Source organism: Onychomys torridus, chromosome 3, assembly GCF_903995425.1.
Source record: "Onychomys torridus chromosome 3, mOncTor1.1, whole genome shotgun sequence".
NCBI lineage: Eukaryota > Metazoa > Chordata > Mammalia > Rodentia > Cricetidae > Onychomys > Onychomys torridus.
The window spans coordinates 64,711,596-64,781,886 of record NC_050445.1 but is presented as its reverse complement, the minus strand read 5'-3'; the positions used below and the strand labels follow the sequence as shown (position 1 = coordinate 64,781,886).

The following is a 70,291-nucleotide window of genomic DNA, read 5'->3' as shown; positions in this document are numbered from 1 at the left end:
TCCATTTTCTAAACTGCCTGTTCCTTAGAGTGATTGGGGGGTTGTGTCTTTCATTGATGCATTAAATGTTTATTTTTTCCTGAACATGCTGCTTTTCTTTGGGGATATTAATAGAGGGCTCTCTAAGTTTCAACTACATCTTTAATAGAATGTTATGACTAATATAAAGCCGACTCCTTTCATAACAACACATAGTCTAGAAGTTCTAGGCTCAGAATATTATTAATTTTGTTTTGAAGTATATTTAAACTTTCTAACCACAAAGTATATTTCTGCCTGTTCAGTAAACAATTGCTGCAAACACCAATAATAATAACAATAATAGGAGAGATTTTGTACTTACCCAAACGTTCAAATTTCTTCTATGTTTGAAAAAAAAAAAGGAAAAATGGTCCATTTTGGTGAAAAAACTGTCTGGTGTCTGTATTTTCTTCCTCCTAAGATGTCAGAGAAAAATAACTTCATTTAGTCTTGATTACAGTGTCACTGTCCAGTACTTCTAGGTGGATACCAGCTCAGACCGGCTGAGTAACAGCAGGGTGTGTCTGGTGCTGGCAGGGTGTAAGGAAGTGAAAAAGCAGTTTCGATTCTCAGCTAAGGGAAGACGTTTTTCTGAAATGCTTTTTTTCCCCCTGTTTCTCTCTAGTACCAACGATGCCACCTTCTGGTTTGTTTGAGTAAAGCCCAAAGACTTCAAGAATGAGATTTTTGAGCACTGGCTCCAATGTCTACAGGCAAACTATGGGGGATTCTGTTCAACTGATCACCTGGGAACACCCAATTTCTTTTATTTATAGTATTTAATATTGTTTTATCATATATTTTGTTGTGATAACTGAATACCACAGGCTAGGTGATTCATAAACTAAAGAAATGTGTTCTTTATGTGTTTTGGAGGCTAAGAAGTTCCAGGCAAACGAGTTGCACCTGAGGAGAACATTCTGGCTGCCTGGATCCCTATGTCCTCAGGTAGACAGAGCAGCACAGGCTGAGGTAGGGTAGGCTTGCTCCCTTGGGTCTCTCTCCCTCACCTAATGAAGCCACTATAGATATCATGAGGGTTAGGTGCCCTCAGTTCTGCATATAATCCTGATTACCTCCAAAGGCTCCACTGTAAGATACCATTAATGTAAGTTCTCAGGAGTCAAGTTTAAACACAAGTTTTAAGAAGTTACAGACAGGCTATAGCACTGAATGCATGCCAATTTCAAGTAAACTAACATTTTTATAGCAATGCAACACTTCACTGGATCACTTTGCTTTAGCCATTAGTGTTTATAAATCTTTATACTAAATAAGCTATTCAAGAACAGTGCTACAAGAAAAGTTTGTTAAACACACACACACACACACACACACACGTGTATATATATATGATTGATAGATGTTAAATGATTGTTTCGACATCTAAAGGTATCATTGGAGAGTTCTTATTAATGGAGAAATAGTTGCTATTTCTGAGGAAAGCCTACACAAGCTCTGTCCCGGCACACACAGAGAGTCTCTAGATTGGCTCCAGGTCCATTTTCTTAAGTCCTACAACCAAATGTGTGCTGTCTTCAACAGCAGAGTCTTACCATTTAGTTCCCATGGGCAACCAGGAGCAATGGCAATAAGCTGTATTGTTTTGGAGGGGCCTCTGGGACCTCTCTGGTTCTAGAGAGGTGTCCCATACCTCACACTGGGATTTACCTATAGCTTCTGTGACCAACATTATCCCCCATTGCTGGGTTATCTTTACTCATACTCTCCCTCCCAATGATATTATTTTTGTTATTTTATAGAGTAATATGTTTCCATATGGCGTTTTCATAATCCCTGGTTTTGAATAACCCTTTCCCTCAATCCTTCTTTTCTCCATCACTCATCTCCCCAACCCATCCACCACCTTGCCCTCATTCAAATCTTTTACTCCTTTAGTTTGTCTGTCTACATCCACATAACATGTATGTTACTAGCCCTCCCACACACACTTTCCATCCTTCCATCTCCCTGCATGGTGTGTTTCTTGCTTCCCACTCTCTATAGACACTCCAACCTAAACTCAGAAATCTAAATTAAAAATTAGAATCCCTTATGAGGCAGAACAGTGTTTGTCTTTTTTGGTTTGAGTTACCTCACTCAACATAATACTTTCCAATTCCACTCATTTTTTCTGTAAGTTTCAGATGTTTTAAAGCTGAGTACAATTATATTTTGTATATGTACCACATTTTCATTATCCATCAGTTGATGGACATCTACTGATGGGTTTCCATGGGTATAGGCTGGGTCCACTTCTTAACTATAGTGAATAGAGCAGCAATGACCATGGGTATGCAGTTGTAAGATGTAGATACCTTTGGGAATACCACCAGGAGAGGAATAGCTGGATCATGTGGTAGTTCTGTCTTTACCCTTTGAGAAGCCTCCATACCAGTTTATACTCCTCACAACAATGGATAAGTGTTCCCATATCCCACATCCCTGTCAGTGTCTGTTGTTTTCTTGGTAGTAGCCCTTCTGACTTGAGGAGGTCGTCTTGGATCAGGTCAGATTTACTAAAGGATGAAATCAATTCACAACTCCCACAAATACAAGAGTTAGTGGCAATGCTGCCTCTCCTTTCACCAGGGAGGGATGGAGAACGTCCAGAGAAGTCACCAATGTGGCATCAGGAAGCCCTCCAGAGTCCAAGAGATGGCAACTCTTCCCCCATTGTCAGGTATCTTTAGAGAAGACCATGGCCATTTGGCCAAACCCCACTATTCAGCTGGTCATTGGTCAGAATTCCCACAACAAGGCAGAGTCTCAAAGTAGCTTTATTTTGTGTTTCACTGATGGCTAAGGATGTTTGGTACTTTTAAGAGGTGCCATGAAGACAGCTGGGGGAGAGAAGTGATCAATGATTTTATCTAGCTATTAACGGTGTGTGATGACCTGCCAATCATGATGTGTCCACTGGTGCTATAGTGGCATGACAAGTTAACCACTTTCTGACTGAATTTGAGTCCTACTCCATAGGACAAAATTAACTTCAGGCACTCTGAATCTTATCAAAAGCCTATGCATGGGAGGTCACAATTACTGTTTTGTTAAATGGACATGTCAAACAACTTTCTAAAGATTTGTTTGTACTCATAGACTGGCACTGCTCTAAGCCTTTGTCAAAAAGTGCTTCTTCTTCATTGTGATCAATACAGGTCAAAGTGTTGAGAGAAAATGACTTTTGAGTGCTTGGTCCTAGGTGAGGGATTCATCTTGAGAATATGACAGAGCTATTGGAATGACAAGCTCTATATAATTGCATTCTGGGTATAGAGACAACCTGATGCATAGAAGACTCTGAATAGATGTTAATTTTGACTTGACTAAGAGCTACAATAGTGTTTTCTGCACTGCCCTATTAAAGGCCCTATTTTTCCTCTTAGCTCTAAAAATACTCTATACTACCTACTGTCTGTACCTAGTGCCATTCTCTCTTACCCTTATTGGGGCTGCATCTGCAGTATCCAAGTGCTTTCTACTGCTAGCTAAAACTGAGAGCTGCCTGATCTCAGTATTGGTTAGAGCAGCCTGCACAGCCCTCTAAACAGTGATGATTCACAAAAGTTCATGTGAGAACTCACCAGTGAATGAAAATGAGGACATGTGAGTCCAAGGTGTGGTTGAGGAGAAGGTTTTATTGTAGGCACAAGAGACAGAACAGTCAGAGGCATCTGGAAGAGTCCAGAGCAGAGAGAGAAAGCAGTAGACTGGGCATGGCCAGTAGATTGAACCAGGAGAGAGAGAGAGAGAGAGAGAGAGAGAGAGAGAGAGAGAGAGAGAGATTGAGAGAGAGAGACAGAGAGACAGAGATTGAGAGAAAGGAGAAGGGAAGAATAGAAGAGGGAAGGGCAGGAAAGGGGAACAGGGGATGGAGAAGAACCAACTGGCCAAGAGAAGAACCAGGAGCACCAAGAGGAACCAGGAGGGTGGGCAGCTGTGATGGCTGGTTCATATTGGAATCAGAAGTTGGGGGCAGGGAAGCAAAGCTCAGGGGCTGGAGAGGTTTAGGATAGGGGGTGGAGATGAGAAGTGCTGAGAGGACCAGGACTCTAACAGGTGCTTGTGATGCTGAGAAAGCCTGGTGGCCAGAGTCTGCTTTGATATGTTAATAGGCACCTCAGCCATTTGTCCTGAGTTTCTCCAGGAACTAACTCTTAGGTCTCAAACTCAAAATGGCTAACTGATGTGGTTAGTCAATATATCAAAATAGACTCTGGATGCCAGTCTCCCTCCATCCCTACTCACAAGTACCTGTTAGAGAATTATTCTGGCTGGTTTACCCCACCCTCTACCCTAAACCTCCAGTCTCAAACTCAGCACAAATGGCTAACTCTAACAACCACAAAGACTCACAGAAAATAAGACAGGCAGACTGAAAAGAGTAGAGAAGACATAAATACAAATACTGGAGGACACATACATCTCAAAGATGGCAAAACATAACAAAGAAACACACGAGAGAGAGAGAGAGAGAGAGAGAGAGAGAGAGAGAGAGAGAGAAAAGAAGAAGAAGAAGAAGAAGAAGAAGAAGAAGAAGAAGAGGAGGAGGAGGAGGAGGAGGAGGAGGAGGAGGAGGAGAAGAAGAAGAAGAAGAAGAAGAAGAAGAAGAAGAAGAAGAAGAAGAAGAAAAAGGAGGAGGAGGAGGAGGAGGAGGAGGAAGAAGAAGAGGAGGAGGAAAAAAGTTACCATGATTTCTCCCTAAGTTCACATCTTGTCAACACTGGAAACTAGAGATAGTGAAATGCCAGAAAAATCAATCAAAATCTTATTTAAAAAATGATTAGTGATCAAATAGATGACTCAACTAAATAGATAAATGAATGAAACCAATTCAGGATCTGTAAGAAAGTTATCAATATGGATGAAGCAGTCAATAGTTTAGACCAGAAATTGTAAATATATGGGGGAAATACTTAGCAAGGAAATTGATGTTAAAAGACAACAACAACAAAATGGTAAAAATGAAGAGTCAGGTAGTCAAACAAAATAAGCAAGGAACAACAACAAAACCAAACAGTGGAAAGTGTCATCCATAGACAAGACAAGCAGAAGAAAGATGTCAGAGATGGAAGACAGAATGAAGATAAACAAGTATAAAGAAAGGAAAGAGTATGCCCCAAACTTTCAAAAACTATGGGACACTTTCAGAGATCATGACTAAGAATCTGCAGGACGAAGAAGGAGCTGAAATAAAGAATAAAAGCGTAGATAACTAGTTTCATGAAGTCATCACAGAACATTTTTCAAGCCCACAGAAGGAAATGGACATATACACTCTCCATGCCCCAAAAGACACCACCAGAGAAGAACTTCTCTATGACGTATCATAGTCAATTTTAACAAATATAAAGAAATTTAACAATATTAATGATGGTGGGAAACATCAATCCCCATACAAGGGCAGAAGTATCAGAATACATCAAACCTGTGATAATGAAGCCTGAAAGTGCAAGAAGGCATGGGATCGTGTACTTTAGTGCTTAAAAGTAGATACCTTTAACAAAATTGCTATTTCCAGCAAAATTATCTTTTTTTTTGTCACACATCTGTCTTTTTTGTAAACAGCAGGTGGGACACTTGTAGCAATGGTAAAAAATTAATTTACAAAAGCAAGGACTTGGTGAAGCTGCCTGGTGGGTACCCTTGGGGACTCATACGTAGATGCCAACCCAGAGCAGGAGGAAGAGGACTCCAAAACCCATGAAGAGTGAGGCCACCAAGGAGATGAGGAGCTCTTTGTAAATATCACCTGTGTACTTGGTGGAGGTGACCTCGTAGACGAAGAACCAGGAGGTGAAGAACATGCTGATGGCCAGAAGTACCACAGTCAGGTGTGAGAAGACAACTGGGTTGACTGGGCTGGTGTACCTACTCATGGCCTCGAGCTCCATTTTGCCCTGCACAGGATAAACCACCGGTCCACCACCACCGGAAGAACACGTCGGCAGGAGCAAGCGCAAAATTATCTTTTAAAATTGACAGAGGAATAAGAATTTTTCAAGACGAGTAAAAAATAAACAATTAATGACAACAAGCCAACATTGCAGAAAATATTTAAAAGAATCTTATACACAGAGAAATAATGAAACCAATATAATCCAGAATACTGCAGAAAAAAAGGTATTTAATGACAAAGTCAACCAACAAACCTCTAATACTAACAGGGAAAGAAGAAAATAACCAGGAACTCAACCAAATAGAGCAAAACCTTTGAGAAAGAACAAAGACCACCCAGCAATAATCTTAAATGAAAGTGGCCCAAGTTCTCCAATTAAAAGATGGAGATAAAAAATATAAACAAATAATTAAGAAAAAATAACACCAACTACTTATTGTCTCTAAGAAATGCTGCAGAAACATGCAGAAACTGAGGTTCAAAGGACAGAAATGAGCTTCCAAGCAGATGTAAGCTGTGAATAAGCCGGGATACCTAATCTTATAAAGTCTTAAGAAACTAGGAATAGAAGAAAGAAAATGCCTCTAAACAATAAAACTACATGGAATAAACTTACAGAGGATATTATACCTGATATGCAAATATTGAATGTATTTCTTTTATAATCTAAAGCACAAGGGTGCTCACTTACTCTAATTTATTTAACATGATACTTCAAGTTTTAGTCAGATCAACAATGCAAAAGAAATAGGAGGGATACAGATAGGAAAGGAAGAATCAAATTTATCCTTTTTAGTAGTGGACCTATTTAAACATCCTAAAAATTCTACCAGAGAGTTCATAGATATGATAAACACTTTGAGTAGAAAGGTACAAAGCCATATAAAACTCAATAACTTTTTGAATAGTAGTAACAATTTATCTGAGAATGAAATTAAATAAAACTCACCCACAGGAGTCTAAATAATGTACAGGAATTAATTTAATAAAGGAGGTAAAGTATCTCTACAATGAAAACTTTAAGAAGCCAAAGAAAGAAGTTGAAGTGGACAGGAGATGATAGACAAACAACCTTTGTTTGAATTGGCAGAATCAATATTGTAAAAATGTCTGTGTTACCATAATCTTGCAGAGTTGACACAAGCTCCATCCATCTTCCAGGAGCTTTTTCGTAGAACTAGAAAAAACAATCTTAAAATTCATACAGAAACACAGAATGTTCTGGAGTGAAGCAGTCCTAAGCTAAAAGAACAATATGAGAACATCACAATCCATCATCTTGAATTGTACTGCAGAGCTTTGGTAGTAAAAACAGTGAAAACCACATGATTCTAGCACACACAGAGACACAAAAACCAATCGATAGAAGACCCAGAAACAAATCAAGTTACAGACAAGTCATTGTTGATGAAGATGTCAAAAATCACATTGAACAAAAAAGCATCTTCAACAAACACTTCTAGTAGAACTGGATATCCATATTTAGAAGAATGAAACAAATTGCATGCTTCTTAACTCTGAAAAACAAACAAACAAGAAACCTCAAAATCAAAAGACTTAAATATAAGACCTGAAATTATGAAACTGATAGAGGAAAACATAGTTAAAAACATTGAGATACAAGCATAGGAAAAAGTTCCTTAAAAAAACTTCCTTAAAATCACTCTGCTCTAATGTATCTAATGTCACTGGTATTTCTAAGATTTATATAATATGGAAAAGACTACCTTCCTACATAGCTTCAGAGCTTGGACCTCACAGTCCTGAATAGGCACCACCCAGGCTCTTAGATCATTCATGAATGTTGGATGCAGTCATGGTACAAATGTGACTTGTCCCCTCAGAAACTTATCTTGAACCTTTCCTTTGCAAGACATTAAGAGATGGGATTGTCTGGGACCTTTAAGAGATAAATAGGGTGGTGCCCTCATGAATGGATTCATCTACTCACAGGATTAAAGGATTAGTGAGTCAATGGGCTATCTCTAGAATGACTATAATACAAAAGCCACTTGAATTGGGTATGTCCCATCTTGGGAGTCATCTATCACTCCAGGTACTAACTCAGGGTTCTGCAGGCATGAAGACCATCAGTAGACATGATCTCTGTTTCTTAGATCAGATTTGTGAGCTAACAAATCTTTCCTCTACAAACATTCCCATTATGTGGTCTTGTGGTTATACTGATATGTATAGGAGGAGCTAGCAAAATCATACTCTGTGTTCACTAGAACACTTTGCTAATACAAGGTAAGATAGTCCTTCAAATTTTCTGCTTCACTGAAAAGTTTGTCAGATATTCTGGAGCTGTAGGCTGAAGATGGATGTCCCCACCCCAGGGGAACTTTGGGTGACTGTCTAGGCAACCAAATGTCTCTGTTGTTAGATAATATTACATCTTTCTGGGTCATTGATGGAGTTGAAGACTAGATAGTTATATTTGCAGTTTCCCTTAGCTATGATAGAAAGTAAATTAGGTGTAAAACTTTGGAATACACTAAGATAGCATAGACAATGCATTATTTTTTTCTGAATATGCTAACTAAAAATGGACAGAATATCATAAATGTAAATTTTACTTGATAACTGTTTTTGTTGTGTATAGTTTTTCTATGTGAAAGTTAAAACCTTTTTATTCATACAAAAGGGGGAAATGTTGTAGAATATTATTTTTTTAAGATGTGCTACATTTGTTTATGCTGTGGAACATGTGTTTAATGATGCAAAGTTATGCTGCATTCTTTTATGTAGAATTTATCTCTGTGAAGCTGTGTTACTTTGCCTCTCTAAAACAACTGATGGTGTAATACAGAGCTGAATGGGCAATTGTGAGGGAGGAGAAAGGATAGAGAGGGCTGGCAGCTGGTGAGAATAAACAGGAGGAATCTGAAGAGAGAGAGAGCAAGAGAAGAAGGAGAGAATGATGCTAGAGATCAGCCACCCACCCAGCCATGGAGTAAGAGGGAAAGTAAGATACACAGAAGAAAGAAAAGAAATAAGCCCAGAGGCAAAAGGTAGATGGGATAATTTGTTTAGAAAAATTGGCAAGAAACAAGCCAAGCTAAGGCCAGGCATTTAAGAATAAGCCTCTCTGTGTAATTTATTTGGGAGCTGGGTGGTGGGCTCCCAAAAGAGCAAAAATAACCAATTACACTTCTTGCCTGCTATCCCTAGGCTCGGCAAAAGTGCAGAGGAGTAACTCTAACTTGCAACTGCTCTCAATTGGCATGCTGTCACTACTAGAGTTCAGAACCTCTGTTTTCATGTGCAACTTATCACTCTCATTTGGTAAATTAAAATCCACCATCTATGTCTATGTACTCCACTCCTCAAAATGGTGAGACAAGAACCCAACAGAAGATTCAGCTGCTTCATTAATAACAAAAAATAGACTAAAAAACTGACTACAGGAAAAGATTTGTTTCCTAAAATGATGAAACAAAATACCTAAATTGATGGTAGAATTACATCTAGCTACATTTTTCCATTAAATTAGACATAAATAATAAGTCTCCAATACCTATAGGCTTATTTTTTGTTTCATTGTAGAATAATAGTTTATTTTTGGAGGTGGGGGGAAGCATTTGTCTGGCTTGCAGGTGTCCATCATGGAGGGAAACTACAAGTGTTATTAACCACTTGGCCTTCTCTTTAGTCTCTGGAATATTTTCTTTTCTGTCGTGTTCATGGATACAAAATGGTGAGGAAATAGTAGTCTCCCTCTTCCTAACACACTCACTAAACACTGTAGATTATTGTCATTGATTTTCTTTATAAATCTCTTGCTCAATATTTTTGTTTCTATTTCTAGTTTGTTGTTTCCTTCTTGCCTTTCCATATTTGTTACCTCTTTAAAAATGTTTTTAACTGAAATTATATCACATTCCCTTCCCTTTCATCTTTCTAGCTGTTTGCAATTATCCTGTTTCTTCTCTGTATTTCTGGCCAGAAAGCCTGTGGTTGAGCAGGAATCCTCCACTGAAGTTGGGAGCTGGACTTCTTGTGGCCAGTGTGGCTCTGTTCAGGTCTCTACCTGTCTTGGGGTCTGGCACATGGTGACACAGAGAGATTTGTGATTGGGAATTGCATTGGGGGTACACAGTGAGAGAGTAGGGAAGGTCTGCCTGGTGGGTTGCCTACATGGACTACTGGTAGAGCATGGAATCAGTTAATAGTGTCTTGTTTCCAAACTGTAAGGAGGTTACTGTGTTATTTAAAATCATGTAACATATCTACATGTGAGACTGAGTATGTGAAACAGAATGAATCAAACAGAGTGGGAAAACACAGGATTTGTGATTACATCTCCTTAGACAAAGTCTGAAAGGAGCGTCACAGGCTCCTGTCAGAACAAAAATCACCCTTACTCAATTATGTACCATACAAGCCACAATAATGACTAGCCAGTAAAGATATGCACACTGGTGAAATAATGGCATCAAAATCCTGAGAGAAAACAATCCCTTTTGATTGGATTTAAGTGCTGCTCCACAAGATAAAACCCAAACCTGGTACCATTACTAGCCAAAAACAAAAACAAAACAAAACAAAACAAAACAAAAAACCCTGTGGCTAGACAGGTCATCATCTCTAGGTAAGGCTTACTACTATTAGTCTGCTAAATGGACATAGTATTAAACTAACTCTTAATGACTTATCTTTATACCCATAGAATAGTCCATCTCTGAACTATTATCAGAGGAGCACCTATTTGCAGTACATGGTGATTAACATATAGACCCACAGCTGGTCAAGATGTAGAGAATGTAATAGGACTGTGGCCGATTCATCACATAGGACATCTACATATAGAAAAGCAAGAGGTCCTCACGTTCACCTACAGCACTAGAAAAATCCATAATGTGAAACTCACAGGCTTCTCTCTTCAAAAGAATGTATGTACATCTGGTTTCTACATAGAAGGCTGAGAGTGGATGTTATTAATAGTCTAGTGATAATTTACTGCATGGCCAGGCTTCACTGAACCCCCACACTGTTGTGTGTATCCCAGACTCCTGAGTATTGTTTCTCAGTCAACAGAACCATTCTTATGGAAGAGGTCAGAGGTGCTCCGCAAAAGACATCTATTCTGGAAAGGAGTTTCAGTGTCACCACACTTGAAGCATTGTGGGGATAATTGTCACTAGGAATCATTTTTCCGAAGTTGTACTGTGTTTAAATATGTCAAAAGTAAACTGCTCAGATTCAGACTCTTGGAGTTTGAAAGGACAGTGGCTAACTATGTGTTGTTGAGTCAGATTTCCTTCTCACATCATATGGATCAATACTCTTTAGTTTGTAGTGTTTGCAGGGACCCCCACATCTATCACACTCCTTCCCTGAAAGGCTCAGGAATCAGTGTGGGAGAGGGGGAGGAAAGGGTGCAAGAACTGGAGGTGGTGGGTAGCTACAAGGAAACACTGTCTTCTGGACACAATAGGGCTGTTCCACAGTGGTAATAACAGAAATCACAAGAGCTGTACAAGCTTCAGACAGACCAAATCTTAGGGTGGAGAAGAGGTGTGGGCACAAAGTTCCACCTTCAGGCAAGAGCCATTGGTGTTTGATAGCTGCTGAGACTGGGAGAATCAGTTTTCTTTAAGAGTGTGGCCCCTGGTTGGTCAACCATATTCCACTGGAAGGCCACACATCCAAGAGTATATGGGCATCACAATTTGATTTGATAGTGTAAAAATAAAAGGAGACATCAAGTTGGGTGAGTAGGGAAGAGTAGGTGGGGGTGAATCTGGAGGAGTCAGGAGAGAACACATTGTCTAAAATTTTCAAAGAACTAGTGATCTGCAGCCATGGGATGAAAACATGTCGACATATGAAAAGGAGTGAAATGCTGGTGTGTGGTGTAACATTGACAAGCCTGAAACACATGGGAAGGAAAAGTCATTAAGGGACCATATATTGTACAAGTTCTTGTGCATAAAAGCTAATCCTCATCAAGTGCTTGTAACTAGTTTACTTCCCCAGTTTACAAATGAAGAAATCACTGCATTTGTTCTCCTGTGGAAACAAACTAAGAAGCCAGATGTGCTGACACACACTTACAATATCAGCTGTTGGGAAGCTGAGGCAGATGGAAGTCTTCATGGACTACTTTGTTATCGGGTCAGTTGGAGTTCCATGACAATATCCTGTCTTCCTAAAATCAACCATAGTGACCAAAACCAATTTAATAACCAACCTAACAAGCCAGCAATGACTAGCAGAGTGCAGGTCCCACCACAAGTGTGTCTCATGTCTACATGCTGGCTTTACTCACTAGCTTCTGGGTTGACTTTTTTCCAATGGTAAGACATGTTGGTGATTGAGCTGATGAGTTCTTTTAACCTGCCATTTTCTTGGAGCTGGGTGGGTGATAGGAGGATGCTGAGTCCAAGGAATGAAGGGGTTGAGGAAAGAGAAAGTAGGACTAACAAGGAGAATCACAAACTGGTAAATACTCACTCTAATAATTTTTTCTTTCATGTTTCTTGATGACATAGAATGAAACAGAATAAGCTGGAATTTAAGCCCACCATCAGTTTGTAGTTGGAACCTAAATTTGGCTTTGAAGGAAGACTGAATTTGTTTTGGATCAAACATTTAATGAGCTCTTAGCTCATATAGGCCAAAGCAAAGGGTACTCTAAAAGAAGACCCTGAACTTCCCCACACAGTGTCCTAAGACCTCGTTCTAATTGGGGCAGAGTGATATACCTGCTTATTTTTTAAAAAATGTAATTATTCCTTATCATTTTTATTGACAGAATATAAAATTGCCCTCCTTCCAGGGTTTTGTGGGCCTTATCTCACTTTGAAGATATAAGCAAAGATTAGTCTATCACATAGTTGTTGAAATGGCAGCTGAGGAGAGGATAGTACTCTCTGAAACCTTCTGTAGGAGCCATATGACCTCAGAGTGACAGTGGAGGTTGGCAGGAAAAGAAGGACAAAATGACCAGCTACAGCCATTTTCTTCCCAGGCACCATGTGTGACACATGGATTTCAGTAAGTTAGCTTCCTGTGAGATGAATGGTGTGTTCAGTGAGTTCCTGCTAGGTTGAGTGTCTTAGTTTCCTTTCCTGTTGCTGTGATAATATACTCTGAAAAAAGCCATTTAAGGTAGACAAGTTTATTAGGCTCCAATTCCAAGTCACAGCTCACCATGGCCAAGAAGTCACAGTCACAGAGGTCTGAGAGAACTGGTCACATGGCATGCACTTGAGAACAGAGAGCAATGACTGAACATGTCTGATAATGCTCAGCGTGCCCTGTCTCTTCACAGTCTGCCACCCCTATGCCCTGCCCAGGAAACCAAGATAATCCCTCCAACTATGCCAGAAGCTAACTTTAATCTAGACAGCCCTTCACAGGTGTGCCCTGACACTTGCCTCCAGCCTTGAGCTGACATGTGTAATCATCATAGCTGGGCACTAAAAGTTTTTTAAGGAAGTAGATTTCAAGTACCATAATATAATGTCTCCAAACTGCTTTTATTCTAAGCCTAGCTTTTATTGTGGCCAGATTAAAAAGGAACCAGGGATGGCTTTATAAGTGATAAAGATCCACTAGCTTCTTTCTACTGAACACATGTTAAAGATCAACCAATGAGACACTGCCAGCCGCTGCCATGAGAAGCAACATGTAAATACACCAGTAAGCCACAAGCCATGTGACAAAGTACAGACTAACAGAAATGGGTTAATTTAAGATAGAAGAAGTAGATAACAAGAAACCTACCATGGCCATACAGTTTGTAAACAACATATGTTTCTGTGTGTTTACTTGGTTGGGTGTGAGTGACTGTGGGACTGGCGGGTAAGAGAGATTTGTCCTGACTGTGGGCCAGGCAGGAAAACTCTTAACTACAAATGGCAGCCAACGTGTTGGCAAGAATTTCCACCTAAAACCTGAGAAAAAAGATTCTAAAACAGAGCTAAAAATAGCTTCCAAGTTGTCTCTCTCAAGTTAGCGGCAGCCTGCTGGTTTGAGCTACTATGGCGGGTTCCTGACCTGCAGTGTGGCAGGAATGAGGAGTCTACAAGTGGCACTTTACTCTTCTGAGTGGTGGATTTAGCCTTTGTGAGTTAAAAAAAAAAAAAAAAAAAAGGGTTTCTGGGCTATGCGCTGCTTTGATAGAACTGCTTCTGATAGTTGATGGTACACATGGCTCCAGATGCAGAGCTGGAGGTAAACTGTACCAACGCCACTTTGGGAAGCTGAGGTGGGTGGAGCCAACAGCCACAGTGATGTTTCAGTCTTACAAAGGTGGTTATTACACAAAGAATCTGGTTTGTCTTGTCTTTGGGATTTTTAACTGCAGAAAAAGATTTGATCATAAAAGTTAAACAAATATGTAAATTTTAAAGGTACCTTGACTTCAAAATTTGGATATAAGGATATGTTGCTTTGGAAAAGAGTCTCTGCTTTTGTTTCCACAGAAAGCCAGAGGCTATGGATTTGTTCCACATTAAGATACATCAGGTTTGATCAGCCAAGACCACCTGAAAGGTCTCCTCTGACACCATGGCCCAGATAATCCAACATCCAGAATGTTTTCAAGGCAACTGGCTCAGAGGTTTACCCTCACGGACTACTCCATAATCCTAAAATTTTCTTTGTGTCCCCATAAGATACAGCACCCCCCTCCAGCAGGAAATAGTAAGAAAAACTATGCTCAAGTTCCCAGCTGGCTTTGGAGATGGAATTGGCTCACTACTTCTCTAAACCCAAGCACATTGTTAAAAAAAAGGTTAAGAGATTCTTGTGTCCCAAATCAGAAGAGCCCTCTAATGTGGGACAGAGAAAAACCACTATTTTATTTAAAACAGGTTGATTATAAATGCAATCTCTTTCTAAAGATAAAAAGGGGATATGATATAGATATGATAGGATGAAAGGGTAAATTAATAAACTTACTTCTGAAGAGCAACAACTCATTTAACATGTTTTACATTGGTATAAATTTTAGTCTATTGATACAAACTTAAAGTTAATTTTGTTACACTGTGTGTATATTTCTACTCTTGTTTAAGATATTATGTTTGTACATCTCATTTAAAATTATAATGGATAATTAAAAATATGATAATCATACTCATAGCCATGTTAGTTAAGTCTTCTAGGTATACACAGAGATATTTCAGATAGACAGGTAGTCTTCAAACACTTCAAAGGTCTACAGAATATGAAATTTAAAATATTTTTAAAATTTAGACTTTCTGGACAGTGAGACATGTCTGCTCCTGGCAGCACCAATTTACTTCAGAGAGGAGGATGGGCATTAAAGACACTTCATATGGAGTTTATCTTCACCTTGGCAAAAATAGCCATTTGGGCAAGAAACTGTTCTTGCCTGGACTGCTTGATCGACTGGACGTGCAGGACCCATAGAAAGGTGGCCACTGAACTTTGCTTGACAAAATGGTCCTTCAGGTTCCTGCTTCGCAGAGGAAACTGCCAGACATTCTACAGGACACTGAGAGAAGTGATCGAAAGACTCTAGCCCTGTGGGCTGAAGACAAATGACCCATCTTTACAAAGGAACATTAGGTGACTATCCAGGCTGCCAGCTGTCTCTGTCTACTCTTACAAGACTCCCGAAAAATGCTTGCATCCTTCTCCCGGTTCTCAGGTAATATTATATCCTTCTGAGGCCTTTGATATGGTTGAAGACTAGATAGTTATAATTTCCTCAGTTAAGATAAAAGATATGTTACATATAAAACCTTAGACTCACAAATATAAGATAGATAGGATATCTTCTTTAATATTGTAACTGTAATTCTTGCTTGATAATTGTTTTATCATCTGAAATTTTACTATATAAAAGTTAAAACCTTGCTTTTAAAAACAAAGAAAAGGGGAAGTGCTGTGGGATGTTCTATATGTCAAATGTGTTGCTCTGATTGGTTAAAATAAATAAAGTGCTGATTGGCCAGTAGCCAGGCAGGAAGGATAGGGTAGGTGGGACAAGGAAGAGGAGAAGGCTGGGAACAGGAAGGCTGGGAGGGGACACTGCCAGCTGCTGCCATGAGAAGCAATATGTAAAGACACCAGTAAGCCGCAAGCTATGTGACAAAGTATAGACTAACAGAAATGGGTTAACTTAAGATAGAAGAAGTAGATAACAAGAAGTCTGCCATGGCCATACAGTTTGTAAGCAATATAAGTTTCTGTGTGTTTACTTTGTTGGGTGTGAGCAACTGTGGGACTGGCAGGTAAGAGAGATTTGTCCTGACTATGGGCCAGGCAGGAAAACAATAACTACAGGACATCCCAAAGCCGGAGATGACACTTTGCAACTCCAGAGATGGGCTGTAAAAATTCTAACAGAGCAAACAGACAAACTAAAATAAGATAACATGGAGGCCTGGCAAGATTTAGCCAATTAGAATTTACCTGTACTAACTCCCCCACAACCTGGAGGGACTCCTGGTTTTGCCTTTAAAAAGCTGGCCTCATAAAAAAGAATGAGCAACTCCTCTCTGCCTTCCGGAGCTGTGCAGAGGGAGTGCTTAAGATGAGTTCCCTGTTGTGGCTTGAAATGAAAATAAACCTTGCTTTTGCATTCTGAAAAAAAAAAAAAGATCAACCAATGGCAGACTCAAGGTGTCAAAAGTTTAGACTGACTCCAAGACAACAAACTGGAGGTGAAAGTGACAAACAGCTGTTTTTCTTTCTTAGGTTAGGCACATGTGGCGTTGTAGGCTGCCTGGAGCAACTACTGCAAGGCGGAAATAAATAATACAGAGGGTAAATGTTTCCTCATTGGTTGTCCTGACAGGGTGGAGTGCTGATTTTATGCCCAAAGCCTGGGTCACTCTGCAATGAGGGCAATTTTATCTCCTTTATTAAAAGTTACAAGGAACAAAGGCCCTTGGCAGTGAGCTCGTTGACTTCCCTGGAGTGTCCCCCTTATCTTCCAGGGCATATCCCTTTCCTGTACTCTATTTAAGGTGTTAACTTCCTTTCACTTTCCTCCTTCTGTGTCCCTCCTCCTGGCAGCTTCCAAGACCTCTAGCTTCCCTGGTCTGTTCTCTCTGATTCCCAATAAATTGTCCATGAGTTCTCTTCTGAGTCACTCTTCAAATTTTTTTTAACAAGACCAAGATCCTGCAGAGAGGTCTTTGTGCCCGAGTGACATAAAGACAGTTGGGGCTCAGAGGAACATTTAAAGTTCCTCATCCTTTCTTTATAAGTCCACTCTACATTATGTCTGTAGATGTCCCACTTTACAAATGCTACAGCCTAGTCTTAGCAGCCTTGTGAGGAACTTGGGGATAAACTACATGTACTGGATGTTCAGAGAGCTACTTGGGGGAGTCTGATAACAGATGAAGAGGTGAAGTGTAGAGGAATAAGGCAGTTAGGAACAGAGGCAGGCATCCATGTGTCTCCTAGAAACAGGATGTGTTTGTGAACTATGTAAGCACTTCCAGATTCAGTAGAAATAAGAACCCTGACAAGGCACAGCCTTCTTGATGACAAGAAGCATGGTGTCAGGAGTAGATAGGTTACATTTAAGAAGATATAGATATGGAGCATATATATATGTGTATATAATATATATTATTTTCCACTTACCATACCTTTTTATCATGTCTTTCATTTTATTGGCAACAGGTAGCTTTCAAATTCCAAGGTCTAGAATGCTGTTTGAGGCTAATTTGGCTACTAGATACTTGTGAATGAAATTCTGAGATGCTATTCCTTGTACTAGAAGTATGCTATAAAGTGAACTTACTGCTACAAGGGATCCGCCAATCAGGCAGGGACTGTGGGTGGCAAGAGAAGAGTTCCAGGTGGAGGTTAATCAGGAATAGAATTGTGAAGGACAAATCAGAGTAGCTATTTGGAGGATTCTGTGTGAAAATTAGACAGTCTTGTAGGGAGCACAGCAATCACCCAGAACAGGTTGAGAAGTACAGTACAAATGTAGGAATGGAAACAAGAAGGCAAGAGAAATGGGATCTAAAATCTAGGTGGGGAACATTCTACCTTCAAAGAGGGTGAGAAATGGCTTTGGAGAATGCTCACTCGGGGCTTGGTATGGGTGAATTCAAACAAGGACAGTTTGAAGTTTGTTCCTTTCTCCTTTGCATTCCTAAAGTAAAGATGTGGAGAGGAATTGTGTGTGTGCACCTGTGCAAGCATTGGGTTCAATGGAGAGTGAGGAGCAATGTATTTATTTTCCACAGAAGCATTTACTAACATCAAGATGATGTGAGTATACCTCTGCAGTAGCTTTAAGTGACAGAAACCTGCCTCCATGATGCCTTCATACACACACACACACACACACACACACACACACACACACACACACTCACATTCACACTCTCCTAGAGCAGAGATCTTTGAAACTGTTTGATTAAATTTAATTTTTAATTGTTTGTGTGTAAGAGGAAATGGAGAGAGAAAGTAAGAGAGACAGAGTGCACATGTGAGCATAGGTGTCAGTGGTGGCCAGAAGGCATTAGATTCCCTCATTCTCAGCTTAGGTGGTTGTGAACTGACTGATGTGGGTGGTGGGAACTCATCCAGGTCCTCTGTGCTCTCCACAGCTGAGATCTCTCTCCAGCACCTTTTCATATACTTCATCTTTGTATCTCAGGTGTCATAGTGAAGAAATAATTCAGAAAGGTGATTTACTTTACATAGACTTTATTGACCATTTGGAGTATGACTCATAGAAACCAACTGAAACATCTTAACTAAATATGTCAATCTGGGAATGCATATTTGGTATATGGAGTGATTGAAGCTGCTGTGTGCCAAGTTCTGTGGTATGGATAATTTCCTGTCCTACAAGGTCTTCCATAATGGATTAGAGAAAAAAAAGCAAACTGTGATTATAGTTAAGCCAATAATGTCATGCAAATGCTATGGACTAGGAAGAGTGAGTACAATAATAGTTAAAAATTTAGACCTTTGGACTAATGTACCTTCTTAGATCACTTTTATGCCATATGCTAGAGGGCCCTCAATGGAAAATCCTAGGTAGAAGGACACTCTCTCGATGTTCCTTCCACTTCTGAGTGGACCCGAGTACACAGAAGTCACTGGTATTTTTATTTTTGTCTCTGTTCCGTATTCTACAGAGATTAGCTTGCCTTCAGCCTGACCATATTGTAGTCGCAGGAGATCTTTGACTTCCCTCTTTTCCCACACTACTCCACTCTGCCAGAAGGAATTTGAATCTTGCACTTCACTGAAGTACTGCTCGATTTCGGCCTTGTGAACAAGACTGTTCAGTCCCTTCTTCTGCCCCAGGTAGAACAGGGTGCTTGGCTGCTTGGACCTGCACATGCGCTTGTACTGTCTCCTGAAGGATCGATTCAGGGATGAGACATACTTTTCTATGAGTGTGGAATCTTGATCTAGCTCATTGTTTTCTGGCCAGAATAGGAGGCAGGCCAGGAAATAAGGATCAGGATATGGATGACTTAGTCCCACAAGTCGCAGGACTTCTCGGAGCTTTGTTTTCAGTGTGTTAAATGGCAGGATGTTCTTGGAAGTGGGCTTTAGACAACTAAGAATAATGTTGGCCAAAATGAAATTCTGTGTCTCCTTTGTCAGCCCCTTGGCCATTCGCTTGGTTAGGCCTTGCTGTAATAGGAAGGTGTAGTCCTTCACTATATTTTCCATGTTGTTAACCTCTTTATGGTTTGGATTAAGATATTCAAGGAGGCCTGAAAATGTATCTGCTCTCCATGCTTCTATGCGTTTCCTACAATTCTCCTCTAGGAGTAACAGGTTCTCTTTGCCCTGTAAGACATTGGTGTCTAATCGGCAGAAAAGTTCTGCATATTTCTTGAAACACCTGCTGACTTTCTTAATTAGTGAGTGCTCTGCCATTTCTTTTGGGGTGTTCCTTGGCTTTAGAAGACCCATATAATCCAAAAAAAAATCAAAGCATCGTTTCAGATCTGACTGTAAATTCTGTAGGTGGGATGTAAAGTTGCTAAGAACAGCATAATATTCATCTTTTGTGTCTGGAGGATTGATCCCCTTTCCAGACAAAAATTGTACCATAGCGTCTTTCAACATTTCATTTTCTTTGTGGAAAAGGGGTGTGAGCTGAAGAATCCGGATAGTGTCAAGACCTACTTCTATTTCACCAAAGAACCCTGCTGTGTTGTATGTGTCATATCTTCTTTGGGACTTCTGTGGTGACCAGGCCTCTGTTTCATAGTCTTTACTATCCGTTTGCTGCTGAGACTCTTTGAATGCTTTGGAGGCCTTTTCTGCGATTTCTAGCAAATGTGTTAGGTTACCCACACTAATACTGCTACTGGTCTCATTTTCAACCAGCCACTGTTTGATCTCACTTTTGTAAACTTGACCAAGTGTATCTGAAATGTAGGAATTCTTAGGTGCTTTCCTTTTGGCCAAATTTGCCCAGACCAGAGCAGTACTAAAATTCTTCTTTTTAATATAGAAATGTCTTGCTAAAGCTTGACAAATGAGTGCATTTTGTGGGAATCGATCACTTCCTGCAGTCAAGACCTTTTCAGGTTCCTCATTCTGCAAGTCTTCAATTAATGGTGAAAACAGAGTATCTGTTTCAGCTCCATGCTCCTTACGTTGTCTTGTAAGCAAGAGAGTTTGCACATCATGCTTAAATTTGTCTCTTCCTATTCCAGAGTCATAGAATACTTTCTCTGCTAGTATATTCAATGCAATCTGACACTTGTCCATTCCATAGCTCATTCCCAGTTCTTTTAAACAGTAAATGGCAATCAGAGGGTGAATGAGACGTATTCCAGTGTATCTCCCATATTCTGAAACTTCTGTTCTTATTAGAAGTGTGGAATAGGTTCCCATGTTGTCTTCTACGCTTTTAGGTTTCTCATCTTTCCTGGTGAAAGTGATTGAGGTTCCCAAAAATATTTCACACTGTGATACTGAAATGGTAGAATCTGTAACATAAGAGTTGAGTAATGCCAGGTAAGAAATGAGCTGGGCTTTCCTGCTGTGAGTGTCCAGGTCTTTCAGTGTATTCTTCACTACATTTTCTATGTAAGTTGTATCAAAATTGCCTTTAAAGATCATAAAGGAATAAAAGTTTTCACAGTTCTTATGCTCCTTTTCAATTTCCTCAAGTTTGTCCTCAAAAGCTCTTTGTTCTTTGGCAGAAAGTTGGTATTTTAGTGAAATGCTTTCTGCTAATTTTGCACTTTGATCTGGATTCTGAGATCTCATGCAGTTCAGGATGATTACTAGTGTTTTTTCATATCTCAGACCCTTTTCTGCTATAAAGGAATTGATGGTGTTCTGCAGAATGTAGGCATTTTCTTGTTCTTCAAAATCATCCACAAGGAGAAGAACAGGAATGTAATCCTGGTGGCTGGTAGCCTTGTAGCTGATCAGCCTGATTACTTGTTCTCCAATCTCTTCAAAATCAGTTGCTTTGTTTTTCAATACAGCACATCGGAACTTCTTTTTTAAGTCCCAGAGAACATTCATAGCTAACGTAGTGCCTCCACAGCCTGGGTGATGGTACAGGTTTATGACTTTGGCAAATACCGGTTTAGGAGACTCTGCACACTGTTGTATTAACGTAGTAAGTTCTTCATAACTATCCCTTTTCACAAAAGCTGAGGAATAGTGTTCAGAAGAAAAATAGAAGTTCCACCAGGATACTTTGCCTCCTCGATAAAAGTGTTCTTCTCTCGATTTCTTAAATTTTAGGAATTCGGATTCATCTTTCTCTATGTCTGTGTCTCTACATTCATTTTCACAGAGGATTTCTAGTGCAGACAGAATATCTTCCTCCATTTTCTCCAGGATAACTGAGGAGGATCCACAGGAGGGCAAGAATCTTCTTGAAGACTGAATCACTGATTTCAGTTTAAGGATGGTATTGTTGACCAGTTCTATATTTAAAGTGGAAATGCTATGTTCTGCTAAATCCTCTTTGATTTCCAGTCTTACTTGCAGCAGATCACTCCACCGTTGGTAGATACGTGAGTTGACACAGATACACAACATGTTGTCCATACCATTGAAAACTTGATAGAAAGCACAGAAAGTCTCAATGAGTGGATCTTTTTGGTTTTCTACTGGAGAAAGTAAGAGAAACACCACCAAAACCTTCCCTCTTTCCACTACGTTTTCATCTGTGAGAAACGAGATCAGTCTCCTGACCCCAGAAGCTCTTTCTCTTTGCCACAAATGTGGCTCTAGAGGTTGACATGAGTCATTCTGCAAGTCTAATCTGCCATTGCAGAATATCCAGCTGGGCTGCTCATAAAGTTTCAGAGTAGAAATTTTCTCTTCCATGCTAGTTTTTTCTTCATACTGACTGGGTAGGTGGAGGTTTGCAATTCGGCTTTCTCTGTAAGCTTTGGCCACTCCCTTGATCTGAGAGCAAGGATCAAAATCCAGCACAGCAAACAATTTAATTTCCTTTAGGAAATCTAAATGCTCTATTTGATTTGGGGTGCAGTTATTTGTTACAAGAATGTACCAGTCATAGTAAGAGTTATCCAGTGAGCCTTGGTGTCTGGTCAAAAGTTTACCTAGCTTTAGCCCCTCACTCTCTTTCTTAGTCACCATCCTGTCTTCTTCTTCAGCCTCTTTTCTAGATGCTGTCCATGTCTTTAAATTCTCTAGAAATTTTTTGAACTCTCTATCCCGTTGTTTGGGATTGGCCAGGATATTCTTAGAGCTAGCCCCTTCTCTCACAAACAGTGAATTCTCTTCGCTTTGTTTCCATGTTTTATCTGTGTAACTTTGCATCCTAATGTAGAAATACTTTTCTTCACATATAGAATGTTTGGGAATAACATCTACTTCAATGACAAATCTATCAGCTGATGTATTGTTCTGCATTAGGACTTCCACAAACCTTGGTTCCCGAATACATGCCCTGGCTTCTTTGATGTCACTATCGTCAAAATACTTTGTGATCATTACATTGAAGTGATTAATGAATACATCTTTACTGGTGAGTTTCACACCGACAATTTGTCCATGTGGTTTGTCCTCAACTCCAAAATGGATAGTGCCATTTGTGCGTGAATTCATACAAGCTGCTGCAAACCGGAAGACTTCGTTGCTAAACTTCATCTTAATGTCAACTTCTGTGGCTGTTTCAGTGTTTGTGAGGGCTTTGAATTCATGCACTGGGTCTATGAGATTGAGCGGCCCTGTTTCAGCAACTTGTAGAACAGAGTGTTCTATGTAGCGTTTGTCATCATGAAAAGAATCAAAAGGATGTGGCATACAAGACATCTGTTCTGCTTTGGGTTTATCACCTTCTGTGTCTTTAATCACTATGTCATTTAACACATTTTCTCTCAGAAGACTTGGGTCTTGATCTTTATTCTGTCCCATCTCTCTGAGATCTTGATCTCTTTTCAATGAAACTGATTTCTTTTCCTTATTTTTGGTCTTTTTTTGATGTTCTTTTATTGAGAGTTTTGTATTACTTAATTGTCTGGAATCTTGATTTTCCCTTTCTGTTGAATTATTCAATGTGTTATACTTACGTTTTATCAGAAGTGCTGGACCCCGTGGCAACCCCATTTCTCTAAGATCTTTTTCAGTTAATTCCTGAAGAACCATGCCTGTCACTTCTTCATTGAGCAGGATTTGAGCATATTTCTCATCAATGTTAAGGTCTTCAGTTATCCATTTTTTCACATGTTCTTTGGTCCAGTCTTTGATCAATTCAGGTTGAGTTACTTGTTCATTCATGTCAAAGCTTCAAACTTGTTCCTTGAAAATGTAATACATTAATATTATATTTTATCATTCAAATTCCATAGCCAATTATTACCTTATACAAATTATATATAGAAACATGATAGTTTTCAAGAATAACTTAAACTGCTTGGTAGTCATTTCTAATTATTGTCCATTTTCACAGGCAATTGTAATTGTGCCTCTGAAATAAGCAGTAGCTGCTAGCTAGGTGGCAAATTTTTGCCTGTGATAACTTTCCTTTCCAGACTTCCCTGTGTGGAAGCTGGGATTCTGTTAGTTAAAACTAGAGTCTCCAGGAAGAGAATCACTTTTCATAGAATATTTTAAACTTTAAATATGTGAACGGCCACAAATATCCTGCACTCAAATTGACAAATATGACAGCAAATAAGATAATGACCTGAATAGGCCAAAGCAACTCTAAGCATACAGAGCAAAGTGGTGGTACTGTAATACCTATCTCAAATTATACTCCAGAGCCAAAGTGACAAAAGCAACATGGATTTAATCACAAGAACAGACTCATAAATCATTGGAATAAACAAGAGGATCCAGAAATAAGTCCTGCAGCAACAGTAATCTAAATTTTCACCCTAGTGTCAAAAGAACATATTGGAAAAAGACAATATCACCAACAAACAGATCTGGGAAAACTGGACATTCATATGAAGAAGGTGACTGTTTCTAACTCATGGGATAATGAGAAAAAGGAATCAAAAGCCTTTATGGATGATCTGAAATTGACTGAGGAAAACGTAGCTATGATATTGCAAGATTTAGGCATGTAACTGTTTTGGCAGAAATGAAGGTGTTGTAAAAAGATACCCATGTCTCTCAAATGTACTATCAGACTATTGAAATATAGGACTCCAAAGAAATGCAAATTTCTCTCTAGGAATCTCATCCTGGGAGTAGAAAAGGCCCCAGCCACAGAGAGAACTTGCTCCTGCCACAGAAAGAAAGTCATGCCAGGCAGTAGTGGCACACATCTTTAGTCCCAGCACTCAGGAGGCTGAAGCAGGAGGATCTCTGTGAGTTCGAGGGCACCCTGGCCTACAGAGTTAGTCTCAGGACAGCTAGGGCTGTTACAAAGAGAAACCCTGTCTCAAAGAAACCAAAACAAATAAACGTTTAAAAACTTGTCAGAATATATTACAGAATGAGACTCAAGCCCAGACAGTGATGGCTCAGTGGTGGGCGGGACCACATCTTGACTGCTTACAGGTGTAAATCCTTGGCCCTCTCCTTCAACTTTAACCTCACTTTTGGACCTTGACAAAGAACAATGAGGCTACATTGAATAAATGTTTTTCTGCTTTCCACTTTTTTTGCTCTTGTAATTGGCTTATTAAGAACTTGACTTGGGTCACAGGCTGTGATCCCCAAGTTTGATAACAGGCATAATCAATACCTTTCCCTGAAAAGGACTCTAGTATCACAAATAATAATCTTTGGAATTGACAGATAAGATGATAAGAAATTTAAAATCTTCTGCATATTTAAAGAAACAATCAATAGAGAGAAGAGACAGTTGTTAGCAACTATATATCAGACCTAGGATTGATATCTAGAATACATGAACAACTTTAAAAATACCAAAACAAATCATCCAGTCAGTAAATGAGCTAATGAACTGAATAGACAGTTTTCAAAAGAAGAAATACAAGTGACCAAAAATATTTGAAAAATAATTCCCAGCATCCTGGGGTACCAGGGGATTACAAATTTAAACTTCTTTGAGATTCCACCTCATCCCATTTAGAATGGGTTTCATTGAAGAAACAAATGACACAGATACTGACCAGGGTGCAGGGAGAGAGGATCCCTTCTTTATTGCTGGGTGTGGGAGTGGGGGAATGGAAACTGGTATAGCCACTGTGGAAATCTGTTTATCAAAAAATTGAAACCAAGGTTGCTATTATGTGTGGTGGTATTGTGTTCCCAGAAATAAACTTATCTGGGGTCAGAAAGCATGATGGCCACAATATTAAACATGAGGATAGGCAGTGGTAGCACACGCCTTTAATCCCAGCACTCTGGAGGCAGAGCCAGGCAGATCTCTGTGAGTTCAAGGCAACATTAGAAACAGCCAGGCTTGGTGACACTTGCCTTTAATCCCAGAAATCCAGCCTTTAATCCCAGGGAGTGATGGCAGAAAGTAGAAAGATATATAAGGCATGAAGACCAGAAACTAGAAGTATTTTGGCTGGTTAAGCTTTCAGGCTTTTGAGCAGCAGTTCAGCTGAGATCGATTTGGATGAGGACACAGAAGCTTGCAGTCTGAGGAAACAAGACCAGCTGAAGAACTGGTGAGGTGAGGTAGCTATGGCTTGTTCTGCTTCTTTGATCTTCCAGCATTCACCACAACAACTGGCCTCAGGTTTTATTTTAATAATAAGACATTTTAAGATTTATGCTACAATTATGACCTATTGTTAATTGTTTTTTATTATCGACAGTGGCTACCCCTTAAGCAATGGCTTAAACATGGGCCATGCCCTGTGAGTGTTTTGATCCCTTGGGTATGGACTCTTTCAAAGCTGCCAAGGGATCTTATCTGAATCTAAAGAACTTAGGATTCAATGGTTTAGGTGTAATTCTGCTCACTCATAGAGGCTGAAGAGCTAATAGTTAACCTTCTCCTCAGCCCCTACTTAAAAAACCCTTGATATACATGGTCCTTACATATCACTTCCTGTCAGCTTCTTGCTGGTTCAGCCTCCTGCTCACAGCTTATTTTATTTAATCAAACACATCTTTGAATTGTTAACTAAAGCAGTAGGAAAAAAATGCAACACACTTTAAAATAATATTCTCCAGCATTTCTCCCCTTTTTTTCTAAACAAATATGAAAGGTTTTAACTTTAAAATAGTAAAACTGTATACAATAAGAACAATTATCAAGTAAGGATTATATTCTCAATGTACCAAATTTCAATTAATTGTTTTTTGGTAAATTTTAAGAAAATACCCCATACTCTATCCTATCTTAGTGAATCTAAAATTTTTTATTTGAATTTATTTCTCTCAAGTCTAAGAAAAACTGCAACTATATCTAGTCTTCAACTTCATCAAAGGCCCCAGAAGGATATATATTACTTGAGTAGACAAATTGTGCATTGCAAACAACTTCCAAAAACTCTACAAATGACAGAGACATCTGACTGCCTGGACAATCACTCCAAGTTCCTTTGCAATGTTGGGGCATCCATCTTCAGCCCACAGGCCCCTAGGATCTGGCAGACTCTTCAATGAAGTAAGAAATCTGAAACACTGTCCTGCCTATATTGTCAGTCACATTCTTCTGTGTCCTTCAGAATGTCTGGCAGTTTATTCTGTGAAGCAGGAATTTTGAAGAACTTTTCTGCCTTATTTTTGTGAAGTTCACCAGCTGTTCCTCTATGTCCTGCATGTCCAGTTTGCACAGCACATTATCAACAGTCAAGGAAAAAGTAGTTATTTGCCCAAATAAAAGGAAACTCCTTAAGGAGTTTCTTCAATGTCCATCACCTTCTCTGAAGTAAATTGGTGCTGCCAGGAGCACATGTGTCTCATTGTCATGAAAAGCCCTACATTAACAAAACATTTTAAATTCTGTAGGTCTTTGAAAGGTTTGAAGACCATCTATCTATCTAAAATAAATCTCTATATGATCTGGAAAACATATCTAACATATCTGCAGTTTTGGTTGCTATGAATGACTAACTCTAACCTATGTTCCTGATTATCCTATATACTTTATAATAATGGGTTTCAAACACTACAACTTTGCCCTACATTTCCAAATGAACTGCATAGGCACAACACCTCAAACAAAAATAGAAACAAATATAACCTTAAATTTTTTATCAATATAAAAAAATACTTTAAACAAGAGTAGAAACATATATAGAGTGTGTTGCAACAAAAATTACCTTAAATTTGTGTCACTATACAAAAGTCCTTACAAATACAAAATATTTGAGATCAATAATTGTCCCTTAGTTTATAGTAGATTCAATAATCTACCCTAGTATTTAAAGTAGATTCAATAATCTACCCTTCTAGTTTATCATTCCTATATCCCCCTATCTTTTTTCTTTTTAAAAAGAGATCTTTGAATGTAATGTAATTTGTATAATTTCCTCCTTTGTCAATACCTGTAACAATTAAGAAACAACCCCATAAATGATAACAATCATTCATAACCCACCAAATGACCAAATACCACCTCTTAGGAATGGGAGTCATGTCCCCAAACTACTTCCTGTTCTTTGGAGGTGATGATACCCTGAAAAAAACTGAAATATTGGCCAAATCTTGAGAAAACCAGCTGAAACATTCATTGTCCAGTCTCTGTGTAATGGTAAAGTGCAGAGCTTATCTGAAATCCTGGCTAAAGTATCCTGTGAGGCTAGACCCTCTCAGCAAGCAGGTTTGAGTTGTCCTAAGCAGTTTGTAGCCCAATACTGATCTTAGGGTTTGGTTGTCCCCTTAATAGCATTACCGCAATCCCCATAGTTTCATCATTGTGGGGCCCTATCTTCTATTAGAGACATCAAAGATCACTGTTATGACTGGTCACGGTTCGCTGCTGCAAACTTAAACATTTTAAGTGTCATAAACAAAATGGTCTTATAAATTTAGAGCTAATATATATGCCTATGAAAAGCTTTAAATAGAATAAAGCCAAAGTACTGTGAGATTACTGGCAATAGGAAATTCTCTAAATTTTGGGTTTCTTCTGTCCCATATCAGGTAGCTCTTCTGACATGAGACAGAGACTTGGGATTTTCCTTTATCAAACATGCTTGGGTTTAGAGAAGGAGAGAGCCACATTGTAACCCTAAAGCCAGCTTCAATTTAATTACATTGGGACCACAAAAATCCATTTGCCTTTTATAGTTGTAAATGCCAAGAGAAACAAATTTTAGGAAGACTTATGAAGTTTTATGCTATACCATTAGGCCAATTTACCTCTTAGCTATCTCCTTTCCTCATCAGGAAGGCTCTCCTGTTCAAATCTATTCTTTATTAGTCTTGATGGTATCTATAGTTTTTCTTCTCCTGTGGAAACAAAAGCAAAACCTCTCTCCCAACATAACACATATCATTGTTTCTGAGTTTAACACATCTTTAAAATGTATAGGTTGACTTAATTAATCATTTTTTTATTATCCAAAGTCTCTCTGCAGCCTTTTTTATTGGCATTTAAGACATTTAAAGTTAATAAAGCATTGTGTAATCTATCTCTGGGTGTTTTTTATTACTTGCTTCTGTTTATTAATCATTTCTTTTAAAGTTGGATTAGACCTTTCTATTACTGCTTGTCCTTGGGTTTGTGTGGTGTACCTGTAATATGCTTTATGTTATAATATTTTAAAAAACTGTTTCATTTTACTAGACATGTTTGCTGGAGTATTGTCAGTCTTAATTTTAACAGGTATCCCCATCATGGCCATTGCTTCTAATAGATGTATAATTACAGAATCATCTTTTTCAGAACTGTAAGCAGTTGTTCTTTGAAATCTTGAATGTATCTATGATATGGTATACCTATTTTAATCTTCCAAATTCTGCAAAATGAAACACATCCATAGGCCAAATTTAATTTATTTGAGTACCCTTTGGGTTACTTCCTGCAGGTAGTGGATTTTGGTTATACAAGGAATAAGTAGGACATTTTCTTATAATTTCGTTGATTTGTTGCCAAGTGATGGAAAATTCCTTTTTTAAACCCTTGCTATTAACATAATGTGTTTTTTTTACCAAACTCTGAGGCCTCCAATACATTTCCTATTAATAACTGATCAATTTCATCATTACCTTGTGCTAGAGGACCTGAAAGCCCCCTATGAGATCTGATATGTGTCATATATATGGGATGATTCCTGACTATTTCCTGTAATTGTATGAATAATAAATTTCAGCAGTATGTAAGACAACTCTTTCTGCATACTGAAAGTCAGTAATTATACTAAGAGGTTCTGCAAAAATCTAATAATACCATGAGAATAGCATATAATTCTGATTTCTGAACTGAATCATAAGGACTTTGAGACACTTTATTTATTTTTCTGGACTTACAACCTGCCTTTCCTGATTTTTTTTTGCATCAGTATAGGATGTAGGGGCTCCAGAAATTTGGGTACCTTTTGCTATATGAGGTAGAATCCAATTAATTTTTTTATAAACTGAAATCTCTTGCTTTTTGGATAATTGTTACTTAGCTCTCCCAAAAAATTACTGCAAGCTCTTTATCATGATAATCTTCATTTTCTTCCCATAATGAAGCAATTTCAGTTTTAGTAAAAAGCACTACAATTTATGTTGGGTCCATTCCTATCAACTGATGAAGTCTTAATTTTCCTTTTAAAATCAAACCAGAAACCTTTTCCACAAATGTCTTTAACTTTTTACTCTGTGTGGCAAAAATAGCCACTCCAAGATAGTATCTTCCCTCTGCATTAAAGTTCCTGTAGGGGAATGCATAGAGGGTAAAATAACCAGAATGCATACAATCAAGCTCTGGATCTAAATGATCCACATTAGTATCCTGCAATTTCTTTTCCACCAAAACAAATTCTCTCTCAGCTTCAGCAGATAATTCTCTTGGACTATTTAAGTCCCTGTCACCTTTTAAAGTTTGAAACAAATTACTCAGTTCTTGATTTGTTATTCCAGTAGTAGGCTGTAGATGGGCAATGTCTCCCAACAATTTTTGAAAATCATTAAAAGCCTGCAATTGATCTTTTCTGATTTGTACCTTCTGGGGATGTATTTTTCATAACCCTAATTAATTAATTAGCAATTAATAGTAATTAATAGAATCTTCTCTTCATATTTTTTCAGAAGCAATTTGTAGTCCCAAGCAATGCAAAATTTTCTTTACTTCTTCAAACATTTTTACTAAAGTATCTACATTTGAATCAGCTAGCTAAATATTGTCCATATAATGGTAATTATATATTGAGGATATTGTACACAAATTATTTTCAATAGCTGTCTGACAAATATTGGCACAGAGTGGGGCTGTTTAACATTCCTTGTGGGAGAACCTTCTATTGATATCTCTTAATGGACTGAGAATTATTGTAAGTAGGTACCATGAAGGCAAAGTTTTCTCTATCTTTTTCTTGTAAAGATATAGTGAAGAAACAGTCTTTTAAATCAATAACTATAATAGGCTATCCTTTAGGTAATAGAGAAGGCAGGGGAACCCATTGGCTGAATGACCTTATTAATAGCTTTTAGCTCTGTTACCTTTCTCAATTTTCTAGATTTCTTTTTTAACAAATACAGGAGAATTCCAAGACTGGTTGATTCTTCAGTATGCTGAACATTAAACTGCCCCTGTACCAGCTATTCTAAGACTTGAAAATTTTCTGATGTCAAAGGCCATTGTTCCACCCAAACAGGTTTGTCATTCAGCTATTTTAAAGGTAGGGCTGTTGGTACTTTTGAAATACCAACAGCTGTGTTGCCTTGCTTATGTTCAGCTTGAATGGTCTGTGATTGTCCATGATAGTATATTCTGAAAATTCTCTCAGAAGCATTCTTCACTTTATAGTTTGTTTCTGAGATTGGGTGGATGTTATTCTGAGTATTCCATTGCTGTAGTAAACCATGTCCCCATAAATTCATTGCCATATTATCCACATATGGCTTTGTTTTTCTTCTCTGTCCTTCTGACCTTATACATTCAACCCACCTTGTACTTTGTTTTACTTAGGACAAACTGCCAATTACTATAAGCTGAATATTTACTTCCTGAAGAGGCCAACCTGGATGCCATGATTTTGGTGTAATTATTGTTACATCTGCATCTATGTCTTCTAAACTCTCAATTTCTATGCCATTTACTCATATTGTTAACTTTGGTCTTTGATCATTTATAGAAATTTGCCAAAACTGCTTTATGGTTTCTCCCAAAAGTTTTGTTTTATCTTCTAAAGCAGATCAGCATGATTTTTAACAACAGACAGTAAATCATTAAATCATTTTGTGGAGATTTTTCCCCAATACTGGCAGGAAATAATTGGACTACATTTGATATTGGGCCCTGTGAGAGGCCCAGCCTGGTGTTTCTTGATGGCAAAGGGTTACCCTTCGTCTCCCTTGTTGATCTACATTCATTAGTTCAGTGTTGACCTTTACCATACCTTCTGCATACTCCAGAAGTCTGGGGCCTTCTGTTTGAATTACTTCTAGAATAAACATTATTTCTAGGAACATGTTGAGTACACTCCCTTTTCAGATGACATTGTCTAGCACAATTAAAACACCTAACATTTTGATTTTTCTTCATATTTTTAGAAAGCAATGCTCCTACCCCAGGATCAACATTAGAAGTACGGGGGCCAATATCAATTGTATGTTTGATCCATTTCTTTATGTGTGCTGATCTTTCCTTTAAAGGCTTAATCACCCTTTTGTATTCTTCATTAACATTTTCAAAAACCAAAATTTCAATTAATATTTGTCTAGTGTTTGATCAGATATCATTCTATTTACAGCTGATGTTAATCTGTGTTAAAAAAAAGTCAGTGAAAGCTTCTTTCAGGCCTTGTATAATTTTAGTAAATGATTCAATCCTCTTTCCTGACTCTTCAGCCCTGCCCCAAGCATTGAAGGCTGCTATACATCATAGAATCAGAGTGTTATCATCCAACATTTGCAAATCAGCATACTGACCCTCATTAAAAATTTGGTCTTGGGAAATCTCATGACTTCTAGCCCTACCTTGTTGTTCTAGGGCCCTGGTTTCCTTTATCCAATAAATTCTCCAGTATAACTGAGGACCAGTTTCTAATCCTGCTGAGATTAAATTCTTCCAGTCATGTGGAATGATTTTATTCCTAGTTGTCCATGAATTTAACATCTGTTTTACAAAGGGTGAATGCAAACAATATGAAACTACTGCTTCCTTAAATCTCTTTAAGTCTAACATATCTACGGGATTCCAGTTAACTTATGCATAGCCTTGGGGATGCATATTACCTGGTGGCTGATGTCGAACAGTAACTGGATATATTGAAGTTGGTGTTCTAATAACCTTAGGCCATTCCTCTCCAGTTTCACAATGCAATGGTGTGTTGAATTCCGCCCTAAATTCCTCTGTCTGTGTCTAGGCATTTTTCTTTTTATTCATTAGTATATCATTCCAAGGCCTGCATCCTATTAATCCACTTGTCATATTTAGCATAAAAAAAAGGCTATTATTGATAAGATATTAATTACCATACTGATAGTATATATTATCATTATTATATCAGTGTCAGTTAAATCATTAATCTTCTCATATTCTGATTCTAACTTAAGCCTTCTAAGGTAGCAGTATAGAGAGCCCTAGTACCCTGCATTGTTATGTTCCCATTCTTAATGAAAAAAAAAATTCTTTTCAATATTGTTTAACTCTCTCCTGCTCTCCTACAGGATTTCCCAATATATCAGGAATTCTGTTTACTTTTCAAGGCAAGAGATAGCTAACTGCTATTGTGTAGAAGTCCAGAGGACAGATGCAGCAGAGCCAGCTGGTATGAATCCTCCTTCCTTGTGGTTCTACCACTGGTTGGACACCAATTGTTGTTAATTGTTTTTATTATCTATGGTGGCTGCCCCTTAAGCAGTGACTTAGGCAAGGGCCACGGCCAAAGGGGATTTTGTTCCCTCAGGCACCTGACTCTTTCAAAGCTACTAAGGGAACTTATCTAAGTGTAAAAAATTGATGATTCAATGGTTTAGGTGGAATTCTGCTCACACAGAGAGGCTCAGTAGCAAGTAGCTAAACCTTTCCCTTTGCTGGCATCTTCCAAAAAACCCAACCTCCTTCTCTCAGTCACCACTTAAAAAACACTTGCTACATGTGGTTCCTCCTTACCACTTCCTGTCAGCTACTTGCTGACTCAGCCTCCTGCTTGCAGGGTAATTTTATTTGATCAAACATATTTTGAACTGTTAACAATTCAAAAGCAGTAGGAAGAAATGCAACACACTTTGAAATAATATTCTCCAACAATGACCCAGTTCTTCATCCCATAGGTAATCAACGGCTCACAGAGCACACCTTTGTTTATTGTTACACTACAACAATAGCTAAGAAATGGAGCCAGCCTAAATGTATATCCATAGATGAACAAATTAAAAAACGTGGAACACACATACAAATGAATTTTATTTAGTGGTAAAGAAAAAAATCATTGCATTTATAGGAAAATGGGTGGAACTTTGAGTGAAGTCACCTAGGCTCAGAAAGACACATGCCACATTTTCTCTCATATGAGGAACTTGGATTTTAATTTCTGTAAGGTGTGTGTGTGTGTGTGCGTGCATACATGTGTGTGTGTGTGTGTGTGTACGTACGTGTGTGCATGTGTGTGTGCATGTGCGCGTGTGTGTGTGTGTGTGTGTGTGTGTGTGTGTGCGTGTGTGTGTAAATAGAAAGGGAAACACGAGAAGGAAAGGAGATATTGACAGAGGAGAAGGGGACACAATGGGGAGGTGACAGAACACATGTGACAGGAAAGCGGAGAGAGGGCTACCAGGGGTCCGAGAAACCCAGCAGCAGAGGGACAAGGAGGAACAGGGAGACTGCTGGGGAAGGGAATCAACATAAAGTATATAAAATGCCATCATGAAACAAATCACTTTGTGTGCTGATTCAACAAAACTAATTTTCAAGATATTTAAGAAATGTCTGTTTAAATGATTAATGTATGAACCACTAGTCATAAAGTCTAACAGAATATAAATTTAGCCTAACCATGTTTGGCATTTCTTGCAAAGACTCACTCAGAGTCTCTCTCTTCTCAAAGCCTCACAAGAGAACTAGAGAAGAAGAACTGAGGCTTGAGAATTCAGGGCTGGGATAGGTCAAAGAAGGAAATACGCTAGGGTTGGGTACAATATTTATCAGAATGATTCTCATAGGCTGCAGTCTTCCAGACACCAAGGAGCTTTCACTGGCGTTGACAAATTTGTCCCTGGTTGTCTTAGTGCCTTGAATTCTTTTTGGCTTCAGTCTGAGGTCATAACCAGTTCCAAGCTAACAAGAATCATGAGCAATGGGTACAGAAAACCTTATAAATGGATTTCAGATGATCAACTCTCTTCATTTGGAATGCAGTTGGGTATGGTCTCAGAAGTTCCACGAAACATAGTGTATATATTTTACTCAGAGATTATTGCTTGCCTCCTTTTATTCAATCAGTAAGAAGTTCATGAGTATATATTATATACTAGGAAAGATGTTCAAGAAATTAGTGGTTACCCAAACCTATGGGAAGTATTTTGTAGCTTTGGAGCCTGTCCTGGAACTTACTTTGTTGGCCAGACTGACCTTGAACTCACAGAGTTCCACTTTTCTCTGCCTCCTGAGTGTTGGGATGTAAGGCATGTGCCACCACTTTCCAGATTTCTTTTTTTTTCTTTTTTTTTTTTGGTTTAGTCATACTCTATTTAAAAGGATTAAAAATATAAATCATACATGTTACCCAAGCACATTAAAAATGTTCATAGTAATAAGCTGTGGTAGGTGTAAGACACCAGAAGGGACATTGGACTGGGATATGTAAGGAAGGTGAACTATGAGCAGGAGAAAATGTATGCCTGGCTTATGTGCAGTTAAAGGTGGGAGGGAGGTGGAGAAACATGCCTTGGAGGCTGACTGAAGGAGCTGAGTGACAGTCTACCTAGGCTTCCACAGGTCTGCTTCATAGTCTCAGGAACATGGTATGTATGCTGTAGCACTGGACAATCTCCTCTGAACCAAGGGTTGAGGCATTGGTTTGCTCTGGAGATGTCCAGGACAAAGAAATGCAGACCAGTAGCTGACTCTTTAGCCTGGAGACTGAGGGGACCAGCCCTGGTCATCCTACTTCTTTACATACATCCATAGTGCCCATGTTCTGGTTTGACCCTAGTGTTTCTAATGTTTGGGAGGACTGTGAGACTGTACAGGATGGGAGTGGGCCGATTTGGCAGAAGTAGGTCACTATGAACAGGCCCTTGAAGTTTAATTCTGACCCCTAGTTCCTGCTTTCATCTCTGCCTCCTGGTCCACTGTGGTACAAACAGCTCCTCTCTGCTGTAGACTCCTAATGCCACAAGGTTTTGTCTAAGAACAAGAATCCAAACAAAACTCTGAAACCGTGAGCCAAAATACGCATTCCTTTAAACTATTTCTGTTGGGATTTTGTTAGAACAACAACAACAACAACAACAAAATAAGAAAACCAAAAAAACAAAAACAGCTTCTTCAGTCATTTTTGGTAATACTGAGGAAAGGGGTCTTGTCATACCCATTTATCAGCATCAGATAGCACTAATAGTATAGGCAGTTATTCAATATATTCTTAAAGGTTTTTACCAAAAAGGAGGCTGATTTTAAAAATTGTTCTCCTTTATATGGGACATTGAAAATATAAATCTCATATTATTTTAGACTTTAGTCTGTTGTGGGGCTGAAGAGATGGCTTAGTAGGGAAAGTGTCCCACCAACCACGTACACAGTTGGTCTTTCACTTACGATCCCAGCACTAGGGGAGTGGAGACAGGGGAATCCCGAAGTTTGTTAGTCAGACCATCTAGTTTAATTAGTGTGCCTCAGATGCAGTCAGAGGTCCTGTCTCAGAAGCCAATATGGAAAGTGACTGAAGATACTTGATGTCAACTTCTGACTTCTAAACTCAGGGGCATAAATATGGGCAAGTAAACATACACAAACTTGTATACATAATGATTTATTGAATAAATAGACAATCAAAAACTAAGAATGGAACACTCACTCAACACAGACAAGACTAGCTATCAGCACCTAGAATTACAGTGATTCAAAACTCAGATGCCTAGATACCAGCATAAAAACATAATCAATAATAGCTGGGACAATATGTCTCAACTAGAGTCCAAAAACCCTATTATAGGAGGCCTTGAGAAATGCAATGTAGCTGAAGCAGAAGAAAGGACTTCAAAATAGCTACTTGAGTATGCCCAAGGACCTTAGAGGGGAGATGAATAAATCTTTTAATGAAATCCATGAAAACATGAACAGTGGAATGAAATGAAAGTGGAAATGGAATAATTAAAGAAAACTTAAACTGAGGTAAACCTGGAAATGAAAAATTTAGGAATTCATACAGGAAGCTCAAAGGCAAGTTTCACCAACCAAATACCAGAACTGGAAAAGAGACTCTCAGGCATTGAAGACAAGATAGAAGAAATCAAAACCTTGGTCAAAGAGAATATTAAATATAAAAAATCCAGGTAATATATAAAACACCCAGTAAACTGGGACTCTATAAAAAGACCAAATCTATGAATAATAGGAATAGAATAAGGAAAAGAAACCCAGAAAATGGCACAGAAAATATTTTCAACAAAACTATAGAAAATTTCCCTAACCTAAGGACAGATGTGTCTATCAAGGTATAAGAAGCATATAGAACACCAAATAGATTGGATCAGAAAAGAAATTTCCCATGACATACAATAATCAAAACACTAAATGTACAGAACAAAGAAAGAATGTTAAAAGCTTCAAGGGAAAACACCAAGTAACATATGAATGTAGACCTATTAAAATAATATTCCAGTTCAGTTTTCAATGGAGATTCTAAAAGCCAGAACGACTTAGACATCATAGATGCTGGTCCAGACTGTTATAACCAGCAAAACTTGCAATAACAATAGGAGAAAGACATTCCAATATACAATCAAATATAAGCAGCATCCATTTACAAATCTAGTTCTACAGAAGATGCTAGAAGGTGATTAACCTGAAGAGATTAACCACACCTAAGAAAACACAAGAAATAATCATCTTAGACCAGCAAATTAAATAAAGGGGTGTTGCTCAAATCTTAAATGGTCTTATTAGTAAAAAACCAGAGCCAGATATTGGGGTGAAAGCTGAAAGATCAGAGAAGCAGAATAAGCCAGCCACTAGTTCTCATTCTCTCTCTCTCTCTCTCTCTCTCTCTCTCTCTCTCTCTCTCTTTCTTTCTCTCTCTCTTTCCTGTTTCTTCATGCCTTATATACCTTTCTGTGTCCTGCCATATTACTTCCTGGGATTAAAGACATGTGTCACCACTGCCTGGTTCTGATTCTCTCATGTAGTCCAGTGTGGCCTTGAACTCACAGAGATCCAGGCAGAACTCAACTCTGCCTCCCAAGTGATAGCATTAAAGTCAGGATAGAAACTCAAACAGAGCAGGAACATGGAGGCAGGAGTTGATGCAAAGGCCATGAAGGAGTGCTGCTTACTGGCTTGCTCCTCATGGCTTGCTCAGCCTGTTGGGTTTTTTAAATAGAACCTAGGACCATCAACCTGTGGTTGGCACCACCTATAATGGGGCTGGGACCTCCACCTTCAATCATTAATTAAGAGAATGTCCTGCAGGGTTTTCTAGAGCCTCATCCTATAGAGGCATTTTCTTAAGTAAGGCTCCTTCATCTATGGTGACTCTAACTTATGTCAAATTGGTGTAAAACTAGCTAGCACAAATGGAAATCAACAAACATTGTTCATAGAAAACTCTTAATACCAATGGTCTCAATTCCCCAATGAAAAGATACAGACCAATGTAATGGATAAAAAAAACAGGATTCATCCTTCTGCTATGTCCAAGAAATAAACATTAACATCAAGGATAAATATCACCTCAGTGTAGAAAGATGAAAAATGATATTCCCAGAAAATAGACCCAAGTATTAAGCTGGTATGGTCATTTTAATATCTGATAGAATAGACTTCAAACCAAAACTATTCAGGTGAATTAGGGACAGACACTACATACTCATCAAAGAAAAAAATCTGCCAAATCTATACATTAAAAACAAAGGAATCCTAATTCATAAAAAATACATAACTAAAATCACATATTGACTCTCACACACTAATAGTGGGTGAATTCAATAACCCACTCTCGCCAATAGAAAGGTCATCCAGACAAAAACTAAACAGAAATGTTGGATAACTAACATGATAAACTAAATGGACCTAATGGATAGTTACACAACATTTCAACAAAACAAAAAGAATATACCATCTTTGTAACATCTCATGAAACTTTCTTCAAACTGACCATAGATTCAGACACAAAGCAAGTCTCAACAGATACAAGAAAACTGAAATAATACCCTGCATCCTATCTGACAACCATGGATTAAAGTTTGGATTCAACAACAGAAAGCTTACAGACTTATGGAAACTGAACAACTCTCTACTGAATGAAAAATGGGTCAAGACAGAAATTAAGAAATTAAAAATAGTAGGCTGAGTAAGCTATGGGTAGCAAAACAGAAAACAGTGCTCTTCCATGGCCTCTGCATCATACCTGACTCCAGGTTCCTGTCTTGCCTAAGTTCCTGCCTTGGCATACCTTGGTGATGGTCTGTGACTTGGATCCCTGGCTTTCCTCAGTAATGGACTATGATTAGGATGTATAAGCCAAATAAGCCCATATTTCCCAAGTTACTTTTTGTCACGTTTTTTTTTTTTTAGGGGAACAGAATGCAAAACAAAACAGTGACCCATCAGCTCATTTTTGCATCTAGATAGTTCTAATATGATATTTAGCAAAGAAAATTCACTGCTAAATTACACTTTACATCAACTGTGTTCAACAGGTGTCTATAGAACATTCTGCCCAATGGGCAGAGAAGACATTCTTCTCAACAGTATATGAAGCCTCTCTACAATTATTTTGCACCCTAAGCTACAAACTAGCCTTAATCTTTTCTTGCTATGCTTCCATTCCTCTTCATGGGTTGTGAATAGTTACTCTGTGCCATTATATTTTGAAGCATATAACCCCCCTTCCCCCATTTGATAGCATGCACAGCTAAATTATCATCTTGAGTTTTAGATCCTTTGAAATTTTTAGAACTATAAAATTGTGAGGACTTTTGAGATTTGCATACATTTGCATTATGAGTTGCCTATGAGCTGATAAGGGTCAGGGATGGGAAGTTATGATTTGAATCTGAAGTGTCTCCTACAGCTTCACATGTTTGCACACCAGTTCCTAGCTGGTGGAACTGTTTTGGGAGACTGTGGAATATTCTGGGAAAGGGGCATAACTGGCAGGTATATGGCCAGAGTGGGGGAACTAGAGATTATAGGCAGCCTCCCCAAGGTCTTTTCTTCCTGATCTGCTGTTGCTGATCCTGAGTCTTCAAGATCCTGTGGCTATGATTCTAGAGGACCAGTCCCTTCACAAGCCACAGATGGGGTAGATGTTTGGGAGTGCCAACTCAAGGCCCTGGATGTGTGCCTGGGTGGTAGCCACTCTGGTTAGTTCAGGCCTCTGGGAACCCCCCCCCCCTTCAGGTGAGGGGAGAAGCCAGCACTCTCACACCACACCCATGGTGAGGAGTGAGGTCAACTTCTCTGCTGAGGGGGGAGGCTCTCCCTGAACCAGCAAGGGTCAGGGCCAGCTTGGTGTGGCCATAGTATTTCAACACAGGGTTTGCATGGGCTTCCACATGGGCAATTGATATCAACACCAATCACAGCTTCAGCAGCTTGGGCCTGGATGCCACCTGGGAGGCGACAGTACAGGTCTCTCAGATCAGCATGGGCCAAGCAGTAGCTTGGTCCCTGGTCTCCAATATGGCCCTACATAACATCCCAGATTCCAAGTAGTCACTTGGCCTTCAAGGCCATAGAAGACACAGATATCAACACAGACCCTGACTGCAATAGGACCACAGACCCAGACATAATACTTGGCAGCAGCCCGGGGCCCAGTTGACATCATGGCCCTAGGTAGCAACACAGGCAACTCAGATTGGCATGGCTCTGTCAACACCATGCCCCTTGGAACCCTACATGGCCACAGGTGGCAGCCAAGAACATGGGCATCCATGTGGCTATGTGAAACACAGGGGCAACTCGGGCCATGGATATCTACACAGACTCCAGCTATGGTTAGACCATGGTCCTTGGCAGCAGCCCAGGCTTGGATGTCACTATGGCTCTGGGTGGTAGCACAGGTTACTCAGATTGGCATCACCGGATTGTAGGGTGGCCCTCAGACATCAACATGGTACCAGGAGGTGGCCCAGGTCCTGGGCATCTGTATTGTCTTTGGTGGTAACAGGAGCCATGAACATCAATACAGGCTGCAGATAGGGTAGGGTCATGGACCCAGACATGGATCCTGGCAGCAGCCCAGGTCAGGATATCACTATGGACCAGGGTGGTGAACAGGTCTCCCATGCCATTGTGTTCCTCATTGTAACCTTCACCTCTTCAGATCTGCTGCTCGCCACAGAACATGAACCATTCCATTCTGCCCCCTCTCTCTCCTACCTCATCATATATATTTATTCACCATAATAGTACCCAACTTCTCAGACTCTGGGCAGATCTATGGTTTCTCCTGGGCACCCAGAGCAGGCAGCCTCAAGTGGGTATGTCCACTCTCCTCACTCTTATTCACTTTAGAAGAACTATTTAAATGTGAAAATATTTGATCTAGATATACTATTTCTGTCACATAAAAGAATGAAAGTACAATGTACAATGAAGTTTTCTATATACATATATTTGATATGGCAGAAATCACAACAGACAAGTTAACAAATCAGCCAAGATATCCAATCTCTCACAAATGGATAAAGAATACTGTCTTAGGGTTTCTATTGCTGTGAAGAGACACCAGTCCCACTGCAACTCTTATAAATAAAAACATTTAAGTGGAGCATACAGTTGAGAGGTTTAGTCCATTATCATCATGGAATGACATAGTGGCACACAGGCAGACATGGTGCTGGAGAAGGAACTGAGAGTCCTACATTATGACCAACAGGCAACAGGAAGTGAACCATGACACTAGATATCACTTGAGCATAGGAGACCTCAAAGCCTGCCCCCAGAGAGACACACTTCCTCCAACAAGGCCATACTTCCTAATAATGCCAATTACTATGAGTGTATGGGAGCCAATTACATTCAAACTATCGCAAATATTATGTGTGTGCATGTGTGTGTGTGTGTGTGTGTGTGTGTGTGTGTGTGTGTGTGTGTATTATGCAGCCACAAAACAACATTAAGCCAGTTGCAGAAAATGGATAGAACTGGAGATGGGTAAATTAAGCAAACTTAAGTCAGAAATATCATGGAAGAAAGGCACAGTAGGGAAAGGCTGTCCATCTCATGTCTGTCAGGAAGCAGAGAGGAGAGGGAATCAGAGAGGAAGAGTCTGATAGATGAAATAAACTCTTCAAAGCATGCCTCTACTAATACTCTTCCTGTAACTAGGTCATTTCTTTAGTTTCTGCCATCTTTCAATAAAGCTATCAAACCACAAATCTTTCAATGGATTAATCTATGCATTAGTTCGGAGTCTGAATGATTAATTCCCTTTTCATGATGTAGCTTGTCTGTACATTGTGGGGACCAAGCCTTCAGCACATGAGCCTTCAGGGGATATTTTATATCCAAGCCACAACATACAACAACCTTCATAAACCCCAAGAGAACTGTGCTGAGGGAAAAAGCCAACCCCTAATGCCACAATCTGTTCACTTCCACTTAACATGTAAACTTGAAATGCAAGGTTATAATAATGGACAGCAGATTAGAAGCTACTGGAGTTAAGGAAAGAAGGAGTATGAAGAGTGAATGCAGCGAGAAAGACCCATAAGAGAGGTGTCTGTGTTTCAGCGTTTGTGTTGAATGTACAAATGTCAATGTGAAGGTGTACTGTAGTGTTGACAGACTTTACATTAGGGAACTTTAACAAAAGGTATATAGATCATATGATTATTTCTTACAACTGCATGTGGATGGTGTGATTGCAGATGAAAGTTGAATTTTAAAAAGCAATGCAAAATTAGAAAGGCATACATTAAAGAGAAAACATTTAAAATTAAACACAATGAAATACTGAGTATCAAAACTTGAAACAGTAACAACAATGTGTATGGAGCTTATAAGCTAAATACTTTTATAAAAATAAAAGAATGACTGATAATTTAATGCGTTCAAAGTGCAACACAGTAAAGACAGGAAAAAAAAGAGTTAAAAGAAGTTTAAAGAGAAAAGTAGAAAACACAGTCACAATGGAGATACGTAACAAAATCCCAAAGTGGTACTCAATTAAAGGTGATAGAATTGACACACATGTGGAAGAATCCATCAAGAATAAAATAGTGATAGAGGAACTTACCAGATGCTAGAAAAATTAAGTGAATCAGAGGATATTTCAACCAACTTTATATGGACAAGCTTTGAGATTTGAGATGAAATATATGACTTACCAAAACTGACTTGAGAATCAGGGAAAGGAGTCTCACTGCCCAGTGTAAGGCAGATCACAGGGGTCACTGATGTTCCCACTATAGTGACAAGAAACAAGAATAATGAGTTTAGAAAGCTTAGACTTTTGAAGTTATGTACCTGAAGACAGCCAACATGATGGGAGCATATTTAAGTTCCAAGGATGGAAAGGTCTCTTCTTAGGTGAACTAGGGGCAATTTGCTGATTCTGGGTTGGAGCTGAGGACAAGATAGGACTAGTTGGAGAATAACAAACCAGTGGGGCTTTTGACAGCCATATGGGTGGATGAAATAGATCAGGACCTCGCAGTTCCAAAATCTTAACCAGTTGCAGACATTCAAAATTAAACTGCATGGATGTAATAACACATGCCAACCAGAATGGCTGGCACTGAAACCCCAAATGTTGGTGAAAGCATGGAGTGAATGGGGGTTTGGAATGTGTTGGTATAAACACAAATTGTTTCAGCTAATCTGGAAAACAATTAGAATGCTTTTATCAAATTAAGTATATACTTACCTTATAAATCAACTATTTTGGTGGGGAAAAAAAGGACAGAATGGTTGTATCAACAAGGACAGAGATAGCTCTGACACATACAAGAGGGAGTCAACTAAAGCATCAACGTAGAGAACACATTCTATGAGTGTATTTCCCTGAAGTTCAAGGACACACAGAGTTAACCTACTACAGTAATTTCTGCTTAGGGGTGTGTTTTCTGGAAACGGGAACAAGGACTCTGAATGTAGGAAGTTACATAAATGAAATTATGGAGAAACATCAGAACTGTATCATGGAGAGGAGCTCATGTCATATAAATCACACTTCATTTAAAAAGCCACAGATACCTCTAAAATAGGTAATCTAAAATAAATGATGAAATAAACAGAAGACTAAAATAAAATGGAGGCTGCATAGAAACAAGACTATTGTGTGTTCTAAAATTGAGTGTAATGACTAGTTCAAGTCTAGGTATTCAAGTCTTACAATTTTATCAAACAGTATTTCTACATCAGATTTCAGGACTAGCTTTGATTTGTTTATTCCACTCACAGTTAATTTGGAATATTGTTTGTTGAGTTGGAAGCTCCACCTCAGCCCCGTTCCTCCCTCTCCAAACCCTGTCCCCACCCCAGAAAAAAAAAGACTGCCTAAAGTCCAAGCTCCTCCCCAGAGCTCAAGACTACACCTACAGGATATTGAAGCCCCTGTTTCTAGACCTGCCAGGTGATTTCAACCCTCATCAGCTCTGGGGAGAGGGCTAGAGAGTCACTCAGGAATGCTTTGCTCAGATTAAACCTGGTCCTTTAGTTTTTAATTCAGCTTGATCTGGCTTACTGCATCTGTAAAGAAACCTACTCAAAAATACCTATCACTTTGGTGCTGAGCCCAGGTAGAATTAAGCATTCCCTACCAGTCCTCTGGCCATGTGGGAAGCCACTCTTCCTTTTAAACTGCCCTCCTCTAGACAGGATGGACTTTTGGCTCCTGTAAATCACTCATTTCCAGGATCTCTTCTGACTTCTGGACTACCTGCCAGACTCCTGTAGCGCCGGGTAACCCCAGCCAGTTTCCGGAGCAAGGACAGTCTCTGCTCCATGGGACCCTTTGTACAGGAGATGTTCTGCAGAGACATTCCTCACATGGCTCTCAGCTGTAGGCTTGTAGTTCCCCATGTGGTTCTACAGCCTTTGGTTTCCAGTAGAAGGCTTGTAAATGCATGGCTACTGGTCCAAGCCCCATCCTTAGACACCTGTGGGGTGTCTGTTACAAAATTTATCCAAACTGGGGCTGTCTCACAGTGTATGACAGTTTGAGCTTCCTCAACCAGGGTTTATTATCTTTGCACTCCCAACCTTTTCCTGTTCACTGTTTGTCTGCCCTTTGCTCCTCTCCCCCGACTCTGTTCTCTGTTTGTCTGCCTACCTGCTTCTCAAATCTTTGCCCCAAGATGACCTTTAGCTCTTTCATTCTCCCCATTTTCCTGATAAACTTCTCTTCACTAACTCTGCTTTCCTGATGTGTTCTCTTGGCAGGGCCTGACAAAGGGTGCCTAGCTTGTCTTTATTCACCAGGCTTTCCTGGTGTTTGCTCAGGCCATGTGGGATTATTCCCACAACAGACATGTTCTCTTTGCCTGCTCCTGTCTGCACTTCCACCATACCATGCTGGAATTCTACCCATCCCCACCACAACAGATCCACTCTCTTTGTCTCTCTGTTCACTACCCTCCCCCAACAGCCTGGGAGATTCACAACTTAAGCCTGGTGTATTCTCCATGTGGCTCCAGCTCTTTTGACCTGCAGACCCACATTCCAAAGTCTCTGTAGCTCAAATTCCTCACTGCTAAGAAATCTTTAATTCTCATGTGTAGTTAGTTGTTTTTGTTCTTTTGGAGGGGCCTGCTACCCAGCTTCCACATAAATGATACAGAGAGGCTTATTCTTAATTGTAAATGCCTAGCCTTAGCTTGGCTTGTTTCTTGTCAGCCTTTCTTAACTTAAATTAGCTCATCTACCTTTTGTCCCTGGCCTTTTACCTTTTTCTATTTCTGTATATCTTTCTTTTACTCTGTTGCTGGTTGTGTAGCTGGGCGGCTGTCACCTTGCATCCTCCTCCTTCTCTTGCTCCTTTATCTCTTCTTTTCTTCACTTGCTCTTTCTTCTTTTTTCCTTCCATATTTCTCCTTCTATTTATTCTCTCTGCATGCCATCCCTGCCTATTCTTTCTCCTTCCTCACTATTGACCATTTAATTCTTTATTAGACTATCAGGTATTTTAGACAGGTGAGGTAACACAGCTTCACAGAGTTAAACAAATGCAACATAAAAGAATACAACATATCTTTACATCATTAAACAAATTTTCCACAGCATAAACAAGTTTAACACACTTAAAAATAATATTCTACAATATCCATGGTTTCTTACATGCTACTATTATTGTAAATTCTTATTTCAGGATTTTTAAGTTGCTCATCTGACATTGTTTCCCATGGAAAGTTTTGGCTTTCTGTTAAAAATATCCTGTCTATTTTATGTGTAAGGATGAATATGTACCTGTATGTTTACTTTAGGCTCAGTTGGATGTATAAATGTATGTGGCCTCTGCATGCTTATTTCTGACTGGTCTTGGATGCCTGAGTTTATGTGTTCTGTGTGTCAGCCATTGCTATTACAACTAGCTGCCTGGGCTCAGAATTAGCCTCTGAGATTTTTGGCCACTGAATCTGATGTCATGACAGAAAGAGTTATTTTATGCTGTTCTACCTAATTTTTAAAAAGCAGCTAAGGCATTGGGTATGGTTAAAAATCTGTAACAAAGAGTCAACTTAAAACTTATAACTCCAAATTGGAACTTCTCTAAAAAACAACATGTGGTTTGCCATCATTTTAATTAAATGTAGGTTGGTGGGCAGCTACCCTTTTGATTAAGGTTGGAGAAGAGGGAGGTCATATGACTTCACTGCCATCTTGAAAAAAGTTAACCACTTGGGGATTCTGCTGGAGTATCCACTACAGATAAGCACTGGAGGGCTCCTGTTGCAAATCACCCTCTGGAGCGATGGAAGGACTTTCTACTGACACTTGGAGGAGAACCAATCTGGTGTTGGTGTGGGCCCGGGGTTCTGCTTATGTCTTTCCTCAGGATAATAAAATTCCTCATTGGGTTTCTGAGCACTGAAGGCACCCTGTGGTTGCAGCTGAAGCCCAACATGGCAGAGACCTATTGGGCCTTCATGAAAAACTCTCTCCTCCCGATGCCAATGGGGACTGAAAACCCAATATGTCCAGCTTTGGCAAGCATTAACATAAGTCTAGGAAATGCAGCCATGTAGTTGGATTCTCCAGAAGGTAATGTATGGTAACTGCTTTTTCAAGTATGTTTGAGAACGTGTCACCCAGACACCTAGGAGAGTAAGGGTAACACTAAAGATCACTGACCTCCATTTATTAACAGTAGCATGCCAGCTAAGCATTTTCATTCTCACAACCCTATTCAAGTTGGAGTAGTACCTACTTCTTAGGAGTGGCTCTGTGCAACATTTTTTGGCCTCCTGAAATTCATTTAGCCCCCTTTGAAGATACCTTGTAATTTGTGAGTCTGAATGTAGCCATTATGAGACCATTAGATCTGTTCCTTGTGAACTGCCTGTTTTTTCTTTATGGTTCTTAGTTGTTCTTTTGCAGAGCTACCAGGTTAAGTCATGCTGGGATCAAGAACAATGGGCCTTGGCGGTTCATGTTCCTGGAGTTGTGTCCATGCCAATGGATACCCACATGCTCCAGAAGAGAATTTGACATCGCTGCTGCTGTTGTTGCTGTTATAACAGTGGCAACCAATGCTACTACTGTTTCTGGGATTGCCATTTCACAAATGGTTACTACAGCTAGCACAGTGGAGACCCTGGCAGCAAAAGTAGCTACCAAGTTAATTAATCTTTCATTCTATTGGGCATGACAAATTTAAATCAATAGTTATATACATTTCAATTGGCTTGAAAGCTATAAATTTACAAACTCAAGTTCCATTTGCTCTCGGGATACCATTTTACAAGGACTCCAGTTTGCAGTAAGGCTTGTTAAGGAAGGGAATGGCACAGTTGCCTTTAGCCTACTGGCTATAGGTGGGTTAAGACTTCTGTTGGTCTTTTCTGTGTCAAACACACAGATTGCAAGCCCAGTGCCATTTAGAGATCTTTGGCAAGTTAACTCTACAGCTCTCACACAATTGAGCCTATATGATAACGAATATTCAGAGACAGGTAATTCCTGGGGGGGGGCACTCACCAACCTAAGACAGAATGCCTGTGTGGCCTGGACAGGTATCTCCATGATGGGTAAGGTGACCTGCTGATGTCCCATGCAACCTAAGTCAGAAGCTCATTTTTTTTAGTAAAAGGGGGGGCCCTGTAGGTCCCTGGCCCCCATTTTGGGTAACTGTTACATTGCTTGCTGACCTTGACCTTGATATCTTCCTTATGCTAATTCTCTGCAAGATTCCACACTCCTGAATGCTTAAGGAAAGCTCCTTGTCTGTGTATCCAGCATATTGGGCATTAACAGCTTAGATGCAAGATTGTAAAACATCGGAAGTGGGGTTGGGGACTTAGCTCAGTGGTGGAGTGCTTGCCTAGCAAGCACAAGGCCCGAGGTTCAATCCTCAGCTCAAAAAAAAAACAAAACAACAAACAACAAACAAAACAAAACAACAAACAAAACAAAACAACAAACAAAACAAAACAACAAAAAACAAAACAAAACAACAAAAACAAAACAAAACAACAAAAACCAAAACAAAACAACAAAAAACCAAAAACCAACAAACAACAAAACAAAACAAAAAACCCAACAACATCAGAAGTGGACTTCTGCCATCCAGGGTTCTATCATTGTGCTGTAAGCCTGTGTTTAAGATCTCTTCCCTCCTTCAATAAATGGCATTCGGCATTCAAAAAAGAAGAAGAAGAAGAAGAAGAAGAAGAAGAAGAAGAAGAAGAAGAAGAAGAAGAAGAAGAAGAAGAAGTAGGAGAAGGAGAAGGAGAAGAAGGAGAAGAAGAAGGGGTCAAGATCATGATGGGAAAACTCACAGAGACAGCTGACTGGTGCTAGCTGGAGCTCACTGACTCTGGACTGACAGCTCGGGAACCTGCATGGGACCGAACTAGGCCCACTGAATGTGGGTGACAGCTATGTGGCTTGATCTGTTTGTGAGGTCCCTGGCAGCAGAACCAGGACTTATCCTAGGTGCATGAACTGACTTTTTGGAGCCCATTCCCTGTGGTGCAATACCTTGCTCAACCTTGATACAATGGGGAGGGGCTAGGCTCTCCTTCAACTTGGTATGCCAGACTTTGTTGACTACCATGAGAGGCCTTACCCACTCTGAGGAGTGGATAGGGGCAGAGTGGGAGGGAGGTGAGGAGGTGGGAGAAGGAAAGGGAGGAGGAACTGGGGTTGGTATGTAAAATGGAAAAAAATTAATAAATAAATATATTTTAAAATAAAGAAAAAAAAGTTTGGAGTGGACCCACTGAGCAGACATCAGGTCACCAAGATATTTTTGGTTAGGATTGGTTTCTGTATGATAATTCCTGTACTGTCCCAAAAACAAGGTTTATGAAAGATAGGATTTAATACAATGCTGGTTTAATGAGGTATTAAACTGCACATCCATGCAATCATTTACAGGGATGTATCTTGCTGGCAACCAGATTTTTGTAATATAAGAGTAACCCCCTTGGTATTGATTGTACAATAAATTGTTTACACTGTTAAAATTGGGTTTTGCTTTCTAGACATACTAAACTTCTTATACCTAACAGATAATGATCCCCTCATTCTCAAATGCTTCAGAGATCCATGAATTTGACATTTATTAAAAAAGCTGTTCATGCTAGATAAATGTCAGCACTCTATCCCCTCCAAGGAAGATGGATGGCCACAAAAGAACTTCTACTTGGAGCTCACTTTAATGTAGCAAAGCCAGACATGGAAATGTGTAGCATGAATCTTAAAAGGTCTTATTAATCAAAACAAACCTGGAGCCAGGTATTGGGGTGAATGCTGCCAGATCAGAGAAGCAGAACAAGACACAGCCACCACACCTCTCCAATTCTTCAGCTGATCCTGTTTCCTCACACTGGAAGCCTCTGTGTCCTCATCCGAATGGATCTCAGCTGAACACTTACCTACTGAAGAGGCCAACTTGGATGCCAAAATTCTGGTGCAATTATGTTCATATCAGCACCTGTGTCTACCAGACCAGACAACAAAACATTGTTTATTCTTATTGTTAATTTTGGTCTTTGTTCATTTATAGAAGTTTGCCAAAAATTTTTCTTTATGGTTTCTCCTAAATATTCTGTTCTCTCTGTCTCAGCTGTTCCATCATCCTGAGCAGCCTGTTTTATTCTAATAGTTATTGGGTAATTTTAATTGCTCTGAGCAGTGGTTGCTTCTATGAATGCAGGAAAGGCCTGAACTGGATTTGCTGTGGGTGCCTGCCTGAGGCCCCTCTGGGAGCTTCCCAAAGACCAAGGCAAAGGATTACCTTGTCTATCCCTTGTTGAACTACAATTGTTGGTCCAATGTTTACCCTTACCACACCTTCTACGTACTCCAGAAGGAAGGGGCATTCTGTTGCCATTGTTCCTTGAAGAAACATTGTTTCTAGGAATGCCCTGTTTTCAGTCCCTTTTCAAATGACCTTGCTTTCCACATCCAAAAACATCTGAAATTCCCTCAAACCTCTTGAAATTGCTTCTACTACCCACATATTATCATGATCATGAGCCTCAACATTAACCATGTCTCTAATCCAATCTTCCAAGGGTGCAGATCTTGCCTTTAATGGCCTGATTATTCTCTTGCATGCTTCATTTGCATTCTCAAAAGCCAAAGATTCGATTATTATCTGTCTAGCTTCTGAATTTGGGACCATACTCTTTACTGCTGAAGTCAGTTGTTGTGGATATCGCTCTGTGTAATAAAGTTCTGATTGGCCAGTGGCCAGGCAGGAAGTATAGGTGGGACAAGAGAGAAGAGAATTCTGGGAAGTAGAAGGCTGGGGAGAGACACTGCCAGCTGCCGCCATGACAAGCAACATGTAAAGACACCGGTAAGCCACAAGCCATGTGGCAAAGTATAGACTAACAGAAATGGGCTAAATATAAGAGTAAGAGCTAGACAATGGTAGACCTGAGCTAATGGCCAAGCAGTTTAAATAATATAAGTGTCTGTATGATTATTTTATACATGGGTTATGGGACCGCAGGGGCTTGGTGGAACCTGGAGAGAAGCTTTCCAACTACAGTCATTGTAAGAAATCTGTGAAAGATTCTTTTGGGCCCTTTATAACCTTTGTAAATGACTCAGTTTTCTTTCCTGGTTCCTCAACCCTGTCCCATGCATTCAAGGCTGCCATTCGACATAGAATTAGGGTTTGGTTATCATATAAACATTGTCTTTGTATTTCAGCATATTAGCCTTCTCCAACAAGCTGATCCTGGGAGATTTGCAAACATATAGCCCTCCACTAACTTTCTATGGTTTTAGCCTCATTTCTGAACCACACGCACCATTGCAACTGGGCCCTGGGTTTGAGGACAGCATTTACCAGCTCTCTCCAGTCCTGTGGAATAATCTTATTGCAAGTTGACCAGGAGTTTAACATTTGCTTTACAAATGGGGAGTACATGCCATAAGATACTATTGCCTCCTTAAACCTTCTTAAATCTAACAGTTCAATTGGAGTCCAATTATTTTGTGCATTCACTTCACCAGGTAGCTGTTGAAATCCTGAATAAGTATCAATGGTATGGTGTACATATTTCAATTTTCCAAATTCTGCAAAGAGAAACATATCCATCTGCCAGATTTCATTCCTCTGAGTATCTGTTGAGTTACAACCTGCTGGTAATTGTGCCTGATTGTAAAAAGAACAAGTAGAACATTTCTTTACACTTTCTTTGGCTTGTTGCGAGGATATGGAAAAATCCTTTTTAAACCTTTACTATTGACACGATTTTTTTTTATGAAATTCTGAGGCCTCCAGCACATTTCCTATCAATAATTTATCAATCTCATTATTACCTTGTGCTAGAAGGCCTGGCAGACCCATGTGGTGTTGGATGTGAGTTTTATATATAAAGTATGACTCCTATTCCTGATTATATCTGATACCTGAATAAGTAGTTAAGTAAATTCTGACTCATCAGGGAAAATTTGGCAGTCTCAATATGTAATACCACTCTTTCCGCATACTGAGAGTCAGTAACTATGTTGAGAGGTTCTGAAAAATCCATTAATACCAACAGAATAGCATACAATTCTGATTTTTGAATAGAATTATAAGGACTTTGAACCACTTTACTTAAAATTTCTGATTTGTAACCTGCCTTTCCTTGTTTGTTTGCATCTGTATAAAATATACGAACTCTGGATATGGGTGTTTCCCATATGATGTGAGGTAAAATCCAATCAGCTTTCTTTATAAGTTCAATTCTATTGCTTTGGTGATATTTGCTGTTAATGTCTCCCAAAAAATTACTGCAAGCTCTTTGCCAAGGTTCACTTTCTGCCCATAATTTTTTCAATGCCCTCCTTAGTTAAAGGTATGACAATTTCTGCTGGGTCTATTCCTGCTAATTGACAAAGTCTCAATTTTCCTTTCAAAATCAAGTCAGAGATCTTTCCCACATAAGTTTTTAATTTTTTTACTCTGTTTATTGGGTAAAAAATCCATTTCAATATAATATCTTCCCTCTGCATTAAAATTCCTATAAGAGAATGCCTAGAGGGTAAAAATACCAAATTGCAATCTAGGTTTGGAGCAACATGATCCACGTGTCCTTCTTGTACTTTCTTTTCTGTCAAGGCTAGATTCAGGTGATAATTCTCTTGGACTATTTACATCCTTGTTACCTTCTAAGGTTTTGAACAAATCACTCAGTTCACCATTTTTTACCCCAACAATAGTTCGTAGATGAGAAATGTCTCCAAATGATCTTTGAAAGTCATTAAGAGTCCATAATCAATCTCTCCTAATTTGTACCTTTTGGGGTTTAATTTTTTTTGTAGACTTATTTTATATCCTAAATAATTAATAGAATCTCCTCTTTGTATCTTTTTAGGAGTAATTTGTAATCCCCAAGAAGGCAAAAATTTCTTTATTTCTTCAAACATTCTTTCTAAAGTATCTGCATTTGAGTCAGGTAGTAAAATATCATCCATGTAATGATAAATTATAGATTTAGGAAATTTTTTACATATCACTTCCAATGGCTGTTGTACAAAATATTGGCACAGGGTTGGACTATTCAACATTCCCTGTGGAAGGACCCTCCATTGATATCTCTTAACTGGTTGAGAATTATTTTAAGTAGGTAGCATGAAGGCAAATCTTTCTCTGTCTTTTTCTTGTAAGGGTATTGAAAAGAAACAGTCTTTTAAATTAATAACTAGAAGAGGCCATCCTTTAGGTAACAGTAGGCAAAGGAATTCCAGACTGTAGAGAGCCCATTGGCTGAACTACTTTGTTAATTGCTCTAAGGTCTGTTATCATTCTCCATTTACCAGATTTCTTTTTAAAAACAAATACAGGAGAATTCCAAGAGCTGGTTGATTCTTCAATATGCTGAGCATTTAACTGCTCTTGTACCAGCTCTTCTAAAGCCTGGAGTTTCTCTATTGTTAAAGGCTATTGCTGAACCCACACAGGCTTGTCTGTTAACCATTTTAAAGGTAGAGCTGTTGGTGTCTTTAAAAGATCACCACTTGTTGTGCCTTGTTCTTGTGCAATCAGGATGGCTGGTGACCACTCATTAGAATAATACCTTCTAAGATTTCTCTCAGAAATGTGTTAGTTTATGATTTGTTTCTGAGGTTGGAGGGATGTTAATCTGAGTATCCCATTGTTATAATAGATCATGTCCTTATAAATTCATAGCTATGTTAGCCACATATGGTTTTAATTTTCCTCTCTGTTCTTCTGGACCTATACATTAGAGCCATCTTGCATTCTGTTTCACTTGAGGCTCTGAAAGAGCTGATTCTGTAATCACTCATTTGCTAGAAGTTATTGCCATCATGGGTATACCTGCACAAATTAAAACTGACAATGCTCCAACTTATGTCTCTGTTAAAATGAAACAATTTTTTTTGCTTATTACAATATAAAGCATATTACAGGTATTCCACATAATTCTACAGGCCAAGCAGTTATAGAAAGATCAAATAGAACTCTGTAGGAATGCTAAATAAACAGAAAGGGTAACAAAACCCCCAGAAAGACTGCATAATGCTTTATTAACTTTGAATTTTCTCAATGTTAATGATAAAGGAACAACAGCTGCAGAGATACATTGGATAATAGAAAAAACTACTGAATTAAATCAGCCTATATACTTTAAGGATGTGCTAACCTCAGAATGGAAACCAGGATATGAGTTGCATTGGGGCCGAGGTTTTGCCTTTGTTTCTACAGGAGAAGATAAGCTGTGGATACCATCAAAATTGATAAAGGTTTGATTTGAACAAGAGAGACCTCTTAATTAGAAGAGGTGATAGTTCATCAACTAGCATGACTATCCAATTAAAACTAAATTATACCATTAACACATGCCTTTTCATTTAATCAGCTATAACTTGCCAAAAGGGAACCTCTCCAAAGTTATTCTTAGGGAAAGGTTTTTGTTTTTGTCTCTAAGGAGAATGAAAGCTAAGGAATCTAAAGAACACTGGACAAATGAGACATCTGAAGAAAAAGGACAAATCATCTAGAAAAAAAAACATCCCAAGATAAATAGTAAAATGTCCTATTTGTATATTATGTACAAAATTTCATAAGTCTTCCTAAATGTTCGTTTCTGCTCTTATCTAAAGACATTTAACACTATCGGTCTTTTTGTATTCCCAATTCAATTAAAATTTAAAGTTGGTTTTGGAGTTGGAGAATGGCTCTCTCCTTCTTTAAACCCAAGGCATATTGTTAAAAGGAAAATGCAAACTCCCTGTGTCATGCCAGAAGAAAGAGCCATCTTCTGATATGGGGCAGGAGAAAAACAAAAAACAAAAAACAAAATATTTTAGGGACTATTCTATTACTACTAATAATCTCAATTATTTGATTCTATTCTGATTCTTTAAACTTTTCTTATAGTATGAATTTTATATCAAAATCTATAAGATTAATATATATTAAACTTTGTCAAGATATTAATGGTCATTTAGAGTACTAAGTAATTCTAGAAAAAAGGCTTTAATTGGCTGCCTATACATGTCTTTGTATTCAATACTTTATTAGTTTTCTGCAGGAAATCATGGCCAGGCCTAACATCAAATCTGAAGTCTCCAGGAAGAAGATGGGACCCCATAACAACAATAGAAATGAAAAACTGCCTTACACTTTAACTGCTGCTAAGACCCTATCCAAACAACAGCCGAGCAAGACACTGGGGAATTGATTTCTCTGCTTTGCCAAGACAAGGTAGGCCAGGCTCCCCAAATTCCTACTCCAGAGGAAAGTCTAACAGAGCTTCTGGGCCTGGCAGCTGAGAATTGACACTGCCTTGGGACCTCTGTCCCCAACACCCATGGAGGAACCTGGGGTAGCTGTCTAGGTAGCTGGAAGCTCTCTCACTTCTCTTTACTCAGGTGAAATTTATCCTTCTCAGATCTAATGGTGTTTGATGACTAGGGTACTGATAGATTTACCAGTTTAACAGCTCTCCCCTTGGCCCACTAAGGCTACAACAACCTTGGTATCTCATTAGGTAATTAGTTAAGTTTCCTGTTAAAAATACAGACAGGTTTGCCTTGTTTACAGGCTTCATAGTAAAGATAAACAGGTTTCAATTGTAACTTTCCAGTTAAAGTATATAAAAAGATGTTTCAGACTTCTGTCCCCTTTCTATGCTATTATTACACTGGAATTGTGGAGTTCCAGAGTTTTAGCACTGATAAATGCATTTTTGAATAAACTGATAGAGCATTGACTAAACAGTTTTCAGGAGTCCTTAAATATCTGTGGATTTTACTGATTCCAGCTTTTAGGACTGCATAGAGGCTTTTTCAACATTACTGTATTGTCTCCAGCCACATATAGCAAAACTCTGCTGAAATGCCAACTCCTTCCCCTCTGAAAAAGGTTAGCTTTGAAGATGATAAGGAAGCCTGCACTTGTGTTTTACTCTGTTCCTCCTCCCCTGATCCTCAGTCTCCTTCCCTTCTTCCTCTCCTCCTAGGAAAAATACTCATGCCTTTTAACCCAAAGCCATAGCCTTTGCTATGACACTACAGTATAAATATGTTTCAACTGTTTTACAAACTCTTAGTGTTCCTGGTGAAAACTAATATCCTACCCATCTTTGAGTTCATATTTTACTGGTCCAACCCTCCATGTCAGACAAGTACCAAGGCCAATCCACAGGGGTCCCTCCTAATGTACCAGCCCTTGCACCAGTTCTGAGAATTCCAAGGAGCAAGGACTGGCAGGTTGATTTCACTCACATGCCCACTCATAAAAAGCTTTGTTATCTCTTAACTTTTGTTGACACTTCTATAGGATGGGCAGAGGCACTCCCCATTTCCAGGGAAACAGCAGATGTGATGGCTCAGGTACTCAATATGGCATACCAGCCCCCAAGCTCTTGGGACATCAGTGCTGATATCAGCTCTCCAGCCTCAAGTGGGCACCTATCCAGGATTAATGTTCTGTACAGCAACTGTGACCCTCTACCCTCCAGTTTTTCAAAATGTCCCAATGAAGGGGATATCTGCTCTTGTGTCTGGCTCACTCACCCTTGCCTCTTGTACACAACCAGGGCATTTCATTCCATTCTTTCTAGCAGTCCTCACTCTTCCCACAGCTAGCCCCATTCATAGGGCTGGTTTTAATAACCTATTTTTTTGCTCCTAGCAACTCACCTTCTCTGCTTCTTCAGAAAACAGATTATTGAGGTCATGGCAGTTAACTGGACACTTCTTCACCCATATCTCCTGTTAAGCATGAGCCCACTGGCTCTTGACTCCCAGTCTCCACACATCTCATGCCAATAGGAAGTAGCCAGACTTGAACTGGTGCTGATATATCCAAGATCAGGATGTTTAGTAAGAAACCTGGACTGGACTCAGCTCCACTTCTCCCTTTCCAAACCCTGCCCTGTGAAGAAAGACCTCCAAAAGTCCAGGCTCCTCCCCCAAAGCTCAAGATTGTGCCCACACGGTATTTAAGTCCCTGCTTTGAGACCTGCCATGGGATTTCTCCTCCTCCCTTCCCCTGCCTCACCTCTGGGATTGCTGGAGAGTCACCCAAGAGTGCCAGAGTGCTTTGCTCAGATTAAACCTCATCCTTTACTTTTTAATTCAGCTCAATTTGGCTTACTGTGTCATTGGAGAAACCTACTAAAAAAGCCTATTGTTTTCTCTAATTTCTCTGAAATTTTACCTCAACATTATCTACCTTGTGGATACAGCTCAGTGGTAGACCTGGGGTGAGATCCCAAGCACATGAAAACAAACACTAACTGAAGAAACAGATCTACCCTCACCAGTAATAAGGCTCAATAGACAAAAGTGAGTACAAACACCTCACTAGGTACCAGCTTGCAATTTAAACACTACATTTCACCCATATTTGTGCAGGTTTTTTTAGATGACAAACTTGATTCTAGTCAATCTTCTTAGCTATCTCATGTGGTTTATTTGATCTCTCTCTCTCTCTCTCTCTCTCTCTCTCTGTTTTCTTTTGGGGATGAAAGTCTGATAGAAAGATTAATGTCCCACTCACAGACTTTGAAGTAGGATAAACTTTCCGAATACTCAGACTGATTTCAATGAAGAGGACTTTTACACCGTGGATTTAAGTTGCCAGTTTACAATGGAATTTACAACACTAGCATATCAGAAATCCTTCAATGATGCCCCCTCATCCTTCCTGTTCATTGTTTCACTAACAGTTTTAGTTAGCACACGAAATAATGGTTTTTTATTATGACATTTCAATTTTTTACTTATTTGCATTAAGTTTGTATACATGCATGATTGTGTTTGTGTGAATATGTGTATATGCATGTACTTGTGTGGTTTAATACATTGAGAGTCCTGCTCTATTTACTACCCATTTTATTTCCTTGAATGAGGTTTTCTTACCCAGACTGCAGCTAACCTGGCAACCAGTAAGAACCAACAATCTCTCAGTCTCCACATAGATGTGTGCTTGGGTTACAGGCAGGTCACTGCCCCAGGGTTTTGGAAATGCAAGCTGAGGATTCTGACTCAAGTTTTCATACTTGCACACACAGAAAGTGCTCTCCTTACCCACTGAGGCATTTATCAAGCCCTGTATTAGGACATTTTTATGTATTGTGTTCCACTTTAAATTTCTAAAAAGCAGACAGCAAAATGTTTTGTTTATATCTTGAAGGCTTATCTAATGCATGGCTCCCTGGCTGCACACAGACAAGGACAGTTATAAATATAGTCCAACCCATAGTTATGAACTTACTTAAAACATTGTCTCTATCTCTCTGTCTCTCTCTCTCTCTCTCTCTGAGTGTGTGTGTGTATGTATGTGTGTGTGTGTGTGTGTGTGTGTGTGTGTGTGTGTGTGTGTGTGTGTGTGAGAGAGAGAGAGAGAGAGAGAGAGAGAGAGAGAGAGAGAGAGAGAGAGAGAGAGAGATTCTGCAAGTAGATGGCATGGTTTTCAAACATGAATTTTGTGGATGACTATCTGTCACAATATCAAAAACTTGGATTCTCCTACACCATGCAAGGGAATTCAATAGCAAACTTCCTCATACACACCTCCAGTAACATCTCAATGTTGGTGCACACAATCCACCAAGAACAGCTCAATAGCACAATTCCTAAGGTTATATTCCAAATGACCATGTTTTCTCTGCCAGAAGCCTCCTCAATGCCATCACCTTCTACTTCTGAGGTCCTTGTAGTAACTTTTATCACTTGAGTGGCCTTGTTTTAAGGCAACATTGTACCTTTCCTTTCCTGAAAGAAGTGCACAATTCCTTATGTTTCCTGTTTCAAACCTTAAGTTCATACGTATAAATGGCCAGGTAGGTACACTATTTTATACAACTTCATAACATTTAAGTATATGTAGTATTGGCTGGACCTGAAAGGGAAGATTCTGAAGGATACCAGGCATTAGAAATGCTATCTTCTCTGTCATAGTAGCCCATCTTGGCCTGGTGCAACTTCTCAGCACTTGTACCATCACAGCTTTCCAATACTGCTCGATGAACAAATTTTAAAGCAAAACAGACCTTAAGAGCAATTCCCACATCTTTTGTCTACATCTTCTTGGTTGAAAGTCTTCTGGACTCAACAGAAACGGCCCAGACATAACAAAAGAGCTGTGTGAATGACAAAGAACTGTCACCTCCAGTTTGTCACTGTTTGGACAACTAATCTGACTTGTGGGAAAGGAGGAGGCAGAGGAGACAGTGCCTTTACTGATTTCACAGCTGTCTAACACCTGACCTCACTGACTACTGCTTACTCCTGTATGTAAGCAAAGCCTCATACACTCACATGCAACTGTCCAGCTCTGATCCTCAACTGCTACCTGCTTTCACTCCCCTGTGCAACCCACCTCTGCTGTTCTCTTACTGCTGAGACACAGAGTGAGCACATACTGGTCATTCAGGTACCTGGTGTGCCCAGGCTCCTGAGTACAAGTCCAGAGTTCTTATGCTGTATCTTGTCAGGACACCTGGAGCCTCCCTAACTCTTTCAGTGAAAGAAAACTCTTTCATAGTTATACACATGTGGTCCCCTGGCTGTCATAGCATAAAAACACAAGGTACAGTCATGAGTTAGGTGACTTATTGGTTCCTGAGCTGCATGCCATAAACACATTAGAGTGTAAAGTGGAGTCCTCATGTCAGAGTTGGAAGCATGGACATCTGGGCGGGGATATTTGGTTGAGAAAGTAAGCAAATAAAGTTAAAAGGGGAGAATGTTCACTGTCTTCACTCCTAGTTCATGTAACCGAACTGTTTTCACTTTCCATACTATTTCCTCTAGAGCAGTGGTTCTCAACCTCCCTAATGCTGCGACCTTTATAGTTCCTCATGTATGAGGGCCCCAACCATAAAATTATTTTCATTGCTACTTCATAACTGTAATTGTGCTACTGTTATGAACAGTAATGTAAATGTCTGTGTTTTGCAATGGTCTTAGGTGACCCTTGTGAAAAGGTCCTTTGACCTCCCCCCACACCCGAAAGGAGTCACCACCTATAGGTTGGGAACCACTGTTATGAAGCCTTTGTAGAGTCTTGATAGCTCTTCCTTTAATCAATCCTTTAAAACCACCAAAGAGGTCGCTTTGGGAGATACATGCTAGGGGGTGAAACTTCTTCCCTTGTGCCATTGTTTTCATGGTTTCTTTAGACTGTCCTGTGTTCTAAAAGGCTTGCAGAAACCCTGAAAGGTGCTCCAGGATCACACGTATATAAAATCCCATAGGAAGATTAATTAGGACCTTAAAATAGTGGTGTGTGTGTGTGTGTGTGTGTGTGTGTGTGTGTGTGTGTGTGTGTTGCTCTGGGGCATAGTTCATGCCTAAAATGTTGTATTTTGATGATATGTAATATATATACATATCGACCACACACACACACACACACACACACACACACACACACACATACATTCTAGTGTCACCCAGAGTTGCTTCTGAGTTTACACAGTATAAACAAGGAACAGAATTTACATGGCTGAACCCACACACACACTTATGAATTGGAGGGTTGACTTTGTGTTTGTCAGCTTTTCTGAAAGGAGGTCTTTATTCAGCTACACATCCCCCTTCAATAACATTATCGGTTACTTTGGGGGAATCAGATGTAAGCCTCTGATTCTTATCAGGAACACAAACTGCCCCAATTCCAAAACTTACTACAGGAAGCTCTAGCAAGCAGTCCATTTCTGCCTCTCCCAGATGCATCTGATTTTACATTAATATCCAAGAGACCGTCAAGGACTCCATTTTCTAAACTGCCTGTTCCTTAGGGTGATTGGGGGCTTGTGTCTTTCATTGATGCAAACATTAAAATGTTTATTTTTTCCTAAACATGCTGCTTTTCTTTGGGGATATTAATAGAGGGCTCTCTAAGTTTCAAGTACATCTTTAATAGAATGTTATGACTAATATAAAGCCGACTCCTTTCATAACAACACATAGTCTAGAAGTTCTAGGCTCAGAATATTATTAATTTTGTTTTGAAGTATATTTAAACTTTCCAACCACAAAGTATATTTCTGCCTGTTCAGTAAACAGTTGCTGCAAATACCAATAATAACAGCAATAATAGGAGAGTTTTTGTACTTACCCAAAAGTTCAAATTTCTTCTATGTTTGAAAAAAAAAAAAAAGGAAAAATGGTCCATTCTGGTGAAAAAACTGTCTGGTGTCTGTATTTTCTTCCTCCTAAGATGTCAGAGAAAAATAACTTCATTTAGTCTTGATTACAGTGTCACTGTCCAGTACTTCTAGGTGGATACCAGCTCAGACCGGCTGAGTAACAGCAGGGTGTGTCTGGTGCTGGCAGGGTGTAAGGAAGTGAAAAAGCAGTTTCGATTCTCAGCTAAGGGAAGACGTTTTTCTGAAATGCTTTTTTTCCCCCTGTTTCTCTCTAGTACCAACGATGCCACCTTCTGGTTTGTTTGAGTAAAGCCCAAAGACTTCAAGAATGAGATTTTTGAGCACTGGCTCCAATGTCTACAGGCAAACTATGGGGGATTCTGTTCAACTGATCACCTGGGAACACCCAATTTCTTTTATTTATAGTATTTAATATTGTTTTATCATATATTTTGTTGTGATAACTGAATACCACAGGCTAGGTGATTCATAAACTAAAGAAATGTGTTCTTTATGTGTTTTGGAGGCTAAGAAGTTCCAGGCAAACGAGTTGCACCTGAGGAGAACATTCTGGCTGCCTGGATCCCTATGTCCTCAGGTAGACAGAGCAGCACAGGCTGAGGTAGGGTAGGCTTGCTCCCTTGGGTCTCTCTCCCTCACCTAATGAAGCCACTATAGATATCATGAGGGTTAGGTGCCCTCAGTTCCGCATATAATCCTGATTACCTCCAAAGGCTCCACTGTAAGATACCATTGATGTAAGTTCTCAGGAGTCAAGTTTAAACACAAGTTTTAAGAAGTTACAGACAGGCTATAGCACTGAATGCATGCCAATTTCAAGTAAACTAACATTTTTATAGCAATGCAACACTTCACTGGATCACTTTGCTTTAGCCATTAGTGTTTATAAATCTTTATACTAAATAAGCTATTCAAGAACAGCGCTACAAGAAAAGTTTGTTAAACACACACACACACACACACACGTGTATATATATGTGATTGATAGATGTTAAATGATTGTTTCGACATCTAAAGGTATCATTGGAGAGTTCTTATTAATGGAGAAATAGTTGCTATTTCTGAGGAAAGCCTACACAAGCTCTGTCCCGGCACACACAGAGAGTCTCTAGATTGGCTCCAGGTCCATTTTCTTAAGTCCTACAACCAAATGTGTGCTGTCTTCAACAGCAGAGTCTTACCATTTAGTTCCCATGGGCAACCAGGAGCAATGGCAATAAGCTGTATTGTTTTGGAGGGGCCTCTGGGACCTCTCTGGTTCTAGAGAGGTGTCCCATACCTCACACTGGGATTTACCTATAGCTTCTGTGACCAACATTATCCCCCATTGCTGGGTTATCTTTACTCATACTCTCCCTCCCAATGATATTATTTTTGTTATTTTATAGAGTAATATGTTTCCATATGGCTTTTTCATAATCCCTGGTTTTGAATAACCCTTTCCCTCAATCCTTCTTTTCTCCATCACTCATCTCCCCAACCCATCCACCACCCTGCCCTCATTCAAATCTTTTACTCCTTTAGTTTGTCTGTCTACATCCACATAACATGTATGTTACTAGCCCTCCCACACACACTTTCCATCCTTCCATCTCCCTGCATGGTGTGTTTCTTGCTTCCCACTCTCTATAGACACTCCAACCTAAACTCAGAAATCTAAATTAAAAATTAGAATCCCTTATGAGGCAGAACAGTGTTTGTCTTTTTTGGTTTGAGTTACCTCACTCAACATAATACTTTCCAATTCCACTCATTTTTCTGTAAGTTTCAGATGTTTTAAAGCTGAGTACAATTATATTTTGTATATGTACCACATTTTCATTATCCATCAGTTGATGGATATCTACTGATGGGTTTCCATGGGTATAGGCTGGGTCCACTTCTTAACTATAGTGAATAGAGCAGCAATGACCATGGGTATGCAGTTGTAAGATGTAGATACCTTTGGGAATACCACCAGGAGAGGAATAGCTGGATCATGTGGTAGTTCTGTCTTTACCCTTTGAGAAGCCTCCATACCAGTTTATACTCCTCACAACAATGGATAAGTGTTCCCATTTCCCACATCCCTGTCAGTGTCTATTGTTTTCTTGGTAGTAGCCCTTCTGACTTGAGGAGGTCGTCTTGGATCAGGTCAGATTTACTAAAAGATGAAATCAATTCACAATTCCCACAAATACAAGAGTTAGTGGCAATGCTGCCTCTCCTTTCACCAGGGAGGGATGGAGAAGGTCCAGAAAAGTCACCAATGTGGCATTAGGAAGCCCTCCAGAGTCCAAGAGATGGCGACTCTTCCCCCATCAGGTTCTTAAGGGGTCAGGTATCTTTAGAGAAGACCATGGCCATTTGGCCAAACCCCACTATTCAGCTGGTCATTGCTCAGAATTCCCACAACAAGGCAGAGTCTCAAAGTAGCTTTATTTGTGTTTCACTGATGGCTAAGGATGTTTGGTACTTTTAAGAGGTGCCATGAAGACAGCTGGGGGAGAGAAGTGATCAATGATTTTATCCAGCTATTAACGGTGTGTGATGACCTGCCAATCATGATGTGTCCACTGGTGCTATAGTGGCATGACAAGTTAACCACTTTCTGACTGAATTTGAGTCCTACTCCATAGGACAAAATTAACTTCAGGCACTCTGAATCTTATCAAAAGCCTATGCCTTGGAGGTCACAATTATTGTTTTGTTAAATGGACATGTCAAACAACTTTCTAAAGATTTGTTTGTACTCATAGACTGGCACTGCTCTAAGCCTTTGTCAAAAAGTGCTTCTTCTTCATTGTGATCAATACAGGTCAAAGTGTTGAGAGAAAATGACTTTTGAGTGCTTGGTCCTAGGTGAGGGATTCATCTTGAGAATATGACAGAGCTATTGGAATGACAAGCTCTATATAATTGCATTCTGGGTATAGAGACAACCTGATGCATAGAAGACTCTGAATAGATGTTAATTTTGACTACAATAGTGTTTTCTGCACTGCCCTATTAAAGGCCCTATTTTTCCTCTTAGCTCTAAAAATACTCTATGTAGAGAGCTGCGTGTAGCCGCACCCTAAAGATGGCTCTGGCTTCTACCCTCTGCCTTCCCGATGGCAAACACTCTTTATGGTAAACAGCTCCTTATTTGGCTATGGCTGGATTCGTGTGCTGCTGGCATATGCGTGAACCTGTGGACAGGGCCCACGTGGCTGCTTGGGGTTGGCAGCCCAGCCCTACTTAGGTGCTGGGAGAGGCTTGCCCCAGGAGAGAGAGACACAATGCAATTAATCAAAGGTCTGAATAAACTGTGATAAGAAGGATCCCGGTATCGCGTCTTCCTTGCTGTCGAGGCGGGTGCGACAAGTGGTGGCCCGTACGGGTATAATCACCACGTCTCTCTCTGATTCAGAACTTATTACAGTCAGGCGGTACCGGTAAGTTCTCAGGAAAAAAAACTGGGGATCCACGACAAAAGCGGGTAACGCTCACCTGTAGAAGGGAGAGCGGGATAGCAGAGCTACGATAAAAGCAGACGGGTAATTCTAGAGCCGCGATAAAAGCGGACGGGTAATTAGACAAAACAAACAGGGAAACCGGAGGGCTGGAACAATTCTGCAGAGGCTCTGAGAAACCTCCGAGAAACTTCTCAAATTGAGGAAAGAAAAAAAAAAGTATACTAACATGGGCGCTTCCTCCTTGCACCCAAGTTTTTTGGCTCTTAATGAGCTGCTTCTCTCTAAGAAATTGAAAATAAAAAGAAGCACTCTAGCACGATTTTTGCAACAATGTGATGTAGTTGCTCCTTGGTTTGCAATTTCTGGAAGCCTCACAGTGCCTTCCTGGGAGAAATTGGGAAGAGACCTAGATTTGGATTGCAGGTGCAGATCACAGTATCATAGCTAACAAAGATTGGCCTCGAAGTTGGCCTATACAGGCTTCCTCACAAACATTGCAGGGACTGGGTTATGCCAGTGTTCCAAATGTTAGTACAAATTTGTTAAATTGGCAAGATTCCGAAGGTCACTCTGGCGTTATGCAACCCTATGTCCTTGAGCTTCCAGTGTCCCTCTGGGGGAGGGATCTTATGAAATCCATGGGCTTTCAGTTGAGTAATGAATACTCCAAAGAATCTAAAAATATTATGAAAAACATGGGGTGTCATCCTGATTTTGGCCTGGGAAAATTTTTACAAAGCAAAAAGGAGCCAATACAAACAGTACCTAGGAAACCCAAACAAGGGTTGGGTTTTTCCTAGGGGCCGCTGAGGAGGGCATTCCCATAACCTGGGTAGTGGAGGAGCCAGTTTGGGTTCCTCAGTGGCCACTCTCCTCTGAGAAATTACATGCTGCACATCAATTAGTGAAAGAGCAATTGGAGAAAGGGCACATTAAACCCTCTCTTTCTCCCTGGAATACACCCATATTTGTCATCAAAAAGAAATCAGGAAAATGGGGATTGTTACATGATCTTAGAGCTATAAATGAACAAATGAGAATTATGTGACCTGTATAGCGTGGTCTTCCATTGCTGTCAGCCTTGCCTGAAAATTGGCCTATTATTGTGGTAGATATTAAGGACTGCTTCTTTTCCATTCCACTGAATAGCAAAGACAGTGAGAGATTCGCTTTCACTTTACTGTCCACTAATCATGAGGAACCTGATAAAAGATATCAGTGGGTTGTATTGCCACAAGGCATGGGAAACAGTCCTACAATGTGTCAATTATTTGTAGCAACTGCTTTAGAACCCCTGAGAGCACGTTTTCCTGGCCTGAAATGCCTCCATTATATGGATGATATACTGTTAGCAGCTAAAGAAGAGAGCATTCTTCAAGAAGCATATAGCTCACTTGTAGAACTGCTAAAGCAAAAGGGACTCTGTATTGCCCCTGAGAAGGTGCAACAGAGCAAAGTTGTCAATTATCTTGGCTCTAAAATAACTAATCATTATATCATGCCACAAAAGGTAGAGTTAAGGAAGGATCATCTTTGCACATTGAATGATTTTCAAAAATTATTAGGAGATATAAATTGGATAAGAGGAAGTTTAGGAATGGCCAATTATGAGTTAAAACCATTATATGATATTTTAATTGGAGATGCAGCCTTGGATTCACCAAGGCAATTAACCAGTGCAGCCCGAGAAGCCTTAACAAAATTAGAAGATAGACTACAAAGAGCTTTTCTTCAAAGAGTGCAAAATAATTATGATATTACCCTGTGCATTCTGCCTACCCAGTTACAACCTACGGGAATTTTATGGCAAAAAGGACCCTTGTTATGGATTTATACTAAAATCTCACCTGCAAAATCAATTGAGTATTATCCTACTGCCGTAGCATTGCTTGCGCAACAGGGTATTCAGCAATGTTTACAATATTTTGGGACATCACCACAAACGCTAGTTGTTCCTTATGATTCTACTCAAGTCAAGGTATTATGTGCTGCCATAGATGATTGGGCAATACTGCGTTGTACCTATCCAGGACACATAGATTGCCATTATCCTAAACATCCACTATTAACTTTCTTTAAAGAACATCCTGTAGTTTTCCCTAAAGTAACTGCTTCAAAGCCCATTCCAGGAGCAAGTGTTATATTTACAGATGGGTCTAAGACAGGCTGTGGTGCTTATATGGTGGATTCTAATGAACCTGTAAAGCATCAATTCTTGCCAGGTGCACCTCAACAGGTGGAGCTTTCAATAGTTCTTGAAGTTTTCAAGGCTTGTCCATTTGCATTTAATTTAGTGTCAGATTCTAGTTATGTTGTTAATGCTTTGAAAAGCCTTGAATGTGCAGGGCCCGTCAAATCTTCTAGCTCGGTTAGCTCATTATTTGGCCAATTACAGAAACTGATCTGGCAACGTAAAAATCCCTTTTTTGTGCAGCACATCCGTGCACAAACTAGTCTGCCAGGTCCATTGGCTGAAGGCAATGATATAGTGGATCAGTGTACTAAACAGAAATAGATGTTTGTGGCTTCTGCCATACAACGAGCACATGCTTTCCACAAATAATTTCATGTTAATGCAAGGACATTACAACAAAAGTTTTCTATCTCACGTGCGGATGCATGAAAGGTGGTACTAGACTGTCCTCAATGTGTCATTTTTCATCATCCTTCTAGCTTAGGAGTTAACCCTCGTGGTTTGCTCCCCCTAAAAATATGGCAAATGGATGTTACACACATCTCTGAATTTGGACGTGTCAAATATGTACATGTATCTGTTGATACCTGTTCTGGAATCATTCATGCCACCCCAATGGCAGGAGAAAAAGCCTCTCATGTCATTGCTCATTGCTTAGAAGCTTGGGCAGCATGGGGTAAACCTCAACAGTTAAAGACAGACAATGGTCCTGCATATACTGGACAGAAGTTCGCTTCCTTCTGTCAACAGATGAATGTGCAACTTGTACATGGCCTACCATATAATCCACAAGGTCAAGGCATTGTGGAGCGTGCTCATCGCTCCTTGAAGGAGTTGCTTCAAAAACAAAAAGGGGGAATAGGCTATGGCCATACCCCTAAGGACAGACTTTCTCTTGCATTATTTACTCTGAATTTTTTGAATTTGGATGCTTCCAATTGTTCTGCTGCAGATTTATCTAAAAGGTTGTCTAGTTATCTTTTAGGTAATTGGACCGGAGAGTTTGATAACCTGATGGACCAGCTGAGAGTGGCTATTGTCACGGTGAATTTGACTCCAGTGGATACCAGACTGGTGGAGGGATTGTCTTCCTGGATTGCTACAGCCATGGGCCACATGAAGGAGTGGGCGGGAATAGGAGCTCTAGTAGGTTTACTGGTGCTCACCTCCCTAGTATGCTTGTGGTGCATTTGTCGCATTAGGATCTCACAGCATCGCCATGCAGCCATGATTGTCCAGGCCTTTATGGCCATTGATGCAGGGCAGTCCCCCCAAGCCTGGTTGGCTACTTTAAAAGATATTTAGGCACAGGATGCGAGGCCTGCGCACTGCACTTGAGGTTATGATACGCTGACCTCAAGAAGAGCAAGTCTGATTGCATGTGGGTTGGTACCCTAACTCCCACCTCTGTGAAAAGGGTATCAGACGGGTCTAGTGTTCTCTGGGTGGACGACGCCTGGACAAACATTAGTACATGTTCCATTTTAGCAGAGATCAGACCTCTACTCTTGCCTGTTGCTTTGTAAAACAAAAAGGGGGAAACTGTAGAGAGCTGCGTGTAGCCGCACCCTAAAGATGGCTCTGGCTTCTACCCTCTGCCTTTCCGATGGCAAACACTCTTTATGGTAAACAGCTCCTTATTTGGCTATGGCTGGATTCGTGTGCTGCTGGCATATGCGTGAACCTGTGGACAGGGCCCACGTGGCTGCTTGGGGTTGGCAGCCCAGCCCTACTTAGGTGCTGGGAGAGGCTTGCCCCAGGAGAGAGAGACACAATGCAATTAATCAAAGGTCTGAATAAACTGTGATAAGAAGGATCCCGGTATCGCGTCTTCCTTGCTGGTCAAGGCGGGCGCAACAACTCTATACTACCTACTGTCTGTACCTAGTGCCATTCTCTCTTACCCTTATTGGGGCTGCATCTGCAGTATCCAAGTGCTTTCTACTGCTAACTAAAACTGAGAGCTGCCTGATCTCAGTATTGGTTAGAGCAGTCTGCATAGCCCTCTAAACAGTAATGATTTACAAAAATTCGTGTGAGAACTCACCAGTGAATGAAAATGAGGACATGTGGGTCCAAGGTGTGGTTGAGGAGAAGGTTTTATTGTAGGCACAAGAGACAGAACAGTCAGAGGCATCTGGAAGAGTCCAGAGCAGGGAGAGAAAGCAGTAGACTGGGCATGGCCAGTAGACTGAACCAGGAGAGAGAGAGAGAGAGAGAGAGAGAGAGAGAGAGAGAGAGAGAGAGAGACTGAGAGACTGAGAGAAAGGAGAAGAAGGGAGGAATAGAAGAGGGAAGGGCAGGAAAGGGGAACAGGGGACGGAGAAGAACCAACTGGCCAAGAGAAGAACCAGGAGCACCAAGAGGAACCAGGAGGGTGGGCGGCTGCAATGGCTGGTTCATATTGGAATCAGAAGTTGGGGGCAGGGAAGCAAAGCTCAGGGGCTGGAGAGGTTTAGGATAGGGGGTTGAGATGAGAAGTGCTGAGAGGACCAGGACTCTAACAGGTGCTTGTGATGCTGAGAAAGCCTGGTGGCCAGAGTCTGCTTTGATATGTTAATAGGCACCTCAGCCATTTGTCCTGAGTTTCTCCAGGAACTAACTCTTAGGTCTCAAACTCAAAATGGCTAACTGATGTGGTTAGTCAATATATCAAAATAGACTCTGGATGCCAGTCTCCCTCCATCCCTACTCACAAGTACCTGTTAGAGAATTATTCTGGCTGGTTTACCCCACCCTCTACCCTAAACCTCCAGTCTCAAACTCAGCACAAATGGCTAACTCTAACAACCAGAAAGACTCACAGAAAATGAGACAGGCAGACTGTAAAGAGTAGAGAAGACAAAAATACAAATACTGGAGGACACATACATCTCAAAGATCGCAAAACATAACGAAGAAACACACTACACACACACACACACACACACACACACACAGAGAGAGAGAGAGAGAGAGAGAGAGAGAGAGAGAGAGAGAGAGAGAAAGAGTAGGAGGAAAAAAGTTACCATGATTTCTCCCTAAGTTCACATCTTGTCAACACTGGAAACTAGAGATAGTGAAATGCCAGAAAAATCAATCAAAATCTTATTTAAAAAAATGATTAGTGATTAAATAGATGACTCAACTAAATAGATAAATGAATGAAACCAATTCAGGATCTGTAAGAAAGTTATCAATATGGATGAAGTAGCCAATAGTTTAGACCAGAAACTGTAAATATATGGGGGAAATACTTAGCAAGGAAATTGATGTTAAAAGACAACAACAACAAAATGGTAAAAATGAAGAGTCAGGTAGTCAAACAAAATAAGCAAGGAACAACAACAAAACCAAACAGTGGAAAGTGTCATCCATAGACAAGACAAGCAGAAGAAAGATGTCAGAGATGGAAGACAGAATGAAGATAAACAAGTATAAAGAAAGGAAAGAGTATGCCCCAAACTTTCAAAAACTATGGGACACTTTCAGAGATCATGACTAAGAATCTACAGGACGAAGAAGGAGCTGAAATAAAGAATAAAAGCGTAGACAATTAGTTTCATGAAATCATCACAGAACATTTTTCAAGCCCACAGAAGGAAATGGACATATACACTCTCCATGCACTTAGAACCCCAAAAGACACCACCAGAGAAGAACTTCTCTATGACATATCATAGTCAATTTTCAAAAATATAAAGAAATTTAACAATATTAATGATGGTGGGAAACATCAATCCCCATACAAGGGCAGAAGTATCAGAATACATCAAACCTGTGATAATGAAGCCTGAAAGTGCAAGAAGGCATGGGATCGTGTACTTTAGTGCTTAAAAGTAGATACCTTTAACAAAATTGCTATTTCCAGCAAAA

The 70,291-nt window shown here is 39.7% G+C and overlaps 3 protein-coding genes across 4 annotated transcripts in view; all 3 read right to left on the bottom strand.

Annotated features, from left to right (window-relative positions):
* Positions 1-553, bottom strand: part of Samd9 (sterile alpha motif domain containing 9) — a 22,150-nt gene extending 21,597 nt beyond the window's left edge. Inside the window, exon 1 of the mRNA XM_036181461.1 lies at positions 344-553. The gene's annotated coding sequence lies outside the window, so the exon portion shown is untranslated. The remainder of the gene's footprint in view (positions 1-343) is intronic.
* Positions 554-5,646: 5,093 nt separating this feature from the next.
* LOC118579205 (transmembrane protein 258-like) lies at positions 5,647-5,918 on the bottom strand. The gene has a single exon (XM_036180334.1). It carries the CDS (start codon positions 5,916-5,918, stop codon positions 5,679-5,681), a length of 240 nt encoding a protein of 79 aa, XP_036036227.1. The 3' UTR covers positions 5,647-5,678.
* A 12,644-nt stretch (positions 5,919-18,562) lies between these two features.
* On the bottom strand, positions 18,563-49,468 carry Samd9l (sterile alpha motif domain containing 9 like). Of its 2 annotated transcripts, XM_036182902.1 has the most exons (3): positions 49,439-49,468; positions 42,878-42,955; positions 18,563-23,644 (listed from the first exon to the last, which is right to left on the bottom strand). In XM_036182902.1, exon 3 carries the CDS (start codon positions 23,621-23,623, stop codon positions 18,869-18,871), a length of 4,755 nt encoding a protein of 1,584 aa, XP_036038795.1. In that variant the 5' UTR covers positions 23,624-23,644; positions 42,878-42,955; positions 49,439-49,468; the 3' UTR covers positions 18,563-18,868. The 2 variants fall into 2 exon arrangements, with proteins under 2 accessions (XP_036038795.1, XP_036038796.1); XM_036182903.1 differs by lacking the exons at positions 42,878-42,955; positions 49,439-49,468 and adding an exon at positions 28,589-28,614.
* Positions 49,469-70,291: the final 20,823 nt, after the last annotated feature.

Excerpts from the sequence above, each read along its gene's own strand:
- LOC118579205 (XM_036180334.1), bottom strand. The coding sequence starts at position 5,918 with ATGGAGCTCGAGGCCATGAGTAGGTACACCAGCCCAGTCAACCCAGTT.
- Samd9l (XM_036182902.1), bottom strand. The coding sequence starts at position 23,623 with ATGAATGAACAAGTAACTCAACCTGAATTGATCAAAGACTGGACCAAA.